Source organism: Haliotis rubra, unplaced genomic scaffold (genome assembly GCF_003918875.1).
Source record: "Haliotis rubra isolate DU_JTF1 unplaced genomic scaffold, ASM391887v1 Scf32, whole genome shotgun sequence".
Taxonomy (NCBI): Eukaryota; Metazoa; Mollusca; class Gastropoda; order Lepetellida; family Haliotidae; genus Haliotis; species Haliotis rubra.
In genome coordinates this window covers 2,106,103-2,177,060 of record NW_025766991.1, presented here as the reverse complement: position 1 = coordinate 2,177,060, position 70,958 = coordinate 2,106,103, and the positions used below count along the sequence as shown (strand labels likewise).

At 42.7% G+C, this 70,958-nt stretch overlaps 5 protein-coding genes across 6 annotated transcripts; 1 reads left to right on the top strand and 4 right to left on the bottom strand.

Moving 5' to 3' along the window:
- Positions 1–6,662: 6,662 nt before the first annotated feature.
- LOC124283693 (endoglucanase-like) lies at positions 6,663–11,161 on the top strand. The gene is made up of 3 exons (XM_046719699.1): positions 6,663–6,801; positions 9,584–9,832; positions 10,793–11,161. The coding sequence occupies exons 1-3, from the start codon at positions 6,765–6,767 to the stop codon at positions 11,089–11,091; spliced, it is 585 nt and encodes a 194-aa protein (XP_046575655.1). The 5' UTR covers positions 6,663–6,764; the 3' UTR covers positions 11,092–11,161.
- A 1,741-nt stretch (positions 11,162–12,902) lies between these two features.
- On the bottom strand, positions 12,903–23,628 carry LOC124283760 (solute carrier family 25 member 45-like). 2 transcript variants are annotated; one of them, XM_046719780.1, is made up of 6 exons: positions 23,507–23,628; positions 21,741–21,858; positions 19,839–19,882; positions 18,572–18,652; positions 14,839–15,095; positions 12,903–13,371 (listed from the first exon to the last, which is right to left on the bottom strand). In XM_046719780.1, exons 2-6 carry the CDS (start codon positions 21,826–21,828, stop codon positions 12,906–12,908), a joined length of 936 nt encoding a protein of 311 aa, XP_046575736.1. In that variant the 5' UTR covers positions 21,829–21,858; positions 23,507–23,628; the 3' UTR covers positions 12,903–12,905. The 2 variants fall into 2 exon arrangements, with proteins under 2 accessions (XP_046575736.1, XP_046575737.1); XM_046719781.1 differs by lacking the exon at positions 21,741–21,858.
- A 7,290-nt stretch (positions 23,629–30,918) lies between these two features.
- Positions 30,919–33,855, bottom strand: LOC124283691. Its single transcript, XM_046719697.1, is given in 2 exon segments — positions 30,919–33,356; positions 33,358–33,855. Coding segments are annotated over 2 exon segments (2,742 nt in total). The 5' UTR covers positions 33,783–33,855; the 3' UTR covers positions 30,919–31,039.
- An 8,924-nt stretch (positions 33,856–42,779) lies between these two features.
- On the bottom strand, positions 42,780–51,821 carry LOC124283743 (1,25-dihydroxyvitamin D(3) 24-hydroxylase, mitochondrial-like). The gene is made up of 10 exons (XM_046719767.1): positions 50,833–51,821; positions 50,010–50,200; positions 49,923–49,942; positions 49,437–49,524; positions 48,526–48,683; positions 46,321–46,487; positions 46,069–46,147; positions 44,484–44,649; positions 44,030–44,073; positions 42,780–43,905 (listed from the first exon to the last, which is right to left on the bottom strand). The coding sequence occupies exons 1-10, from the start codon at positions 51,234–51,236 to the stop codon at positions 43,786–43,788; spliced, it is 1,437 nt and encodes a 478-aa protein (XP_046575723.1). The 5' UTR covers positions 51,237–51,821; the 3' UTR covers positions 42,780–43,785.
- Positions 51,822–58,026: 6,205 nt separating this feature from the next.
- Positions 58,027–65,715, bottom strand: LOC124283687 (1,25-dihydroxyvitamin D(3) 24-hydroxylase, mitochondrial-like). The gene is made up of 9 exons (XM_046719693.1): positions 65,144–65,715; positions 64,550–64,740; positions 64,204–64,407; positions 63,208–63,374; positions 62,585–62,751; positions 62,392–62,470; positions 61,548–61,713; positions 59,258–59,301; positions 58,027–58,355 (listed from the first exon to the last, which is right to left on the bottom strand). The coding sequence occupies exons 1-9, from the start codon at positions 65,545–65,547 to the stop codon at positions 58,230–58,232; spliced, it is 1,548 nt and encodes a 515-aa protein (XP_046575649.1). The 5' UTR covers positions 65,548–65,715; the 3' UTR covers positions 58,027–58,229.
- Between the last annotated feature and the right edge of the window lie 5,243 nt (positions 65,716–70,958).

Genomic DNA, 70,958 nt, shown 5'->3' with positions numbered 1-70,958 from the left:
ACTCTATGTAGGAGATGTAAGTGTTTTCTTAAGAAGTGTTTTCTGCTACTTCTCTGCTGGTCTGCGTAGTTGAAAGTTGAATGACGATACTTACCTAATACATATCTTTTTATTTTACACAACTGAATTTAATATATTAGCGGCCTATGATTTGTCGGAATTTGTCGGACGTGGACCGCTGTGAAGCATATTTTATTATTTTAAGCATATTTTCACCGCCGATCATTCTTACCTGATATAATTTATTTATTTCACAAAATGCAAACACTTTTCGTCGATTTTCATCATCATTGAGGTTGAACTTTTCCCATTTTAATAACGTCTACGAATTTACCGCTCAATCCGTCTACGAATCCACCGGATTTCCACGTCTACGAACCAGTCTGGTCTACGAATTCACCTACAGCCCTCACGTGCTTGGGTCCCTGCGCGCTGGTACTCGTCCAGACGATTTGAAGGTGATGAATGAGCGTAAGCATAAATTAATTAATGAAACTAAGCATGAACGAATGTTCTTTTATAGCACATTGTTATGCTCAGCTGCAACTAAACTGTGTGTACGTGCGTGACTTGTTGGGGGATAACTATATAGTGTCACCATTGGCCATATCAATGATCTCGAGGATAAGCCGTCTGCCCAGAGCTAAAGGTCGACACTTCGCATAAAAGGGGGTGAAATATGACTGGTCAGTTTGGTGACAGTTTATCATGTTTGAGTGGGGTAACCTAGCCAACACAGATGGTGTGATGTGCACTATAAAACCAGAAAATTGTAATGACCAGGGCAAGCGCACGCATTCATACACACGCCATGTGCATACATGTTGGTGTATATGTTCAATAATCAACAAAGTGCGAGTTGAACCCTAGATGTCCTTAAACAGACAACAACATTGGCAGACGTCCTGAAACAGACAACAACATTGCCAGACGTCCTGAAACAGACAACAACATTGGCAGACGTCCTGAAACAGACAACAACATTGGCAGACGTCCTGAAACAGACAACAACATTGGCAGACGTCCTTAAACAGACAACAACATTGGCAGACGTCCTTAAACAGACAACAACATTGGCAGACGTCCTGAAACAGACAACAACATTGCCAGACGTCCTCAAACAGACAATAACAATGGCAGACGTCCTGAAACAGACAACAGCATTGCCAGACGTCCTGAAACAGACAACAACAATGGCTGACGTCCTGAAACAGACAACAACAATGGCAGACGTCCTGAAACAGACAACAACATTGGCAGACGTCCTTAAACAGACAACAACATTGCAGACGTCCTGAAACAGACAACAACATTGGCAGACGTCCTGAAACAGACAACAACATTGGCAAACGTCCTGAAACAGACAACAACATTGGCAGACGTCCTGAAACAGACAACAACATTGGCAGACGTCCTGAAACAGACAACATTGCAGACGTCCTGTCCTTAAACAGACAACAACATTGGCAGACGTCCTGAAACAGACAACAACATTGGCAGACGTCCTGAAACAGACAACAACATTGGCAGACGTCCTGAAACAGACAACAACATTGCCAGACGTCCTGAAACAGACAACAACATTGGCAGACGTCCTGAAACAGACAACAACATTGGCAGACGTCCTGAAACAGACAACAACATTGGCAGACGTCCTGAAACAGACAACAACATTGGCAGACGTCCTTAAACAGACAACAACATTGGCAGACGTCCTGAAACAGACAACAACATTGGCAGACGTCCTGAAACAGACAACAACATTGGCAGACGTCCTGAAACAGACAACAACATTGGCAGACGTCCTGAAACAGACAACAACATTGGCAGACGTCCTGAAACAGACAACAACATTGGCAGACGTCCTTAAACAGACAACAACATTGGCAGACGTCCTTAAACAGACAACAACATTGGCAGACGTCCTTAAACAGACAACAACATTGGCAGACGTCCTGAAACAGACAACAACATTGCCAGACGTCCTGAAACAGACAATAACAATGGCAGACGTCCTGAAACAGACAACAACATTGGCAGACGTCCTGAAACAGACAACAACATTGGCAGACGTCCTGAAACAGACAATAACAATGGCAGACGTCCTGAAACAGACAACAGCATTGCCAGACGTCCTGAAACAGACAATAACAATGGCTGACGTCCTGAAACAGACAACAACATTGGCAGACGTCCTGAAACAGACAACAACATTGGCAGACGTCCTGAAACAAACAACAACAATGGCAGACGTCCTGAAACAGACAACAACATTGCCAGACGTCCTTAAACAGACAACAACATTGGCAGACGTCCTGAAACAGACAACATTGGCAGACATCCTTAAACAGACAACTGACAGACATGTCCTGAAACAGAAACAATTCTTTTGCAATGTTTGAAAACAGATAACTGACCTGAAATCTTGTTACGCAATCTACTTTTCAAAGGTGAAGGTCAGTCTAACCTTGCCTCTCCCATGTTCATTTATAGACTGGGAAACCGCAGATGTCTGTCTTGGGTTTCTTGTGGAACCAAGCAAATACTTGTTGATAACAATTACTCAGCACTAATGACTAATATTTTGGCGTTTGTTTGTACGAGTATTTTAACGCACCATACATTGATTTTAGATATGAATGTTATTCGATGATATACCAGCATCACACGCAAATCGTGCACCCGCCATTAAGCAAATATCAACTTTCGGGGAACTGTTCTTAAAGCTCGATAACTTGGAAAGAATCAAGATATCGTTGTTGAACAGCAAATTTGGGGCCTCCTCAAGAGACAACTCAAAGACCGCAAATTATTGTGTCGTAGACTAACATGTTGTCTCTTCTTATAGAAAAATCGGTATCTGAATTAATTTCATGAAATACATTAAAAAGGAGCCCCGAGTCTTTCTTCATTTCCAAAACTGTGGTAATCGAGACTTGACACATATTCTAGACTTGCATATCGCCCCAGCAAGGAATGTATTGGGTATATAATTGTTTCAGGGTATGCGGAATTCTGACATGTCATTGAGAGCTATTGCAAGAGATGTTGGTTGTCATCCAATCGACTATCAGCCGACTGGCCAGAAAACATCAGCAAACTAAAGACGTTAGGGGCCGTGAGTGTTCAGGTCGACAACTCCAGCGATGATACAGCCCTTTCAGAATCTCAAGACTTCATCCGTTCATGTCAAAACGGCATCATGGCGTGTTAAAAACAGAGTGGCTTCCACATCATCGTTTATCCAACAGAACAGTCTAATAAAATCTGAATGGTCAGCGGTACATCACTGACACTCTAGATCCTAGACGGGGTTGCTGTGCCACATTCCGATGATCATACCCTTAACACAAGGCCTGACTTCCTGGGCCTCCTTTCACAAAACACTAAGGTGATCGTAAGTCTCTAAGGTAACCCTAGTGCAGTGTTAAAGAATGGGAGTTAAGGTTAACCTTAGTAAAGGTTGCTTCGTGAAAGGAGCCCCTGGACGATAATGCTGGTCCACAGCGTGCACCTGCTGTAGGGGATTTCTTACGTCAAGAGGCAGTAGCAACTCCACCTTGGCCCACCAGGAGTCCAGATCTCAGTCTTACAGAGCATGTTTGGGACATTATATACTAGAGAGATCTCCCAGTACAAAATCTTGATGTATTGGAACAAGCCCTCAGTGAAGAATGGAACGCAATACCCCAACGTCAAATTCAACTTCTGATACAGTCATTTAGCAGGAGGGTTAGGGATGTTATTGCAGTTGGTGGAGGTTACACCATTTATTGACATTGTACTCGGTTATTGATATTTATGTTGCTACTTTCTCAAGGAATATAATCCAGAATCCTGAAGATGACAGCAATGTTAACGTCATACTACCATAGTTATCCGCACTATGCATTGAGAGATTTTAGCCATGTTTGCTTTTCTGAATAAACTAGTTTTTCGTTCTTTTTTGCATCTATATTTACAGTATTAGTGTATTTAAACACAACATTTTATTGGAATCAAATCATTACATTGCAAATAAGCGATTACTTGTCTGTTAATCTTTTAATCTTTTTCCACCCGGAAGGCATCATAGCAACCCTACTTGTGGATGAATCTGAGTGATAAAAGTCACGTATCGTAGCAACCTTTCACCACAGTTCAACTTCAACTGAAATACTGTTCTAAATATTAAAGAAACCCAATTCATTTATTTTAGATCTGATCTCCCTCTCTACTTCCTGTTGTCCATAGCAACTGTTGGCTACTGCATACAGACAGCAGACGTCATTGGCGGTAGGGACCGTCCTTGTCAGCGAAACCGAAGCGCCGTGATATAACTGATATTCTATTCTACGAAGCGTTAAAATGAACCAAATCATTCATAGAGATTATTACACTCGCAAGTGTGCCATACAAATTAAACGAAACGAGTGTGAAATTTTGTATTTCACAAACTCGTTTGGTATAAGTCGTATAGCACACTTGCGATTGTAATAATATCTTTATTATCCATTTATTCATGTACATTTGTGCAGCAAAACACTGTAAGCAAGTGTGACGGCCCTCTTCATTGACGTCACGCTCAATTGTTTAATGACGTCACAGACGACGAAATACAGAAACAATGGTTGCTAGGCAAAAGTGATATGTGCACATGATCATGTTTCACCATATAGGTAATAAATTATGATCTCATCTCCCTATCTACTTTGGTACCTCAGAGACCAGACGTCGAAGGCGGTAGGGGCATAATAAAATAAATAAAGACCACTTCTCTTGACAGTCGGTTTTCTTATCCCATATCATGATCGTCCTCCCTATCATGATCATTTAATACCAGTACCGACGTCTCTACGTATCTCCTTGACTGCCGCGGGATCTTGTAACATCCAAGAAATTGTGAAGCAATACACATTTCACATATTGAGTGTGACAGCAATGTAAATTTTGTTTAAACTTGATGTTTAGTATATAGTCAAAGTGTTGATATTTGCGACACTATTTGATCTCCAAATCTCTGAGCCATAAAGCAAAATAGACATAATTATATAATAAATTAACATAATACTTCATACAGAACTTGATTAAATATGTGTAATGCCCTTAATATGCCTGAACGGAACATAACTAGCCTGAGGAACGATAGTATGCTTATCCCCAAGCCGGTTCAGTTAATCTTTACCCAAATATGTATCGACAGCTCTATTATATGGTCTCTAGTATCGAATAACATCACAGAATTTCATATTATCATACCAGTTTTCACTTCCCGAAAATTACCTCCATTCCTAAAAAACAATTTTAAACTTAATTGTTACTTGGTTATAATTACAATGTGATTTTGATATACATGTTCTGGATCAAATTTCAAAATGATATCGGTATAAATAACGCAGATAGTTGAACCAACTCTTGCTGTAACAGGCTATAAACTTCGGACAATGGTTATGTGTACTCGACCATACCACTGTCCAGGCCTGCAGTTGTTCTGGATCAAAGTTCTACTTAGTTACATATGTTTCGAAACTGTGTTAATCATGCAATCAGTGGACAATGCTGTCGTTATGGGTGTTGGTAGTTAATTTTTCAGGTGTATATTATCTAACAAAATGTCACGAGTTATAAAAGTACAGTCACGTTTCATATCTCAGAACACTGATGTCTACTGATCCTGGCCGACATATATCCTGCAACGAGAAAAAATTATCTTTGAGACTTGTACACAGTTCAGACCCTATTTCCTTCACAACTAAAATATGCATCTTCTTTATCAAATGAGACCTGCGTAATTTGAATGCATTACAAGATTTTTGTACTGTTTAGTTTGTTGTTCAATGCTGCCCTCAGCAATATTTCAGTATATGGCGGCGGTCTGTAAATAATCGAGTCTGGACCAGACAATCCAGTGATCAACAGCATGAGCATCGATCTGTGCAACTGGGATACGATGACATGTGTCAACCAAGTCAGTGAGCCTGACCACCCGATCCCGCTAGTCGCCTTTTACAACTTCAAGGGTTGTTGTACAGTATAACAGGCTGCTCTATAAGTATATGAAAGTGTAGCAGAACCCAAATATACTGATCTAAACAGGGAACGCATGACGTACAAGTGTTCCTCTATTGTTGTCTAGGTTTCTTCACATGCATTGTACTGCACTGTAGATGCAAATTTGGGAATTAGTAAAGGAACAATTGTACTTTCAGGTGTTCCCTTTTTGTTTCCATCGGTCTATTTTAAGTTGTCTCCAAATAAGTCCAGTTTGTTTACATCTCTTACGAAAAGGTGGTAAAAAGATCACGTGCAGTTTGTTTGTTGTTTTACGCCGCACTCAGCAATATTTAAGCTGAGTGACGGCGGTCTGTAAATAATGGAGTCTATACCAGACAATCCAGTGATTGACGTCATGAGCATAAATCGTCGCTACGACGTGTGAACCAAGTCGCCTTGTACGACAAGCAAGGGTTGCTGCAGACCAGTTCTAACCTTGATCTTCTCCGGGTCGCTGCGAGTCAGTTGTCACGTGACTGTAATGGCTGACAAGCAGAGGGAGTGCTGACAGGGTCCACATTGTTGAGAACTAAATGAAAGGAATTCGGTGCATGTACCGTTGTTCCTATCAGGAATCAAGTATCCAAATATGGCATATCTATTTTGGACAACTGGGGCCAAGGGCACAGACGCTCAAGACAATCATTAAATAATATATCGAGCATGATAGATAAGAATCTTCCACTCACATAAGTAGCCGTTTTGAACAAACGACAATCATTAGTACCATCATGAAGACAACGATCAGTATTCTCTTGTTGTTCGCGGGTAAGTGGCTATAACTCTAACATGTTTACTATTTTGTTGATATGTTGTTGTTCCCAATATGTTTCTAAGAAGGTGACATTACTCACATCATGCCACAAAAGAATTGTGTCGATCCACGCTCCTCAACAAAACATTATTCAATAGGTCCCAAACACCATACCAAGGGCCAACTCAGGGCCAAGGAGTAGCGAGTAATGGTTTAAGCGTCCGCTCGTCATGCCGAAAACCCGGGGTCGATTCCCCACATTGGTACAATGTGTGAAGCCCATTTCTGGTGTCCCCCGCCGTGATATTGCTGGAATGTTGCTAAAAGCGCCGTAAAACCATACTCACTGGGGGCTACGGGAGACCAGAGATTGGCTGCCAATGGGGTGTGTGCAGAATCACACACTGAGTGAGTGAGTGAGTGAGTTTAGTTTGACGCCGCTTTTAGCAATATTCCAGCGATATCACGGCGGGGACACCAGATATGGGCTTCACACAATGTGCCCATGCGGGAAATCGAACCCGGGTCTTCGGCGAGACGAGCGAACGCTTTAACCACTAGGCTACCACCCACGCGCCGCCCCCACACACACACATCTTCTGTGTAACACTACCATGGTTTAATCACTGGGCTACGCTGTACCGCATCACTCCTTTAAAGTTAAAGCTGGGCGAAAGTGTTGGTGGGTAATCTAACGGTTATAGCATTCACTCGACCGAGTTTGATTCCATACTTGGATAGTGTGTGAAGCCCATTGCTGGTGTCCCCCGTCATGGCATTGCAGGACTATTGATAAATCGGCGTAAAACCCAACTCACTCGCTCACTTCAGTCCGAAACTTTCAATTACATGACGACGTGTCGGTTTGATGAGGGAAAGCCGGAAGTGATGCAGCTGTTATTAATTTCTTTACTTGTACTGATGACAGGTATGGGCGATGTGCTGGAAAACCTAGAATCACATAACCACAGAGAATTTGGTACCCAATCGACAAACATTTTGCTCCGCTTATGCAAGTTTACATTTGGTTCAAAATGCATTTTTTTTCGGTTTCTCCTTTAAGAGAAGCAGCATGTGTGTCTTGAAGCAGTATCTCAAGAGATATTTTAAAAAAATCCCTAGCCGAGAATATACAAAAACCGTGTCAAATACCTACCGGTCAGATAACAGTGAGTGACCCTGCTGATTATTCCGGCGGTGGGGTAGCCTAGTGATTAAAGCATTCGCTCTTCAGTACCTTTGTACAGTGTGTGGAGCCTATTGCTGATGTCCCAGAACTATTGCTACAACAGGCGTAAAACACATCTCACTCACTCTCACGTCAGTCCAGAACAGTATTCCCATTATTTGACGACGTGTCAGTTTGAAGTGATGCAGATGATTTTTTCATTGTTAAATGTTTAAGTTAAATGTAACATATGTTATATTTCGGATTACACTTTCTTTGTGAAGTACATATTCTAGTACTTTTTGTTGGGTTGAGTCCCATCCGGGATTCGAACCCACACCCTCAGAGTCAAGCACCTAATCGCCAGCACACAAAGTCGCTCAGTCACCGCGGCTTCCACAAAAATGGAAGTCGGACAACTGGTAGTCCAGACTGCGGAGCTTGTTTACCCCTCTGATAAGTGTTAAGTTAAATGTTAAGTGATGTAGATGTTAGTAGTATTGAACTTCGACTGATGACAGGTACGGGTGTTGTGATGAAACCTTGAGAATTTGGTACCCAATCGACAATCATTTTGCTACGCCTATGGGCTTGCGTTTGGTTCAAAACACATTTTTTCGGCTTCTCCTTTAAGAGAAGCCAGGTGTGTGTCTTGAAGCAGTATCTCAAAAGGTATTTTATCTCTGGAAAGAATCCCGACCCGAAAATATACACAAACCGTGTCAAATACCTATCGCCCAACGATTGCCGTTCCGAAGATAATAGTGAGTGACGCTGTTGATTGTAGCTGACACGATTATTGGGGAGGTAGGGTAGCCTGATGGTTAAAGCGTTCGCTCTTCACGCCGAAGACCTGGGTTCGATTCCCCATATGGGTACTGCTAAAATCATACTCACACGATTATTTACAGGTTTCTTCGGTGTACCGCGGCAAAAACCGACCCAGTCATTCTTTCATAATTATCCATTTTTGTTTACATGGATAGTTATTATCTGTGGTAATATATGTGAGGAACAAAGATACAGTAAACTAAGGTTCATTATACGCATTTCGACTAAAATCTATAGTAACTGCTAGGATACCCGTGAAGATGGGTTAGAATTGGTCTTCAGCAACCCATGCTTGTCGTAAGTGGCGACCTACGGGATCGGGTGGTCAGGCTCGCTGACTTGGTTGACACATGTCATCATCGTATCCCAAAAGCGTAGATCGATGCCCATGTTGTTGATCACAGGGTTGTCTAGTCCAGATTCGATTATTCACAGACCGCCGCCTTACAGCTGGAATATTGCTGAGTGCGGCGTAAAACTAAACTTACTCACCTAATGAAGATCCGGGTTAGAATTGATCTTCAGTAATCCATGCTTGTAGTAAGTGGCGACTAACATGTCATCGTATCCCAATGCGTAGATCGATGCTCATGCTGTTGATCACTGGTCCAGACTCGATTATTTACAGACCGCCGGCATATAACTGGAATATTGCTGAGTGCAAACATAAGTAACCGCTAATCGCCCTAAAATATTTTGTTTTCTTTGTCAGTTCCTCAGAGTCGTGTTTGGAAACGTAGTTTACTGTTATGAAAATAATATCTTTGTTATATATAGACTATTTCCTTTTTGAGCAGCCTCGACCTGGGCGAACCAGAAGTGTCAGATGCACGATGGCATCAGGATGTTTAACGGCAAGCACTGTGCATCCACCACTCGTTACAACGACGGCCACAAGGGGGCGTGTGGGTGTGGAACAAATGACACACCTTTCCCATGGAACAACAACCAGTATGTTGCCGCAGCCAATCAGAAGCTGTTCAGCAAGTCCGGAACAAAGTGGTGCGGCGACAGCTGTGGCAAGTGTGTCAAGCTGACGACAACTGGTGAGTACACCGAGTTTGGGCCCCGGGACGTTTATATGGAAGTTTATTAGGGCCACAGTCCAGGGCCCCGTTTCACAGAGCTATCGCAGCGCTACGACTCTCGTAACTCCTACACTGTTACTTAGACTTACGACAGTCGTAGCGCTACGATAGCTTTGTGAAACGGGGACCGGAAGGGTTTTATCATCTTTATCATAGCACGTAGAAGATACTTCCATCTAAGTGGTCGGAGGTGAGGTGAAATTGGGTTTTACGTCGTGCTTGAGAATATTTCGCTCATATGACGACGTGCATGCGTGTGTATGTGTATGTGCGGCTGCTTGTACTAGCCCAGACTTAAGCTGGTTTTATAGTGCAAGTGGTCGGAGGGGTAGTCTAGTGGTCAAATCGTTCGCTCGTCACGCCGAAGACCCGGGTTCGATTTCCCACATGGGATCAATGTGTGACGCCTATTTCTGGTGTTCCCAACACCCCCACCCCACCCCTGTGAATATTGCAAAAAGCGGCGTAAAAATAAACTCACTTACTCCATCTATGTAGACGACACTAACATCTACGTAGTTTTGATGTGATTTATGTTTTGCAACATGTTGATCGTTTATTCTTATTTGGCTTTCTTTGTATCATATTTTCACAACAGAAATTATTTTAAAGTATTATATCAGCGTAAAATGAAAAAAATAACAAGCCTCTGCGATAATGAGTTATGAGTCATCTTCAGTAGCCCATGCTTGTCGTAAGAGGCGACTAACGGGATCGGGTGGTCGGGCTCGCTGACTTGGTTGACACGTCATCGTATCCCAGTTGCTCATGATGTTGATCACTGGACTGTCTGGTCCAGACCCGATTATTTACAGGCCGCCGCCATATAGCTGGAATATTGCTGAGTGCGGTGTCAAACTAAACTCACTCACTCATGAATTCGGATACTCCGGGCTGATATTTTATTCTTTGACACAGGCGGTTCCATTCCCGGCGCTGGCACCGGTGCTTCTGCTGGACACAGTCACGTGTTTATGATCACCAACGACTGCCCCGACGAAGCCCCCAATATGGAATGGTGTGCCCAGAAGGGAGGCCCCGGAAGCAAGCAGACCAACACTCACGGTTATGAAGTGCATTTTGACCTGGAAGACAATGGCAACCAAATCTCAAAGTTGGGCTGGGACAACCCTGAAGTAACCTGGGAATGGTCCAGTTGCCATGGCAGCGGTACCCCAACAGAACAGATGTGGCATACCTGTGAATGTTCTAAATAAAATGAAACTATGGATGCCATTCGGTTCTTCTTGTTTGTATGGAATATGGAATAAAGTGGTAGAAACAAAAGCTGCTAATGTACGTTTTTCGTGATGAACGTGTTTATGTGGGTTGAGGCTCTTACAAATATAGTGGGGCGGTGGGGTAGCCTAGTGGTTAAAGCGTTCGCTCGTCATACCGAAGACCCGGGGTCGATTACCCACATGGGTACAATGTGTGAAGCTCATTTCCCCCGACGTAATATTGGTGGAAAATTGCTAAAAGCGGCGTAAAACTAAACTCAATCACTCACTAGAAATACATTTCCATCGATTCAGCTTGATGTGACTGGAAATGTGAGTGAGTGCATGGGAGAGGTTTTCACCCACCATTCCTATTACTGAACGATGTCTCAGCATGATGTAGGAGTGAGTGAGTTGGGATTTACACCGCTTTTAGCAATATTCCAACAATATCACGGCGGGGGACACCAGAAATGGGCTTCACACATTGTATCCGTGTGGGGATTCGAACCCGGGCCTTCGGCGTGACGAGCGAACGATTTAACCACTAGGCTACCCCACCGCCTCTCATGACGTAGGAGGAAAGCTCAATGTATTATATTCCTTTTATGTTTACATCTCTGGTGAAACCTGCGAGCACAGGGATGGAGCTGACAAAGCTAGAACTGGCAGCAAGGCGAACCGGGATTCGAACCCAGAATCGCAGGTTTCTGAACCATGGGACGCAACACGGTACAGAAAAATTGCGGCGTATGAGACGAGTGGGTCATCCTCGCTCCCTTAATGCAAAGATATGGTCAGATCAGTGTCTAAATTACAAATATGGCGTTTCACACAACTTTGTCATGACAACTATACAACAGCCTGCAGTATCAAGTATGGACCAACCGTGGCAAAGTGGGCAAAGACTGACTGACTGAGTTTACGCCGCTTTTAGCAATATTCCAGCAACATCACGGCGGGGGACACCAGAAATGGGCTTCACACATTGTGAACCGGATTCGAACCCGGGTCTTCGGCGTGACGAAGTGGGCAAAGATACTATAAGTATTCCGTGACTTCAAAAGTTGGTTGGGCGGTGGGGTAGCCTCGTGGTTAAAGCGTTCGCTCGTCATTACGAAGACGAGGGTTCGAGTCCCAATATGGGTATAATGTGTGAAGCCCATTTCTGGTGTACCCCGCCGGGATACTGCTGCAATATTGCTAAAAGCGGCGTAAAAGTAAACTCACTCACTCACTTAACCGATTGACATGCCAGGATCCATTGAACAGTAGTTACGCTAGGAAAGCTTTGTGGATCAGTGTTTGAAATTCTGATACTTTGGATTTCAACTGCACATCTGCATGGATTCTGTTCCTTGGTTTGACATTACCCGAGATGAGAAACGTTTGAACTTCCGGCTTCATTTAACATTAAACTGAAATAATGTTATTTCATAAAATAAAATCTGATTAACTTCCGCCCTATAACTATTTCTGTATTGCCCATCAAAAGTTTACACTCACTAGTGTAAATGTAGCCACTTACTTCAGTCAACTGTTCTAATCTAGATTTTGCTAAATATTCCATAATGTTTAATGGTTAAAGCATTAGCTCGTCACGCTGAAGACCTGGGTTCAATCCTCATATGGGTACAAAGCCCATTTCTGATTTCCCTTAGCTCGTCACGCTGAAGACCTGGGTTCAATCCTCATATGGGTACAAAGCCCATTTCTGATTTCCCCACCGAGATACTGCTAGAATATTGCTAAAAGCCGGGTGAACCTTATAACCCAGGTAACCTTTGACTGTTGAAAAAGGGTGGATATTTTCAACTTAGATATTTTAATGTTTGTGAATATGTTAAAAACGTTGCTGCGTTTACAGGGAATGCTCTCGCACATGTTACAAAAGTTCCTTTATACAAGGCCATGATACCCTCTGATTTTACTGTTTTTCTCAAACAATCTATCATGCCGTTATAACTTCCGGATAAATCCGCTTGCATCCGGCTCTTGATGACGTCAAATGGCATAATTGAGAACCATGTGACTGTTCCGGAAGTCCCTCCCGCCATGAGACTGGCAAATATACCCCGGTCGTCAGTGAGTCCACGATCGTGCATAACGTCGGTGAGGTATTCGTAGATTGCACAGTAGAGGCCGTAGCTGGGAATGTCTCTGAATGCCATGGCCGTGAGACCTCGGTAACACCCAGACACACCATTCTGTCGAACGGTCGCCATGACAGCTTCCCAGGGCCCTTTGAAGTAGGGGGAGGCAACTCTGGCTGTGCCTAATATAAACAGAAAGTATTTTCAACAACTATGACGCATCTTGGAAACCACTGATAACCGCCATAACAAACAAAAATATAACGTTAGATTAAGAAAAAAGAGGGTTCTAGAAGCGATAACAGCTTACGACATACGTTCTATAAAGAGAACGTAAACCATGCAAGAAGTACTGTCGCCGAAAGGTGTTTGTCTTTCATTCTCATTCAAAATCAGATTTTTATGAAGACTTCCCATTAGATGCCAAGTAATACAGATCTTTTGCGAACTTTGACCCACCATTAGCCACATTAGCCAAGCAGAAAGCACATTTCTCGAGTTTTAAGGCACTGAATTGAAAATTGCACTTACATCCTACATTTCAAAAATGTTTAACCGGAATAAGAGAACATTTTTGAATGTCAAATTGATACCCGGTATTGTAATACATGTCTATACTTCCCACTGGCTATGGCCCGTTTTTTTTTTCATTTTAAATGTTTACAATCCGTAAATGGTGTTCGGAATGCCCCGTTTTAATCACTTCGAGTTTGCATGATCAGAAAAAGTCGTCGGACTCTGATCTGTCGAGTGAATGTTCTGGCATGATCAATCCCCAAATCTAGGTGTAGCCGGAGCTAGAAGTAAGATCTGATTTTGATAAGAGGGGTTCTACTATAAAAATTGTGTTAAGCTGCCACATCGTTAACCCAAAGTAAAGAAGTGCCTGTCAGCATGACGGTTTGGAGACAAAGAGTCTAAGACCCGCGAAGATCCGGGTTAGAATTGATCTTCAGTAACCTATGCTTGTCGTAAGAGGCGACTGACGGGATCGGGTGGTCAGGTTCGCTGGCTTGGTTGACACGTCATTGGTTCCCAATTGCGAAGAACGATGCTCATGCTGTTGATCACTGGATTGTCTGGTCCAGATTATTTACAGACCGCCGCTATATAGCTGGAATATTGCTGAGTACGGCGTAAAACTAAACTCACTCACTCACTCAAAGAGTCTAAACACATTGCGGATCAAACATCCAAATTATTTTTGTCAAATCTAACTCTACATTCGTACAAGGAAGAAGATCCGGGTTAGTCGAGCCACTGGTCATGAGACCTACGCCCAGGGCCTCAGTGAGTCTTTGGACTCGGCCCGTGAAGAACCGGGTTAAAATTGGTCTTCAGCAACCCATGCTTGTCGCGAGAAGGCGACTAACGGGATCGGGTGGCCAGGCTCGCTGACTTGGTTGACATATGTCATCGCATCGATGGTATGCATAGTTCGATGCTCATGTTGTTGATCACTGGATTGTCTGGTCCAGACTCGATTATTTACAGACTGCTGCCAATAGTTTTAGATAGATGATCATGCTGTTGATCACTGGATTAATTAGATTTGTTACAGACCGCCGCCATATAGCTGGAATATTGCGAAGTGCGGCGTTAAACAACAAACAGCAAACAAAGCATGGAAACTAAAGTTCAGTGGTACCTTTTTTTCCCTGAGGTAGTTTCGTGAGGTATCTGTGACTGTAGAATGACCTTACAGAGGTCAACAGGACAGGCGACAACCAACTGAGCGGCTCCCGCGACACACCCCGCCACGTAGATGTCCAAATATGACGCTCGGTCACGTTCGCTGCGCCTGTGTTGCATAAGCTGTAGAGTGTTTCCGTAGATTCCGAAGAATACCGAGTTGATAACGCCATACGACAGCAGCGGCCATGACATCCCTCGGAAGAAACCTCTTGTCTACAAGAACAAACGAAAAAGGTAGACTTTGTTCATGCATGTCATCGTACCCACGGTGCTCATTATGTCAATCACTGGACTGTCTGGTCCAGAATTGACTATATACAGGTAGCCGTCATGTAGTTGGAATATTGCCCACTTGCCGAGTGTGGTGTTAATGCAAGACTAGGTGAAACCAGCAAGGTGAAAAACGACCCGACAAGCAAAACAAGCAATACGTCAGTTACCTTTAGTTGAATTGGAGTGAGTGAGTTTAGTTTCACGCCGCTTTTAGCAATATCACAGCAATATCACAGAAATGGGCTTCACACATTGTACCAATTTGGGGAATGGAACCCGGGTCTTCGGCGTGACGAGCGAAGGATTTAACCACTAGGCTACCCCCCGCTCCTAGTTGAATTAGAAAGCTAATAATAAAAAATATAGTAAACGGAAACTAAAGGAAGCATCATCACTTTGATATTGAAATACAATGTTTTAGGATCAACCAACCATTTGTATATTTTCTGAATACATTATTACTTGAGTGAGTTTAGTTTTATGCCGCTGTTAGCAATATTCCAGCACTATCACTGCAGGGAACACGAGAAATGGGCTTCATTCATTGTTCCCATGGGGAATTGATCCCGGTCTTCGGTGTGACAAGCGAACACTTTAACCACTAGGCTACCCCACCACTTTATTGTAAAATAGAAAATACTTGCACCAATAAAATTGTTCGTTTGGCATGTCGGATATCATGAAACAAAAACATACAACTTTTTATACAATGGAGGGTGCGGAAGCTGTAGAATGCGACGTCCAAGAAGGCCCCACAAGTGCTCTGTCGGAGACATGTCAGGGGATCTTTGTGGCCAAGGCTGGACGGGCACGTTCTTGGCGTTGAGAAAGGCCGTTGTTACAAAAGCGGTGTGAGTTTTTGTACTGTCTTGCTGAAACAAGGTTCCTGGATATTGCTGGAGGAAAGGCAGGATATGGGTCCGCAGGACTTCATCAATATACCGACGGGCTGTCAGGCTGCCATTGATGATAACAAGGTCGGTCTTGGTGTTCCCACATGCCACCCCAAACCGTCACACTCCCTCTACCATATGGTTCCGTTTCCTGAACGCAACAACGTGCCGTCCGTTCCCCACGCCGGTGGTAGACACGTCTTCGGTCGTGAGTGCTGTTCAAATGGAACCTACTCTCGACGCTGAAAAGGACCCGTTGCCGGTTCCGTTGCTGCCACTGACGAACATTCCTGGCCAAAACCAATCTTCGACGTCGATATTCCCGCGCTTGCCGAGTGTGGTGTTAATGCAAGACTAGGTGAAACCAGCAAGGTGAAAAACGACCCGACAAGCAAAACAAGCAATACGTCAGTTACCTTTAGTTGAATTGGAGTGAGTGAGTTTAGTTTCACGCCGCTTTTAGCAATATCACAGCAATATCACAGAAATGGGCTTCACACATTGTACCAATTTGGGGAATGGAACCCGGGTCTTCGGCGTGACGAGCGAAGGATTTAACCACTAGGCTACCCCCCGCTCCTAGTTGAATTAGAAAGCTAATAATAAAAAATATAGTAAACGGAAACTAAAGGAAGCATCATCACTTTGATATTGAAATACAATGTTTTAGGATCAACCAACCATTTGTATATTTTCTGAATACATTATTACTTGAGTGAGTTTAGTTTTATGCCGCTGTTAGCAATATTCCAGCACTATCACCGCGGGGAACAAGAGAAATGGGCTTCATTCATTGTTCCCATGGGGAATTGATCCCGGGTCTTCGGTGTGACAAGCGAACACTTTAACCACTAGGCTACCCCACCACTTTATTGTAAAATAGAAAATAATTGCACCAATAGAGTTGTTCGTTTGGCATGTCGGATATCATGAAACAAAAACATACAACTTTTTATACAATGGAGGGTGCGGAAGCTGTAGAATGCGACGTCCAAGAAGGCCCCACAAGTGCTCTGTCGGAGACATGTCAGGGGATCTTTGTGGCCAAGGCTGGACGGGCACGTTCTTGGCGTTGAGAAAGGCCGTTGTTACAAAAGCGGTGTGAGTTTTTTTACTGTCTTGCTGAAACAAGGTTCCTGGATATTGCTGGAGGAAAGGCAGGATATGGGTCCGCAGGACTTCATCAATATACCGACGGGCTGTCAGGCTGCCATTGATGATAACAAGGTCGGTCTTGGTGTTCCCACATGCCACCCCAAACCGTCACACTCCCTCTACCATATGGTTCCGTTTCCTGAACGCAACAACGTGCCGTCCGTTCCCCACGCCGGTGGTAGACACGTCTTCGGTCGTGAGTGCTGTTCAAATGGAACCTACTCTCGACGCTGAAAAGGACCCGTTGCCGGTTCCGTTGCTGCCACTGACGAACATTCCTGGCCAAAACCAATCTTCGACGTCGATATTCCGGCGGTAACGTCATGCCCCTCAACGGTCTATAGGCTCCGATTTCCATGTTGACGTTGTCGTCTGGACACTGTCCACCTGCTGACCCGATGACCGAGGCTAAGCGCAGATGATGACGTCACGGCGAGGAATCTGTTGCTTAAATGAGGCGTTCGTATATAACGGTCCTCTTGTGGGGTAGTGACTTCCGGTCGACCGCTCCTCGGCCTGTCTGTTGTCAGGCCAGTTTGTCTGTAACGTGGGACCAATGTCCCACTCGTTCTTTTTGCACAACCCAGGATTCTTCCAACATGGTCGTGCGTTGCCCCCAGCTGCAGCATGCCAATCGCCCTTTCTCTCTTTTCTGCTGTTAATCGAGGCATGTCCTGCTGGTTTTTCAGATGATTGTGATTCCAAAGAACAGTTTCCAACGAGTTTTATAACCGATCTCCATACGGGTTATTACCTGAACGTGCAGGAAATTTCACTGAATAAAGTCATTTTTCCCGCTTCTGGCATGCAACACATACATTTCCTTGGGGCGTCATGCATTTGTGTGTTTGGGCAATGTGTTCCGAACTGTTTTTTTCATGTTTTTGGCCATATCCAGCAAATATAATATAATCTAAATTTTCGGGACGTTTCTTTTGCACGTGAGTGTAGTTAAGAACCACCCAATTCGTTCATGGATATTCTCGCATGGCATATCCTTAACATTTTTTGTAGAATAGTTGTTCGTTGCTGTTAGTGGAAAGAACTGCGTTTCTTGAAGCATTGACCAAGCATGAGCATTCTGTCTCTAACAAAGATCTTAACAAACATGACACCATTGAGTTCATTCTTAATATTTCAAGGGAGCGGTTTTGTAGCCTAGTGGTTAAAGCGTTCGCTCGTTACGCCGAAGACCTGGGTTCGATTCCCCACATGGTTACAATACATGAAGCCCATTTCTGGTGTCCCCCGTCGTGATATTGCTGGAATATTGCTAAAAGCGGCGTAAAAATAACTTCACTCGCTAATATTTCAGGGGACAATCCCGACCCAATTTCAAGTTCATCATGGATAATATCCGACACTTACTAGACCTTGTGTCTGTATGTGCTTCAGAGCATCCATTGTGCCATGATACTTGGTTCTGCTGGACTGTGTCTGCAGCTGTACCTGCGAACACCAAGACTTTCATGAAACCATTGCAAACTAAACAAGAGGTCATCTGAACATCCGGGTTAGAATTTGTCTTCAGCGACCCATGCTTGTCGTAAGAGGCGACTAGCGGGATCGGGTGGTCAGGCTCACTGACTTGGTTGACACATGTCATCGTATCCCAATTGCGCAGATTGATACCTATGCTATCGATCACTAGATTGCCTGGTCCAGACTCGATTATTTACAGAGAGCTGCCATGTAGCTGGAATATTGCTGAGTGTGGCGTTAAACAACAAACACCAGACACACCTATATCTCATCTGCATCATTTATCCCATCTACAGACGTTGTCGGTTTGCAATGGTTCCGTTGTTTTCCCTGTAGTTTTGTTCTGGCCAGTAGCTTATCAAATATCTGCTGGGATAATGGTGCTTTCTGCATAACTGTATGGGAACTTCATAAATTATTTTCTACAACTGACTGTCAGTTTCCAAATTTTGTTAGCCAGGCGGGCTAGCTGGGCCTGAAAGTTACTAGATCACAAAATAATTCACTAGCCCGAAGACCGCCTCCGTGGTGTAGTGGTTAGAGCGTCCGCCCGGAGAGCGGAAGGTCGCGGGTTTGATCCCCGACCGCGTCATACCAAAAGACGTTAAAATATGGTACTTGTTGGTCCCTGTCTGGCGCTCGGCATTAATGGGTACAATAAGAACTGGTCGGCTTGGAGTCGGTATAATGTGTCTGAGGGGGTATTCATGCTTAACTGCGGCATGGTATCTCAGTGGGCTAGCACTATAAAACCAGCTTCTGGGCTAGTACAAGCAGCCGCACGTACACATACACAGGCATGCACGTCGTCATATGAGCAAATATTCATACGACGTTAAACCCAGTTTCACCTCACCTCCACCTAGTTTGTCTGATATTTAGGTTTGGAAGTCCTAATTTGTGATGTTTAGGTATACTAAGGGCTTCGTGAAGTCCGTTTTGTTCTTCTTTATTTATAAATTTATTTATTTATTTGAAAGGTTGGTAGGAGTGTTATGTACTATACTACTTTGGAAGAGGGTTTTGTGCTTGTGTGTTATGTTTGTCAGTGTTCTTCTTTTTGAGGGTTTAAGCTTAAATCTTACTACTATTTGGGAAATAATCTATTCAGGCCCACAACTACATGTAGTACACCCTATAGTAGCGCACTTACCTTTGTTGTGTCGAATGGGTGTCCAACCACCAACCCCACCATCCCTGAAACACGAATGTTTACATTTACTCCATCCTCGATAATCTCCAGGGTATACGTTACGATCACTCTCCACTATACCCCGGATGCATCCACGGCTTGGGGGCGATGATTTTATTACCTCCCTTGGCTGGCTTTTTATCCAGTCAGGTGCCTACGCTGGGAAGTTGAGCGTACCAATCACTACTCACTTTCGCGTCTTAAATTATCTAACCGTTTAAACTTGGCAACACAATTGATGCAGAGGTACTCTGAAAGAAGTAGAAGGAGTTCTTTCATATATTCTTTTTAAAGTTTCAGATCTGTGAATTTGTCTTTATTATTTCCCAAAAATCTGAGTGGCACTGCGATCAAACCTTTGCGACTGCGACCGCTATCTGTGTTGACACTGGCAAGCTCGGTTGTAACGGCGGCTTAGCTGATTGGCTACTGTGAGAATGCGGAGCCAGCCAAGGGAGGTAATAAAATCATCGCCCCAAGCCGTGGATGCATCCAGGGTATAGTGGAGAGTGATCGTAACGTATACCCTGGAGATTATCGAGGATGCATTTACTCTAGCCGATTTGTTTCCTCAGTAAGTGAGTGAGTAAAGATGAAAATAACAGTTATTCCACAGTAGTAAAGAAAAAACAACACCATTGTCCCTTCTCGTGGAGAGAACCGACACATAGGTTCGATCCATGTGATTGCTAATGTGTCATTGTGATGTTCCTGTTAACAACCATTGATTTCCTAGGAGCAGCTCGACCAGGCCTCGTTGTCATTGTCAAGTCGTCATTTGCTGCGTAAAACAACATTCACTCATTTCACTCAGTGGGGCAAGCAACGCAGTTGGACCTAATGCAATGAAACATGCATGTTTCCAAGGCAACAGTGTAAACTGGTTTTAAGGCAACTGGTGAGAAACATTCACACCTATGTCAAACGAGGTAGGAAGTAGTAGGTAGCATCTGACAGGTCTGCCCATGTATATTATGTGATATATCTCAATCCAAAATCATACATTTAGGGATCTTTTCTATCCCAAAGCGAGCTGAATTCGACGTTCTGGTGTTTTCGATGATTGCGTTGCTGGCGCTATATCGGGGGAGTACGTGCGCGATCGGTGAGCACAAGCAATTTCATCGGCAGGGCGGATGTCCAGTCACTGTCGTGAGAAGTTGTATTGACAATTGAAAACCGGAAGTTAAGTTGTTTAAAAAGCAAACAAACATCAATATTATTTACCCGAGATCGTTAATACCACTTCAGATGCAAAATCAATTGCCTTTATAACCAAAAATAGCAAGCGAAAATTCAGTAAGATCATTCGTCTGCTGGTGACAGGCAATATTTAAATAGAAAGCCACGTTATCACAACACCCCCTTGCAGTGCGAGCGAAAAGTATGGCTGGCTCATCGTCGAAAACCCATACAAAATCCACGGATGTGGCGAACGGCAACAGTTTCGCCGATACGATGTCATCAACCTTATTTTTGTAGGAAACACTTGATATTTTTGTGTGAAATAGATGAATATATCCTTTATCACCCAAGGTTAAAAGATTTACAACGTTACATGATATTACAGATAAAAATTACGTTTTTGTCTTACATCGTCGAAAACCCCTGATACCGGGATAGTATGCACCGCCATGACTTCAGGTAAAACAGACAGTCTACCAAACGACTAATTATAATAATACTTCAGTATTATCAGTGCGTGTTTTCATTAAAAGGCATTGCATATGTACTAACGGACCAACCATCAAAATCGTGCCGCACTCAATGTCATGACATCCTACCACAGATAAGGGACACAACTCTGCACATCGTTGTGTCCAGACGTATCACGAACAAACTCGGCATGGGGTCGGACCTTACCTCCCAGAGCACCGGCTATGTAGTCATTGATAGGACTACTGCTTGTGTGTCTAACGACGTCATGAGCGATAGCAACTTCTTCGTCCATCTGCTCGAATTAGAACCTTCCAAAGGTATTCTCTACAAGACAAACGCATCAATATAATTGTCGAAATCACTCGAATAGCGATAAAATAGGTTGCTTCATTTTTAATGGGTTTCCTAAGCGAGTGACGGCGGGTAGCCTAGTGGTTAAAACGTTCGCTTGTCACGCCGAAGACCCGGGTTCGATTCCTCACATGAGCACAATGGGTGAAGCCCATTTCTGGTGTCTCCCGCCGTGATATTGCTGGAATGTTGCTAAAAACTAAACTAAACTCACTCACTCAAATGCGAACACGAAAAGGTCGTTTCTGGAATTAAATGTAACTCCACAAAATAAACTCAACGGAAAACAAAGTGGTGAGTGAGTATGATTCTACGCCGTCTTTAGAGATATTCCAGCAATATCAGGACACCAGATAGCCACTTCACCAATAATAATAATAAAAATAAAAATAATAATAATGTCACTTATAAAGCGCAAATGTCCACACACTTATGAATGCTCAATGCGCTGAAAAGAATTGAGTAAAAGAGTCAGTCATAGGCACTTTGAAACAGGTGAGTTTTAACTTTTGACTTGAAGGTTGAGAGAGATTCACATAATTTGATTTCTAAAGGTAAAGAGTTCCAAAGAGTTGGTGCAACATAGGAGAAAGCCCTTTTCCCATACGAAACTAGGTGGAATTTGGGAACTTGTAGTAGGTGCTGATTCTGGGACCGGAGTGATCTTGATGGAATGTATTCTGTGATGAGTTCGGTGAGATATTCTGGAGCTTGATTGTGGAGACAGCTGAAAGTGATGCAGAGAAGTTTGAAGTTGATTCTCTGTTGAATAGGCAACCAATGTAAGGATTTGAGAACCTACAGTATTCATGTAGATAAGGAACACGGACTTTCGGGTGACAAGCGACCGCTTTTACGACCGACTCCAAAGGTGTTTAATGCGGTATGCATTACACCAACAACACAAGATTCCAAGCTTTCCGGAGTTTGATGTCATGTACAAAGCGCCGCTGGTATAAAGCTGGGCCTAGATTTTCGAAGCTCTCTTAGCGCTAAGATAGTCGTAAGTGCCATTCATTAACATTAACTTACGACTATCTTAGCGCTAAGAGAGCTTCGAAAATCTAGGCCCAGGTTTGTTGTTCAAAGCCGCACCCAGCAATATTCCAGCTATATGGCAGTATAAAGAGTTTTCCGAAGAAAGTCACAATATCACAGCATGCCAGCATAGTCTGGGGCAACGTGAAAGGTGAAATATTCAAACATGAAAAACTGCTAAAAATCCAATCCGTAATGGTTATAAATTTTCAAATTAAAAAACACCCAGTTACTCACCAGACACTACATACAGATTCCTAGAATTCACGTTCTTGTGTATGAACCGAGATTGTGAGTTTTGGGTCAATGGGACAATGACTGGCCAAGTCGTGATGGCCTCAACGCTTCGATAAGCCTGTAAGTCCCCTTTTGACTCCCATGGGAACAATACAGATTCTAAAAAAATATTACTTCGTATTTTAACGCACTTTTATTTCACATTAGTCTTTTTAAAGGCGAAGTCAGAGATTCTAATTAAACGAAGCATGTAACTACCGCTTTTAAAGTTTCCCCATCACTCTCTTGATCTATGTACTTTAAAATGAAATATACGAGGGGATCCAGTTGGTGTAGACACGTACCGTATTTCCTCTACTCCCTCACCTCGGTCGTACTCGAGAAGAGAGGACGCGAGGCACACAAGAAGGCTCAGGCAACGAGATATCGCTGTGAAGAGTCCCGTCATTTACTGAGGTACGATACACACGTGGCGCTGTGGCGGAGTTTGGCGATATACTCGTGGACTGGAACAATAAGGTTCAGTTAGATCTCCTTACACATAAATTGAACATCTATAAAAATATGTTCTAAACAATGCATCGCATTGCTCTTATATCGATGCTTTAATGTATTGAGATCAATTTACACAACGGGTGCCACCGTCTGAAATCATATATCTTTATGCAAGACCAGAAACTCTGTGCAGCGTCTCAAGTCTTTTATACCTTTTTTCTGAAGTGAAATTATGCATAGAAACGTTATACCTATCTTTTCTGGGTGAGTGTGTGAGGTTTTACGCCGCTTTTAGCAACATTCCAGCAATAGATCACACCAGAAATGGGCTTCATACATTGTACCTATGTAGGGTATCGCACCCGTATCTTCAGCATGACGAGCGGACGCTTAATTTAACCATAGGCTACCCCATCGCTCCTCTTCTGGGGTGAACAATTACAAATTAAGGATGTTTCCAGATTTTTTAGGCCTACATTGAAATAATATTGATCGACCGCTGTCGACTTCAACATGGAATCAATCTGAGCACATGTGGCCAAAATCACACCCATCTGATCTAGTCGAAATTGTTTCATGGTAATTATGAATAAAAAAGTATCATGTTCAGGGTTAGTACTGGTCGTCAGCTAGTCCAGCATAGAGACGACTTTGCACTATACCAAGGTGTGGCTGGAATACGAGTTTATTCATATGAACTAGTCGTCAGCTTGCGATGATTGGTTGACACATGTCATCGTATCCTAATTGCGTAGTGGTATGCTCATGATGTTGATCACTAGATTATCTGGTTCAGATTGTTTACAGACCGCCGCCATAGAGCTGGAATATTGCTGAGTAAGGCTTTAAACAGCAAACCTACAAACCAACCTGCATTAAACAAACAAACAAAAGTTCTGAGATTGATAGGGTAATCACCTCAGAAGATTTTGTGCATAATCTCCGATATACTGCTGTGTTATTTCTGTTGCCGATGGGCCCAGTGGTTGGAGCTTAAACACGAACTTTATTCCGTACCTTTTTATGAAGCTACTGTAAACTTGTAGACTTCACCGTCACCCGAAGGTCTGTGTTTCGACCAATATGCGTGCACTTTTTACGTCTTGCCAAGAGAACGTAACTCCAGGCTTAACATAGAGTTACTTCCCTTGGGTCTAAACTGCTGAGAAACTAACGGGAGGCCCGGGAACCTGAAAAAGGGCCTAGATTTTCGAAGCTCTCTTAGGGCTAAGATAGCCGTAAGTTAATGTTAATGTATGGCACTTACGACTATCTTATATTTAGCGCTAAGAGAGCTTCGAAAATCTAGCCCCAGGATGCTAAGAAACGAGCGTATGTGATCATGGTGGTTAGAAACTGGAATGAAGCCAGATAAACTGCTGGAATCTACTGCTTACTTGGTGTGATCCGGTTAGAGAAGGTTTAAGGATGACATCACCACCCGGCGTTGTTTCACAAACTGCGTAGTGTAAGTCTGTTAAAGAAGGAATTGCGACACTTTTAATATCATTGACGAAACGCGTGTCATCTGCACGTGTTATCCACAAATAGAAGAGCTCAAGATTGGTTGTACTGTGCACGGATTGCACGTGCTAAATATGACGTGCTATAACGCTGAACCAAATCACTGATGCATTTCTGCTATCAGCCCTACTGTCTCCAACCGCAACAAGCAACGCTGCGGACGGGCGAATTTTTTTCTTTAATCGTTAATTGTGTCACATATATTATGTAATTTTAAATTTTAGATAATAGACGTGAATTTATGACGTATTTCCAGTCGCTTTGCATCAGAAACACTTTTAAATAAATATATAGACGAGAGGTCAAGCAGACCTGTTTATTTATGAGAGCGCAAGGATAAATATATTATGGGTTTTTTTTTATCACATCAAGGCACAAATTTAAACAGCTGCGGGGAAACTGAGATGAGAAATGGTTATATTATTTCACGTCCTAAAGAAAATTCAGGACTTCCGTGAGATGGGAGATTGAGAAAAGACGTACAGCCTCGGGACATACGCTACTCCACAGATGATAAAGATATTCTGAGTAAGGGACTTTAATTGTGAAAATTGTGATTGGAGATGGTGCCAACCAAATAGCCTTCCATGTGCCATCCTGCCATCTCTGGTTAAAATAGACATAAAATAGACAACCCGTAAAGATCTGGGTCAATTTAGTTTTACGCCGCACTCAGCAATGTTCCAGCTGAATCTGCGCAATTGGGAACCGATGACATGTCAACCCAGTCAGCGACCCTGACCACCCGATCCCGTTAGTCGCCTCTTACAAGCATGGGTTACTGAAGGCACGTTCTAACCCGGACCTTTACGTGTTAATATTGGTCTAAGCAACCCATACTTGTAAGACCGACTAACGGTGGTCGGGTGGTCAGATTCGACGACATGGCTGATGTGTGTCATCGCATCCCATGTGCGTAGAGCTATGCTCATGATGTCAATCACTGGAATTTCTTATCCAGACTCGATTATTTGCTGAGTTCGGCGTTAAACAACAAACATCATATGAACATGTGCGGTATGTGATTACCCGGAAACGATGAGCGAACGCTTTGTTTTAACCACAAGGCAACAACACCTCCCCGATGACCTGTGGAACTAGAACTGCTTATAGATCGTCCAATTTCACTCATACTTCACCACTTATAAGAGAACTCCATTGGCTTCCAGGTGCTAAGTGCTACAGCCATATTCACTCAGAGAACTCCAAACAGTCTGCTATCCTCAAAGAACCCTCCTCTCACAGGGTCAACATCTCTTGTCTGTTCACAGATTTAAATATTCTACTTTTGGTCAAGGGTGTTTTTCTTTCACAACTGCGTCTAATTGGAACTGTCTTCCAGGGCCCCGTTTCACAAAGCTATCGTAGCGGTACGAGTGTCGTGCCTCCTATACTGTTACATAGACTTACGACAGTCGTAGCGCTACGATAGCTTTGTGAAACGGGACCCAGCTATCATCAAATCCGCTACCACTGTCTCTTCTTTCATATTACAGGTAAAACGGGACCCAGATATCATCAAAACCGCTACCACTCTCTCTTCTTTCAAATTATAGGTAAAGACTTACCTGTTTGGTCAATACTTCAAGTTCCAGTGTTCAACTCTCACCTAGCGCACAGAGCACATCATGATTGTGAATTACTTCGCTCTATGAACGCATGTGTTACTATATCAACAGTTTTGTTACGCGCCCTGACACAGGTATTGGACAATCAGATCAGGTCCAACCTGGGATTTGACTTCCCGACCATGGGAACTTTGCTTATCGTATTATCGGCTAATCCTGTCGACAAAGTTATGTTATTATTACACAAGCACTTTGTACCCAGATATTGGTGCATTCCGTCTGCATTAGTAAACTTATATACATAAACACTAACATTTGACAAATCTACCGTGTAAGATAACTATGATTAATCAATCAAAGTATCATCAGATATCGATGGGTTTTTTTAAAAACAAACAACTTTTACTCTCTTGCCACCTTCCAGGAGCATTTTACGTAGCATACAAGACATTCGCCATCTCATACTTGCCGTTAACATGTTGTGTAATTACCTACGACACGGGAAATGCCACAAGCGATCCTTTGCCAGGTAATCTGAGTGGTGTTACTTCTTATTATGCCACCCGTGAAGATCCGGGTTAGAATTGGTCAATCTTTGCTTATCGTAAGAGGCGACTAACGGGATCGGGAGGTAAGGTTCGTTGACTTGGTTGACACATGTCGTCATCGATCGTATGCGTAGATCGATGCTCATGATGTTGATCACTGGATTGTCTGGTCCAGACTCGATTATTTACAGACCGCTGTCATATGGCTGGAATATTGCTGAGTGCGGCGTAATACAAACCGACCAACCAATTAATTATGCCTGTAATAAACTCAACAACTAAACATTAAGTGAACGACAAAAATATACAGGTGTAGGTTTACAGCGCTAAACATGGATGACAACAGAGGAGTGTAGTAATTGTATTGTATGTATACTTCCCATCAAAAGTTTAGACTCACTTAAAACACTCACTGTATATTATGTATATATATAAGGTTACATCGAAGATTGATTTCTCCACTATTTTGGGGAAACCATCTGCAAACCTTATGCAGATGAATTGCATGAGAACCATGCTGAAAAACATGTGCAAATATCGTTCATGTGAACAGCTGCGCTTTGGTGTAAAGTTTTGTTAAGAATTCGCCAATTTTCACTGATTTTTACCATTTATTGAACTCATGACAATAATCTTTTCAACGTTACGAATTTGTTTTACAATACGTCAGTTCATGTGTAAACAGTACATTTAAACAGTTTGGAATATATTGCCAAATTTAGTTTAGAACAGTTGCCTGAAGTAAGTGGCTATATTTATAGTGAGTCTAAACTTTTGATGCTAAGTATATTTAACACACACGCGCGCGCGTGCACGCAATCACACGCAAAACACACACACACACACACACACAAAAACATTCCCATATTTACTGTATACTTCAAGTTGAAAATTTATCACATATATACATTCGGTTTGCATTCACTGTAAACATGCAGAATCGGGTTCACGGCCTCAATTAAAATAAATGTGTATTTTTAATCTTTTAATATTATAGGTAATTTTCCATGACTTTATTTCAATCATCACAAAATGTCAAGGAACAAAACACAATAAGTGGATCCACATAAATCTCCGTCAGCGTATGCCATACGCTTCAGAAATATAAAATAATGCTTGCACTGATCATTTATTTAAAATCGGACTATAACCAACCGGGATATTTCAAAATAACAGCATCCATTTGGTTTCCACCGTTGTCTGCTTGTTTAAGTTGAAGAGATTACTTAACACGGCCCCTTGACATATAAAAAGCTTGAACCATCATGGGTAACCAGTCGGTGCTTAGAGATGTGTGTAAAGATTGTTTCGGATGTTCCCTATCCTTATAGACGGTAGCCCAGTGTCGTTATGACCAGTTTGCCAGCAAAAGATTAACAGTGTTAATGAGTCCAGAGTGGGATTGTTAGACAGCAGGGTTGAGGCCATAAATCAGTTCCCCATTAAGTTTTAGCGCCAGGCGGAGTAACAACAAGTACCATTTTTTAACGAACCATTGACTTCAGTGTCGACGCTCCACTCGACCACTGGATGTAAGGAAATCCTGCAGCGATGAAGGAAACAAACGTTAAATCCACCATCGATCCACTGACAGACCAAGGGTCGAACATCACAGTGGTTCATGTGATATTGACACCCTTTACAATTTATGTACCAAGTATACAAGGCATGAGCGGATCCAGGTATGTGTTCGTGCGTGCAGGGGGGCGCAATATTGTACACTGGGGGTCTGGTGGGGGATCGGGGAGCAACTTGAAATGATGTGACTGTTTGTTTATTACTGTTAATAACGCATCAGCAATGTTAAGGCGAGCGCGGTTATCTCCCTTGAACCGTCGGCGCTACCCATTCATCGCGATGGAGCGCTCAATCAACTTAATATTTCATTGGTACCTTCTAGGAACTGTATTTCTAAAAGCTAGATGCGACAAACAGGCAAACAAATAGTTTTCTAGCATAACGTTTCCCACGTCTGTAAGCTGCTTATACTTCATAACATTTTGTTCACTGAACGTATTTCACAAACCACAATACCATGTATTTTTCTTACCATCTATTTTTTATGTCAGTATTAGAGCATATTATATAGTTTCCTTGTGTCCCACCGCGCAATGTTTCATCGAATCTGGACTAAACAATCCAGTGACTCAAATAATCATCAATTTGTACTCTACTGAGATAAGATGATGTGCATCAACCCAGTCAGTGAACCTCATCGCCCGATACCGTTAGTTTCCTCTTACAACACTGGGGGGCGGTGGGGTAGCCGAGTGGGTAAAGCGTTCGCTCGTCACGCCGAAGTCTCGGGTTCGATTCCCCACATGGGAACAATGTGTGAAGCCCTTTTCTGGTGTCCCCCGCCGTGATATTTGCTGAATATTGTAAAAAGCGGCGTAAAACCAAACTCACTCACGTACATCACTGGGTTGTTGAAAGCCACTTCTAATCAGGATCCTCACGGGTACATATGCCGCTGTACTCCAATGATAACTACATACGTTTTATGTAAACCGCACTTGACTTCAACTGTCCTGCCAATACACTTGGTCTCCTTCCCGTGTGGAATTCTAAAACAACTTTTCACACCCTTTTCCCATGCCTACTAAACTGCTTACCTTTGCATTGACAACTTCATTTAAGATGTTTTTATTCTGACAAATGAGCGTGAACATGTCATATCATCAAGTGATATGTTTGTATCATTTATAAACCATAACCATGCAGGTTTCAGAAGTATTTTATCTGAAACCATAGAACAGGGGTTTGGTACTGACAGACCTAGAACCATTATCATGGTGAATCTGGGATTCCACCCGACGATTATATGTTCAATTCAGGCTTAATTATAGGCGCAACTCTGTGTAGTGAAAAGATGAACTTACGGCGTAGTGTGGGTCACATTGTTCCAAGATGTTCTTTCTTAAAGCTCCAAACATAGCTCTATTCATTTAATTTTGTTTGTTGTTTAACGCCGCACTCAGCAATATTCCAGCTATATGGCGGCAGTCTGTAAATAATCGAGTCTGAACCAGGGACTAACAGCATGAGCATCGATCTAAGCAATTGGGATACGATACATGTGTCAACCAAGCCAGCGATCCTGACTGAGGCTGACCATCCGATACATCTTACGACAAGACAAGCATGGGTTGCTGCGGACCAGTTCTAACCCGGATCTTCACGAGTCTATACGTTTAACGTCATATACACAGGCCCAAGTCCACTCCATCCTGACGGGTGACCTTGATCCCCGTCCAAGTGAGTGAGTGAGTTGAGTTTTACGCCGCTTTTAGCATTATTCCAGCAATATCACCGTGGGGGACACCAGAAATGGGCTTTACTCGTTGTACCCATGTGGGGAATCGAACCCGTGTCTTCGGCGTCGGGAGCGAAGGCTTTAGCCACTAGGCTACCCCACCGCCCCTTCCCGTCGAAGGTAATCCATTTATAATATATTATCCACTAAGAAATTAAATATATTTCACTACTTACTCTGCCGCATGGGCGTGGTGAAAATAGCTAAAGGAAAGATAGAATACACAATTATATGTCAGCGCATGCATTGTGAGACATATGTATCTATGTGTGTGGTCTACTGAGGTTTTGAATAACAAATGCAAATTGAAATAATACCTTTATATCAAGAAATATATTAAATTATACATAATATCATTCTTTCAACGACAACCACTAGAAACGTTTGAACACACTCTCAAATTCAAATCAGTTACTGGAAACTCTATCATTGTCTTAACTCATTGTCAAATTCTTCGATTTGTTGAACCAGTGCCAGGTGTTTGACAAGGGCGGTAACTCCCCGCCTAGACAGGGACCGGAGATAACTGAGGCTACCCAGAACCCTCAACAGCTCTTGTTTCCCCTTGCTGGCTAAGTCTGCGTCCATAGATTTGGAGATAGAGTCAAGTCTGTGACAAATATGAGTCAGTTTTCGTGTTCCTCTACTGAGCATTCGGCCATCCAAAAGCACTGCCGTGTACTCGATCACGTGGTTGAGCTCCAGCTTGAGCTGCATGACCTGCACGAGGAAGTCGCGTACGTGCTTGGCAGTCACCGGCGTGCCATCGTTTTGGATACGCGATGCTCCGATATCAACCCCCTTCAGCATGAGATTTCGTAGCTGGATGTTCAGTGAGTCGGTTGTGGATTTGAGAGCTCGTACGTTTCTAGTCTGTCGCTGGTTCCTGTGAACAACAGCCATCTTGTACAAACTGGTCTGTTGATCTCGACTGGAAGTATCGACATGTTTGATCGTCTTTCTGAATGTTCCAACACTTCGACATTTCACAGAGTAATGGTTACCTTCCCATGGCGAGCAGCAGATCCAGCAAAATGTGTATCCGCAAAGACACACCATGCACTTGCATCCTCCATTCTTCACAATGTGTCGGAAACATTTGGGGCATTGTTTTCCCCGCACGCCAACTGTGACCACATCTTTTATCTTGTCGTCACCGTGCTTCTTTAATTTCTGTGCATAATGTGTCGTCTGCTCACAAGAAGCAGGCCAATGAGCGTCTCTGAGGCAGGAGAAGCAGACGACCTGACCACACTCACAACTGACTGTCACCGAATCCTTCCCGTCGTTTCGCCTCTTCAATACCCGGCCACATCTTGGATTTGGGCACCATTTTAAATTTGGGTTAGTTTCCACATCCAAACTCGCCCTTTGTTTCTGCAGCAGCTGGACGTGCTTGATGCTGACGAGAGACAGAAGCATTGCTGTATCAGCAACAGAGTCACATTTGTATTCAGGACACTTTATCTTCAGAGCCCCGGAGTGAATTCTTTCCATGATGTGTTCCTTCCAACATTCGTCACAGAACCAGTGTCGACATGGCAGGACACAGCTTGCCGTCTTGCTGTCAAACAGCTCAGGGTTGATTTCATCAAAGCAGATGTTGCAATATTGTTCCTTCCTTTCGTTGTCGTTGGTGGGGGCAGGTGTCAGTGCTTCATTTTCAGAAATGTGCACAAACTCTTCTTTGTCATCAACACTTAGGTCATCAAGATGGAGGCTGTGTGTGTTCCACTTGTTGACAGAGGTCACCAGCTGCAACATCATGACCTTTTGATCAGCTGACGCCATTTCACCCATCTCCTTCTTCTGGAAGCTTTCAGCTGGCAGAGTGGAAGCAAACATGGCAGTAGCTTGTATCACCTCGGGTATCGTTGTAGGCATCAGGTCAAACAAAGCCTCAAGACGTATTGTGCCTACACTGCAGTTGATGTTAAACTGCACTCGATAAACATCTAGTCCCGTGTCGTAACTTGCATCGCGTGCAAAAACTAGACAAGACGAGAAATCAATTCCTCCAAGAAACCCCATTTGAGCTTGTTTGGATTTCCTAACAGCCTCTGACACATCCTCTGTCGTGTCTATGATGAATTTCCGTGGTTCACACTGGGCCTCCGTGTATCTATGTTGGAATGTCTCCTGCAGTTGGTGTGGGTGAATTGTGTCACACTGAAGGATAACTCGGACAGATTCCATCTTCGGTGTTGGAGGGAGCCTAGTGAACGTAGACCCGGAGCTGTTGCTTTCATCGTCACTGCTGGAGTATGCTTCATCATTTTCGTCTTCCCTACTTGGAACGAGAACCCAGTCCTCCTCCGCCCTGTTTGGCTTCTTCTTCGCCTTCACTCTTCGTCGTTTTGGCTGCTCGGTACATAGGCCTCTTGCTCGTTCTGCTGCTTCTAACACATCAATCAGCATCACCTCTGGTGTTTGAACATCCCCAGAAACATCACATTCAGAGTCGAATTCATTTTCGCTCTGTTGGTCATCAAATGAATCATACTCCTCGATGTCCAGGATTGGTTCATCACAGTTCACTGAAGGGTGCCTTCTGTCCCTCCTTTTGCGACCTTTCCCAGATGACTTAAACTCGCCATTATCGAGTAACCGCATGTATTTAGGGTTATGAGAAATAGAGCTGGTTGCGGGTGAGGGATAGAACACGTCATATCGTATATCGGGGTCAGGGTCAGTCAGGCCTTCATCCCTTCCCCCGTTTAGACTGACCTGTGTTTGTTTGTCCCTTCCTTCGTGTTCTCCTTCCTTCCTTTGCTTTATTTCTTGGGAGCACGCTGGAGTCGTTGAAGTAACTCGATTTCGATACGACTGATTTGACTTGTCCTTCACTGCATGAAAACTCCACGCAGTTTGACTGACGTGTGAGCTTGTGTCTTTGGTACAATGACACCCTTACGTCGTGTTCGTCATGGTCGATATTCTCTTTGATCAGTTTTGGCAAAGCCCACCTTCCCTTTTTGTTGAGAGAGTAGAATACTCCATCTGCATCAAGATGTGAGTCGTCTGCTTCGTCGTTTGACTGTCGTCTGCTAAGGTTAGTGCTCTCTCTCACTATACAACTTTCACCATGGTATTTGCGAGTGAAGCGGGTATTCGAAGCTCGGAGTGTGTTTCCAGAGCGAACCCCGCGTTTTTCTGACTTTTTCACCATCTTGACGCGCTTGACACGCTTAGAGTCGGAAACGAAATGTTAATTAAATATGGTAAATGTATCGCCTTATATACCAGTTGAAAGTTTCTATCGGTTGTGCAAGCCAGACTATAAATAACATACCAGAGCCTCACTCTGGCGTATACTATAAATAGTCACTGACGTTGTTCAAAGCAATAGAACATCCAGCATTGATTGATCGATACTCCATGCAGCGTTATGCGGCATCGCTTAGTCCTTGATATATGTACAATATCAATAAAGTGCAAACTAGAGTCTTGGGTTGTTTCAGGTGAGTTGTGACATACAGCCGCCACTGAGCCAGTCACGTGACATTAGATGAGTTTATGGTTGATGGAGAAAAGCATTGCAATCAAACATTAATTTAACACTACCACGATACAGTAGTTGCGTATATACAGGTGACAATGCGCATGTATATCTAGAAAATCTTTAAAATATTGTCACATCTCGGACAATCCCATTATGTGCCCTCATATTTTACGTAGCCTAACACGTTGAACTATATTCTTTGAAATAATTCTAAATTATTTTTTCAAAAGTACCATTCTCATTTTTCGAGTGGAAGCAAGGAATCTAAACTTGTCTACGATTTTAGTAAAAATATTTAGAAAATTTAAATTCCAGAGTGATGGTATCGGACCACGTACTAAAATCAGGTAGACTAGTTACTCATGATATTATTGTACTTTCATCATCAAAAAACATCCTGTTGCGGCTGTGATTAATCTACCCTGTTAATCCCCCACAAATAGACCAGTCCAGCAATAATCCATCGTAATCCCATAAAACCAGTGAGGCATGAAGTCCCACATAGCCTAATGAACTGTACCTACCTAACTGAATAATTTTAGGCCCCGTGGGCTGACACCAAATAGACACATTTCACCCGTTTCCCCTCGGAAAACACCGTCTCGTGGATTAACAGGATCAACGGAATACTAGTTCTTTAACATGTCTTTAGCTCTGTCAACATGTCTGTCATGATAATACTTGATTAAATACTGGTAAATTATAATTATTTTACAAATAAAACAGTTTGAGGTGTTCATCGCACCCACTGGTGTAGCGAATCAGGGATTCATATTTAGGGCACTGTGAGCGAGTACCGGCACGATTGGCGTTATGTCGGGGTAAGGTATACTGTCGCAACACGACAGCAGTAGAGGTACATATATAGGGCTTTACGTTCAGAAACATTAGACATGTAAAGTCAGTGGTATCCGTGACACTGTATGTGAGCTAGGTGAGCCAGGGTATATAAGTCGGTGAAGGTCTTAGTGCGTTATATTGAGGTAACACAACTGTTTACAAACACAGACATGTTCCTACTGCTCGACAGTACAATAAGGTGGCTGAGCGGTCTAGGCGTCTGACTTTGTGTGCTGGCGATTAGGTGCCTGACTCTGAAGGTGCGGGTTCGAATCCCGGATGGGATTCAACCGAAAAAAGTACTAGAATCTGTACTTTACTAAGAAAGTGCAATCCCAAATATAACATATGTTACATATGTTACATTTGACCACTTTCTAAAATGGCATTGTGTATTTTATAGGAACATTTTTGCCATTATCGTTTACATACATAATTCTGTCGACTCTTGAACCGAAAACATTCGTTTAGTATATTTACTGAATATAACACCCCACAACCCTTAATCGTGAGTGAGTGAGTTGGTTTTACGCAGCTTATAGCAATAGTCCAGCAAAATTACGGTGGGGGACACCAGAAATGGGCTTCACACATTGTACCAATTATACACACATATGTATATAAATGTACACAGGTAAGAAAAGGACCTTCAGTGATCGACTGCCGGAACAACGTTCTACAGTTATGTTCGGATATAGGTTTCTTCAACCGATTCACACCAGATCAGTGGGTGTAGACCCATGTGCTAGTCAAAAGATATTTTATGTTGGTTTAACGCCGCACTCACCATTAATCGACATATCTTTAAATAACCCAGTCTGGACCAGACAATCTCGTGAATGACACCACATGGACATCGGTTATAAAACAGACATCGGTAATAAAACGACATGCATCCAGCGAACCTGACCACCCGACCCTGTTCATCACCCCTAACGACAAGGATGGATTTCTAAAATACCAGTCCGTAGATCCATTGATAGCAGCAGTTAGTGTATTCACCCAGATGACAAAATATGATTTAGAATGATATATGCTGTGAGACTGAATACTGTGATATTTCCACCAGATGACAAAATATGATTTAGAATGAAATATGCTGCAGCTGGGAGACTGAATAGTGTGATATTTCCACCAGATGACAAAATATGATTTAGAATGATAGCGGCTGTGAGACTGAATAGCGTAATATTTCCACCAGATGACAAAATATGATTTAGAATGATATATGCTACAGCTGGGAGACTGAATAGTGTGATATTTCCACCAGATGACAAAATATGATTTAGAATGATAGCGGCTGTGAGACTGAATAGTGTAATATTTCCACCAGATGACAAAATATGATTTAGAATGATATATGCTGCAGCTGGGAGACTGAATAGTGTGATATTTCCACCAGATGACAAAATGTGAGTTAGAATGATAGCGGCTGTGAATACACTCTCTCAAAAAGAAACGCAACCCCTATCTAAATATCTGACATCATTTCTAGAATAAAGATGGTGAATGTAAATTAGAATTTTCTTCAAAATACTGTTAATACGTTCCCATCTGATCAGTATAAGCTCCCAAACGGAACCATTTTCACACATGATGACCTTTGTATCCGTGTTATTTGAGAAAGTGCGAAATTGTCATGTACAAAATGCTAAAAGCCTGTTGCACGTGCAAATCGTTGAAAACACAGTTCATGTAGAGGGTTTTAAAAGCACGCGTAGTTTGTAATTTTTCTCTCATAATTTGCTCTGCAAATCAAGTTCGAAAATGCCCCGTTTGAGTACAGCAAATCGAAATATTGCCATTGGTCGCATTGAGGCCGGGGAAAGCTTTGGAACAGTTGCCCGTCATCTAAACGTACACAAAACAACAATCTCACGACTTTGGAATCGTTACACACAGTTCCATGCAATTGAAGATCGTCCCAGGAGCGGTAGACCTAGGATCACCACACCGGCTCAGGATCGCTTTATTCGACTCAGCCACCTACGTAATCGGCATGCCACACCCACCATCACTGCAACACAGGTGCCAGGTTTGAGGAGAGTATCGGCCCAAACCATCAGGAACCGTTTACATGAGGCAAATTTACGTGCAAGAAGACCAGTTGTTGGGCCCGTCTTGAAACGCCAACATCGACGCCAACGTCTCAGGTGGTGTACTAACGTAAGGAGATGGACCCTAAGAAACTGGAGAAGAGTCTGGTTTAGTGACGAGTCTCGTTTTTCTTCTTCAACGACGTGACGGTAGACAACGTGTCTATAGACGAGCAAATGAACGTTTTGCACCGAACTGCGTTCGACAGGTCGACAGATTTGGAGGAGGAAGCATCATGGTATGGGGAGCCATGTCTTACAACCAACGGTCAGACTTGGTCATCATTCGTGGCAATTTGACGGCACAACGGTACATTGATGACGTCTTACAGCCACATCTTCTGCCGATAATCGACCAACAGAGGGAGTTGTTTCAACATGACAATGCCCGCCCTCATACAGCTCGTGCAACAGTGGCATTCCTACAGAATTCAAACGTCAACGTGATGCCGTGGCCCTCCAGATCGCCAGACATCAATCCTATCGAACATCTGTGGGACCAGCTGGATCGTCGTGTTCGTGCACGTACACCACAACCGCACACGTTGGTTGAACTGGCCGCAGCACTCCAGGAAGAGTGGAGAGCAATCCCCAGGAAAACATCCGCCGTCTGATTCGTTCTGTTCCGAGGAGGTGCACTGCTGTGATTAGAGCTCGTGGCTCTACAACGAGATACTGAAGACAACGCCCCTAGCGTAAATTGAGAGTTCGATACTGACCTGCATTAACTGTTACCTTATACCGTGCTGACCTAAGGTTCACCATGTCAAATTTCATGGCATTATCTTTAAAAATACAAATGTAATAACCAGTTAAAATTGATATAAACATTACCAAAAACAGGGTTGCGTTTCTTTTTGAGAGTGTATCCTGACTAACTGACACTGACTCCACAACCTCCCCAGCATACAAATGTTGAATAGTAACACTGGTTGCAGCATGTCTCGGCTACTATCGATTACAGGTATATATGTAAATAAATTGGTAATGTATGTAATTTGCAACATCTGTAAGCTTGGAATTGATATCCCGTCAAACAATACCAAATTATTATTTTACATAAGACAGCAATTTCAGTAAACAATTCCAATTTGCGTATCTGTCGGCAAACATTCTGCATGCTTCTTTTTAGTGGATAGAGGATAGGTACCATCCCCAGATACACATGCGCTGATATGATACATATCGCGATACATAGGACATGATACGTACTGCGATACATAGGACGCGATACGTACTGCGATATATAGGACACGACACATAGTTCACGACACGATATATCGCGATACATAGGACACGATACATATGTCACGACATGATACATAGGATCCCTATGACTATACATGGGTTACGATACGTATGGCGATATTTAGGGCACGATACATATGTCACGACACGGTACATATCGCGATACATAGGACACGATACATGGGTTACGATACTTATCGCGATATATAGGGCACGATACATGGGTTACGATACTTATCGCGATATATAGGACACGATACATGGGTTACGATACTTATCGCGATATATACGACACGATACGTAGGTAACGATATGTATCGCAATAGGCCCTGGAGACACAATAATAACAGTTAAACAACCCGGGAAAAAAGAAAGAAAACAGAACACCCAACCACCCCCTCCACTAAAATCCCTCAACTAATCTAAACAGATACATACAATAAAAACGATAACACATAAAATAGTCCGTATGTATATTTCCTTAATACTTGTTACACATAGATGCGAGCGCTGGCTATTGCCTTTGTATATATCCACTACAACAGTTCCACAATCCAAGCACCTACCTTGAGACCGCCTCCGTGATGTAGTGGTTTCAGCGGAAGGACGCGGGTTCGATCCCCGGCCGCGTCATACCAAAAGACGTTAAAATATGGTCCCTGCCTGGCGCTCGGCATTAATGGGTATGTTAAAACGCGAGTGTTGGGGAATTAGCTCGGTGAATATGCCTAGCAATGGGTCTCCACAACATGGGTATTCTTGTACAGAAGCTGTTACAACAGGGAACGATATGTCATATCTTTCATAATGAGTACTTATAAATTTGATGCACACATGTTCAAAATGGATGACATGAAAATGTAAGCAGGAAATCATATTGTATTGAATAGCTTATGGAAAGCTATTAGCTATAGTGACGGTTATAGACCTACAAGGAATGAGAAAAATCCTTGACACCGGGAGTCTGGTTTGTATGGGAAGACTCGGATCCCGCAGATAACGTTGATCTGCACTAAATGCGTACATGTGTAGGGCGTAGGGTGTGACCAGATCGTACCGTAGAGTACGAACCTAGCCGATTTCAACAACTTAATCTGATAAAGACGTATGTCTGATAACATCACATAGATTACAATACATACTCAATATATGAAAACATGACAAATGTGAACACAACGAAACAATGACCGGAGAACATACAACAAACCTCACATAAACAAGAACGTCCTTGAGAAGTTCACGTACACAGTTCACGGTGAGAGTCAGAACCAAAGTTCACAGATATTGTCTCACACATCGGAAGAAACTTGCAGATGAATCGTGATGTATGCCTAGGTTGACTTGGACTTGAAAGTTGGTTCACTCACATGAATGTTGGGTTACCGATGATGTCCTGATTATCGGCTGACATCTTGATGATGACCGGGTTGTCTGGGCTTCTGCCTCTGGTCATCTACTGTATATATCCACTACAACAGTTCCACAATCCAAGCACCTACCTTGAGACCGCCTCCGTGGTGTAGTGGTTTCAGCGGAAGGACGCGGGTTCGATCCCCGGCCGCGTCATACCAAAAGACGTTAAAATATGGTCCCTGCCTGGCGCTCGGCATTAATGGGTACAACAACGACTGGTCGGCTCTGAGTCAGTATAATGTGTCCGAGTGGGGTATTCCTGCTTAACTGTGGCATGGTATCTCAGTGAGCTAGCTCTATAAAACCAGCTTAAGTCTGGGCTAGTACAAGCAGCCGCACATATGCACGTCGTCATATGAGCGAAATATTCTTAAGTACGACGTTAAACCCAATTTCACCTCACCTCACCTACCTAGAGGTGTGGGACATTCGGCTCACCTCAACCTCATCATTTGCCCTCGGTCAGCACAAGTAGGAATCCATATATTTCTCATTAACCAAAGCAATGTCGGGAGTACTGATCTTCTTTAAATGATGCTCAGTATTATTCAAGTTCTAAACTAATTTCCATCGGTCGGTATGGTACAAAACCCTCTCCATCCATCGCCAACTCTGCCTAAACTGTGTAATGGAGATATCCATGATGACATCCGCTTGTGTCGCGGAATGCTGAAGGTATAAAGTCATGTGTATGAATACACTTACATATGTAATCATTTATGTCACGTGCATGTACGACATGGCCAGTGCAAAACGTGACCAGAATAACCATTACCGATCGACTTCTTCCACGATGACGTCTTGCATAATAATATATGTGAGTTTAGTTTTACGCCTTTTAGCAATATTCCAGCAATATCACGGCGGGGGACGATCAGAAATGGGCTTCACACATTGTACCCATGTGGGGGACTCTAACCCGGATCTTCGACGTGACAAGCGAACGATTTACCACTGGGCTACTCCACCGTCCCTAATTATATATGTAATTTTGAATGAGAGGTAGGTGTGTTAATAACATTAGGTTTTGTATTTTTGTTCTGGGTGGCACCGTTGGTTTCGAGTGAAATCTGGGGACATTAAATTCTCGATAACACACGTACAGAAACACATATTGTACGCTTTAGTAGTCGAGCTACTGGTCTTTTAGCCTACGTCCAGGGCCTCAATGAGTCTTTGGACCTCGGCTCATGAAGATCCGGGTTAGAATTTAGCTGGAATATTGCTAAGTGCGGCGTTAAACAACAAATCAACCAATCCACTTTGGACACGCGGGATACGATGACATGTGTCAACCAAGTCAACGATTCTGTCCAGCCGATCCCGTTAGTCTCCTCTAACGACAAGCATGGGTTACTGAAGATCCCGGGTTTTCTCAGTGAATGTTCCTCAGTGATCCTAGCGCATTTCCAGCTACGCTGTCGGCGTCATAATACTCAGTGAGGCTTCATTTGGGAATATATTGTTCATAAGACCTTCCGGTTGACAGCACTGAGTGGTCGCACGTCCAGAACTCACGTAAGCATAGGTGTGTGTGTGTGTGTGTTGTGTTTGTTTGTGTTTTGCTCTTTCGTAACACTGCCAGCAAGTTCTAAAGTGCCAAAACCGCGCAACGCATCATGGGATAATTCAAGTTCGCGCAATAATCTTTCCTTTGGAAATGCTTTCCTCATCGTCGCTATGTGACTGAAACAGTGCCGATGTGACATTAAATGAACATTTAGTTGATTGAAAATATACTTGTACATTTGTCCTTGTCGAAGTGTCAGCAAACTGTAAAATTCTTGAAAACGAAGAGCCGCATTATGAACAGGGCTTTGTACATAAATCACATCTGGTGCCATTGCTAGAGCGATGGTGGCTCTGTGGAATAGGCGTTCGACAATTCCGTCTAAGGAGAAACTTTCTTGTATCACCATTGTAATTTGGAAATTTACGGGGTCATTTAGTCAGCACTCCTCCCCCACAATCAGAAAAAACAGTGATATATATATGCAGCTTTTTGATAGAAATAGAAAACTTAAAAATAACTCTACGAATCCATAAGAAAATATATTTTATTCATAGACGTTGAGGGAGCATACTGCGATAGGAAAGATGAATATTATGATGATGATGATGATGATGATAACTATTACTCCATACAAACAGGGTAGAAAAATATATCTCATTGATCATCATAAGGCTCTTTATTTGTTGTTTAACGCCGCACTCACCAATATTCCAGCTATATGACCGCAGTCTGTATATAATCGAGTCTGGACCAGACAATCCAGTGATCTACATCATGAGCATCGATCTACGCAATAAGGAGGCGATAGTCGCTTCTTACGACAAGCATTGGTTCCTGGAGACCAATTCTAACTAGGGTCTTCACGAGTCACACTCTCTTGGATAACTGCAGGGTGAACAGAGCAAACGGTTACATACATTTTACGGTTACCATCAGAAATAAATAAAATGGCCCCAACAAAGAGTCGAACAAATAAAACGTAACGAGTGGATGAGCTTGACTTAACATCCGCTTAATAGTAGCATAGACGGCATGATAAACTGACGAGGAGGATTGCTTTGTTTGTTTGTTTGTTGTTTAACGCTGCACTCGGCAAAATTCCAGCTATGGCGGCGGTCTGTATATAATCGAGTCTGGGCCAGATAACCCAGTGATTACCATTATGAGCATCGATTTACGTTATTGGGATGCGATGACATGTGTCCATCATGTCAGCGAGCCTGACCACCCGATTCCGTTAGTCGCCTCTTACAAGCATGGGTTACTGAAGACCAATTCTAATCCCGATCTTCACGGGTAAGTTTGATAGAGCAGAGCCGGGCTGATGCAGGTCGGGGACGTTTGATACTTTGGTGAAATCCTAGAGGTAGGTATGGTACTGACAAACCTATAAAAACAATCAGAATGAATCTGAGGTTCGAACGGAGGATGAAGGTTCTGGCTCTACCAAGAGACGCATCTCCGCACGCCATCTACTGGCTGTGTTTAATAATCGTACGTCTAAACATCAGATACCTAGTCAGGTTTCACATCTGAAGCTAGTATATCAAATCATTTTCGAATCAGCGTGCCTATTCTGGAAACGTTCGTAGAGCTACTAGCGTTTCGAGAATAGGGGGCCAGGGTTCCGATCCACGAAGCGTTCGTAACGTTACGACCTGTCGTAACTCTATAGTTTATCATAGGCTTACGAAAGCCGTAGGGCTACGAAGGCTTTGTGAACGGGACCCAGATATTTTGATAAGCATAGCTCATGCTGACAATATCACCCCGAACAATGACATATGTGCAACAGACTCACTGTGATGTTCAATACTCTAGTTTAATGGACACACATTGTCTGAATCAACCATCACGGAAAACAAATAATATATTCACTCATTCGCTATTCATATCATTATAGCGACCTCTGGCGTCGCATACCATAACTTGATTGCGGTGATGTCGAGGATTAAGAGAATAATAAACGAGCCACGATTAATTACGGATTATTTGACCTGAGTTACTGGAAGGTGCAAGCCCCTAGCCTTTGGTATTAGAACTTACAACATAGTATGTTACCGGCTAGTTGAAGTACCCTCGCATTGAGAATTTCCTGGGCCTAGATTTTCGAAGTTCTCTTAGCGCTTAGATAGTCGTAAGTGCCATACATTAACTTACGACTATCTTAGCGCTAAGAGAGCTTCGAAAATATAGGCCCTGGTCCAGAATAACGTTCAGTGGTATTTATCTTGTGGACCAGCAGCATATTTGTCGAACATAACGTTATGCTCAACTCTTTCCTGTGTGTATTAGGCATGAACCGATACGACACATATCACGATATATAGGTCATGATACGATACTTATCACGATGCTGAGGTAAGGAAACGATGCGTATCACGATATATAGGTCATGATACGATACTTATCACGATGTTGAGGTAAGGAAACGATGCGTATCACGATATATAGGTCATGATACGATACTTATCACGAAGTATAGGTAAGGAAACGATGCACGATATAAAGTGGTGTCTTACTTCATGTCATAGTCATCAGTATATCATATAACATAACTCTAACGAGATGGCCGATCGACCAGTTTGACTCTCACTGGATCCTTCGGCCTGGTGATCACAAACTGGACAATGTCCGGAGGCGGCTGACCACTTGGCTTCAGGTCAAATCGCTGTAACATCTGACAAAACAGAATACAGATATGAAGCAATGTGCATGAGAGGTGGAGTGAAATGATATGTTGTGGGTATTATTAACAATTAACATAAGAATTTCAGATGAAAAAATCATATAAATGTTCCTACCTGCGCCATCAAGAGCTGCATTTCCAGTTCCGCAACACGTCGACCTAATAGCAACATAAAATAATTAAATACGTTAGGAAGTGCCTAACCTTGATTACATTTAATAAATATAAAATACAAATCTTCCCGAACACCTCTATCTTGTGTTATGTTCAAGGGAAGAACAATGGCCTTCCAACATTTGCCCATATGTATGTTTAAATAAGTGATTCTCAAAGCTGATAAATCAACTGAGTCGTGACGTCATAAATTGATCCCGTGATGTCAACTACACGTTCTTGACATTTCATACATTTTCGTTAACATTTTTTAACCGTGAAAATGGGTCATTAATAGAATAACGAATTTTATCAAAACAGCTGCTTTCAACTGAAACATACTGAGTCCAGACAAAGAGAGTGATTTCTGGACGATTTGAACGATTTGTTTGACCCCGAACCCCCTTTAACCTCACCGACACACATCCTTTGTCCAAAGCCAAATGGTATATGGGAGAACGCAGCAGGTTTATCACTGGCTTCTCTCATTTCTCTCATCCAGCGCTCAGGTCGGAAGGTGTCTGCTTCATCGTACAGTGAGGGCGACCGGCCCACCGCATGCAACGACACAACCACATTTTTCTAAAGAATGGAAAAATGAGTGAGTTTAGTCATAGGCCGCTTTAAGCAATTTTCCAGCAATATCATGGTGGGGGACTCAAGAAATGGGTTTCACACATTGTATCTATATGTGGAATCGAACCCGGGTCTTCCGCGTGACGAGCGAACGCGTTAACCACTAAAATTGAAGCAACCCCATCGCCCCAAAGAATGGAAAATGATTTTTATATTTTATATTAGGTGGCTGTAATCAATGGACTAGGTGTTGATCACTGGATTGTCAGGTCCAGACTGTTTATTTATAAACCGCCGTCATACAGCAGGGATATTGCTGAGTGCGGCGCTAAATATCCAAACCAAGCCAAAGTGCTTGGCCATGAGTACGCCATATTGCGCAATGGTTTTGGCATTACTGCTGTAATATATTATATCCACGGCTGTTTATTGCCTGGCAGACATAATATGGATCTATCCTACACATAAATTTCGGATTGTGAATGGTTGAGACAAATTCTATTATTTCAAAGTATCATATATGGAACATTTTAATGTTCCCTGCTCAAATTACCGAACTGTTGGCATTACATTTGCAACATGCCGACCGCATTTTTATATCGCGAATCAATTATGTAATTATGTCATTCTACGAATATTTACGATGCGTTCCGAATGAAACAAATCTAAGTTGATAACTCTAAATGTGTCTTCTGTCAACTAGGGGAGTTCTGGATATACAACTTCTTTGTTATTAAAATGAGCGACGTTTCGGTGTGGCTACATAGGCGGATCCAGAGGGGGGGGGTGCAGGGGTAAACCACCAACCCCAACCCCAACACACACACACACACACACACACACACACCGGTGCTGAAAGTTTGTTAAATGACCATTGAAACTCGGGTGAAAATGAAATGTGCACCCCTCCTTTTCTCAATAGTGTGCAACCCACCCCCACCCCCCTTCTCAAAAAGCTGTATCCGCCCCTGGGCTACTGACACCGTTATCAAGCTCATAAGTGACAATAAAGAAGTAATAAAAACGTTGTATATCCATAGAACTTTCCTCGTTGTTCAAAACACCAACTTCTAAATGCCACTCAAAGAAGTTGTCCTCTGTCCTCTGCTATTTGCGATTGATAAGAAGATAAATGACGCGGATTTATATGCCTTACTGTGATAATGGGTGCCGGTTTGGACCAAAACATGCATGCATAAGATATACATTGCCACCTGCATAATCAGGTGAGCGCCAAGATAAATTCGTTGTCAACGGGTCTCGGGCGATATGGCATATGTAGCCTCCATGTTAGTTTACTGTCCCTCGCCATTCAAGGCACGAGGCTCAGACTAACGTAGGCGGTGCATCTATCAATCCATAGCCACCCCAAAGCATGGGTTGATAGATGTTAAAACATAGGTTAACATATACGTCAGTACATACCCCTTTCGGCACCTGATATCCCAATATGACAATATCATGCTGGTTGATTCTACCAACGTAACTCCCGACTGGGTACAACCTGGAACAAAGTGCGTGGGTGAGTATGGTTTTACGCCGCTTTTAGCAATATTCCAGCAATATCACGGGGCACCAGAAATGGGCTTCACACAGGGTCTAACCAACCCAAACGAAAGACCAAATTCCCTCTCACTGCTTCAAATAGAGACATCCTTACATCGTGGTTGATATTACCTGAGCGTTTCTTTGATAACTGCCTTCAGGTAGGGCATATTCCTGAGATGTACGGGGGTGGGGATTTCTCCGGGGGGCACCGACCTCTCCAGTTCCTCTCTCAGCTTTTTCTGAACATCCGGGTTCTTGGCGACCTCATACAGCATGAACTGAACGGTGTTTGAGGTCTGCAAATGATAAACCAGATGACTGACAGAGATACGATTAGCGTCATAAATCAACTTAAATGTCACAATGACAAATAATGGAATGTTATAAATCTCACTGAGGCTATCTGAGGCTATTTAGAAAAGACAAGCATCTTCATAACCTAGATCTGTCCAAATCATGTGGTTCTAATTGGTTACATTCTGGATGACATCGCAACACTAAAGGTTATATGTAGAACTGCATAAATACATTGTCTTCATGATCCACAACAAGGATTTTTTCCCATCTATATTACGGCGGTCTACAAATAATGGGCCACACAATCCAGTCCCTGGCATCATGAACAACTCGATCTACGCCACAACGACATGCATCAACCTCAGCGAGTCTGACCAGCCGATCCTATAGTCACCTTTACAACAAGCGTGGGTTGCTGAAGACCAAGTCCAACCCGGCTCTTCAGGGGTCGGGGCGGTGGGGTAGCCTAGTGGTTAAAGCGTTGGCTCGTCACGCCGAAGACCCGGGTTCGAATCCCCACATGGGTACATTGTGTGAAGCCCATTTCTGGTGTCCCCCGCCGTGATGTTGCTGGAATATTGCTAAAAGCGGCGTAAAACTACACTCAGTCGGTCAGTCAGTCTTCAGGGGTCATTTTGATGAGGGTCTTCTTGTGGTCACCACAAGTAGGATATTGTTTGGAACATCACCTAAGGTTTGAGACCCTTCCTTAAACAGGACATGTGCCGCCTCGTTATCGTCGCAAACCTGTGTTAATTCCAGATTCGACTGACTGACTGAGTTTGGTTTTACGCCGCTTTTAGCAATATTCAAGCAATATCACGGTGGGGGACACCAGAAATGGGCTTCACTCATTGTACCAATGTGGGGATTCGAACCCGGGTCTTCGTCGTGACGAGCCAACGCTTTAACCACTAGACTACCCCACCGCACCCCAGATTCGAATACGTCCTAAGCAACCTGTGCTGGTCGTAAGTGGGGACTTATTGGATCGAGTGTTCAGACTTGGTGGCATGGAGAACTGTCATCTATCCCAGCTGCGTACGATGTCAATCCGTTATTTGGACCTGCCTCACTGCTCTATATATATCATTTGGTTTGTAAAATCACTGGAATACTTTTCATAGCGACGTTAAACACAACTCAAAATATAGCTGGAGAATTGCTGGATAGGGCGTTAAACATAAAGCTAACGTTGAGTCGCAATATGCTGTGCAGAGTTGTGTCCCTTAGGCGTGCAAGGGTCCAGTGAACGTGGAAATCAAAGATTTGCCCTGATAATGCCCCACCTCCACCCACAGGCCGACAACGGATGTACCTGGACATCATCCTTGTATGTTGGTCTCAAGATGTGACCACCTGAGGGCCACGTAGCTTGTCATAAGAAACAGACGACACACGATCATGAGGTTCAACAATCAGTTATAAATATAAACAATCTACATCGGTAACTTACTTCTTGTTCGGGGTGAAGCGGTGGGGTAATCTAGTAGTTATGCCAAAGTAGTTATACCTTTAAACTGAATGGAATATTTTGCAAAATCAAGGTTAGAACAGTTGACTGAAACAAGTGGCTACATTTACACTAGTGAGTCTAAACTTTTGAAGGGTAGTATAGGAATGAGGGTTCGACTCCCCAAATGGGTACAATAAGTGACGCTCATTTCTTGCGTCCCTTGTTATATTGCTGGAATATTGGCCGGTATAACTGACTGACTGACTGAGTTTAGTTTTACGCCGCTTTTAGCAATATTCCAAAATATCACGGCAGGGGACACCAGAAATGGGCTTAACACATTGTGCCCATGTGGGGGGAATAGAACCCGGGTCTTCGGCGTGACGAGCCAACGCTTTAACAACTAGGCTACCCCACCGCCCCCGTAACCGGTATAACACTATACATTAACTCAAGCCTATTCTGGGAGGTTTGATCTACATACCAGGTTAACTGGTTGTTGGAAATGACATTCCGACGTAAGCAAAATTCAAAATAGCGGTTCTGGATATGCTACAAGCAGTCCATTTGGGACAACTGACCGTGTCGACTGCAGCGCTCATTAACTCTGTGACGTTGGCGTAGATTTCCTTTTTGGAAATTGTGTCTTTCAGTAGCAGGTACTCTAGGAACCCAACCTCCTCCTCGCTCACGGTCTTAGACTTCAGTTCAACCAGAGCTTCGTCCACGCACTGTCGAGCTGGAACACAGGTAATACACTCGTGTAGGTTTGTTATTTAACGCTGCACTTGCCAACTATATCACAGCTGTCTGTAAATAATCGACTATAGACGGACAATCCAATGACTGATATTATGAGCAACGATCAACATCGTCACGGTACGATGATGTATGCCTGACCACCCGATCTACATATTCACCTTAACATTTGGTCTAAGTTGCAAGCTTCTTAAACCCGAACCAAGTTTAGCATTGCTTCATTAAACTCAATGAGGCCCTTCCGACCGCCCGAGACGGGCTACATTTCTTAATTTACAGCTAGTCAGCCCGATAGTCTGGTAATTTTTTTAGATAACATGTTCCATACATCTGTGTTAATTCACCATATCTTAAAATCTATTTTTCAAATTGAGCGTTACATTTAGACTTGACAATTACTGTTTCAACATTGAACTATCTATCGCAAGCTCAAAGCAATGCGTCGACATATATTATCACTAAAACAGCGACACCTATCGATGAGCGGAGTCAGATTTCTCTGAAAATGACTGTTGTGAATAGACTGTAACATTGTAAATACATGTCTCAGGTTCATTAAATTATTCATTGTAACTAAAAACAGTTATTTTCTTTGGATTGTCTGGTCTGGTTAATTCCATTTTGGGCAGGAAACATTTTGAAGTTACCAGTCCTGATGTCTGGCTGAGGTTTTGGCTTACTTCATACACTGAAAACCTGGTCTCACTCACTCACTCACTCACTCTGTACCCACCTACACGGAACAGAGTATCCGTGGATCGGGTGAAAGCCCTGTACCGGAGAGGCCGGAAGATCTTGGCCAGCGTTGGGGGGTAATACTCCTACATCAGCCGTTGTCTCCAACATTACTCGGATAGCTTTCACAAAATCTTCACTCTCTCCAGAACGCTCGTCAGATAGGCACCCCATACGTTTGTCGTAAAGCACGGTGGAAATTGCTGAATTATAAAGTTGATTGTCGTACTGCACCCACCTCTCTCATGATGGTAATTGATAACCAGTTCCCAAATATTGATTCAAAGATACAATTTTATATTCAAAAATTGCCCCCCTCCCCCCAAAAATATATAAATACACAAATTTAAAATAATAATTATTACAATTCCCTTAAAAGTATTTATTTAATAATCATTGATAGAACATTCAAAACTTAAGTAACAGAGACATCCACTAAATCTATAGCATCTGCCCCTTTCGATTCGAAGCAACTTTCGCCTACTCTTCTTAAAAAGAAGGGATCTGAAGAATGCATATAAATGTCACGTATAAATCAGTAAATAGAATGAAGTAAAGCTGATCAATATACTTTCAAGTGACCAGTTGAAGAGCTCCACGTCGATGTTTTCCACAACCCCATCAGGGCCTCTGAGCCTCGCCAATCGGTCCAGAAATTCGGTGGTTATAATGTTAAAAGTGTCAGCGTAGCTCTCGACTGTCTTGATCTTCAACAACGGTTTGTCTACCACACTGCGCATGCGTTGCCAGTCCTCGCTGTCACTAGTCACAACAAAGCACAAGACGATTTTTTATGATATGCATATGATATGAAATATGGGTAAAATGATATTTTTTTTAATTTTCATTTGGATTTAAGTGCATTTTACATTTAATCTTATAAGTTACGATAAATCTCCACTATACCCTGGATGCATCCACGGCTTGGCCCCATGATTTTATTACCTCCCTTGGCTGACTTTTTATCCAATCAGGTGTCTACGCTGGGAAGTTGAGCGTACCAATCACAACTCACTTTCGCTTCTTTTATCTAACCGATTACACTGGGCAACACAATTGTTGGAGAGGTACTCTAAAAGAGTTCTTGCATATATTTTTTTAAGTTTCAGACCTGTCATTTGTCTGTATGATGCCCCCCCACCCCCACCCGATCGGAGTCGCGCTGCGAACAAACCTTCACTTTACAGTATTTACAAAGTACGATGAAGGAACACGTACGACTAGCCTTGAAACTCTGTGCAGCTGTAAAAGAGTTTGTCAACATTTTGTCAACCTGCAGCTGACAACCCGATCCCGTTAGTCGCCTATTACGACAAGATGAAGACTAAATCTAACGGGGATCTTCACAGGTCAGGAGGAAGACAGAAGTAGTTATCTATAATGACCATACATACGCTATAAATATTCCCTCAGCCTCCCCAGCCTGTTTTCTGTACTGACTCCATACAGGAACCTTGGTCCGCATTGGATACTTTCCTTCTTGGCGCAGGAAATCGCCTATAGCCTCCACATCGGTAATCATAACACTGTCCAGTACGCCCAACTTTTCTCTGAATATCGGTCCAAGCTGCTGATGACGAGACCATATCAATTCATGCATCTTCCCGTATTTTCCAGCAAATTCGAGCATATTGTTTATGACAGGGTATCCTTTCTTAAAAGGGATGTCATTGAATGGTTTTGCAGACGCGAAATCGTCGCGCCCTTTGCCTACTTCCGTGGAGTATCTGAAACGAACACATCCCACACAAGCCCGACGAGCTTGTGAATAGCAGGCTCTCGTTATTGCATGCGTCATGTTCAGGTGAGCGAATTTCGTGGTCGTCAACCATGTGTATCCGTTTTTTCATAAAATAGACACCAGCTGTCATGAGAGAGGAATATCAGGACATCCAAGAGGACGGAACGACAGTGCGGAAGTATTATCTTCTCACTGTAGATGCAGTCAGCCTGGTTCCCGTTGTCTTCGGCGCCGACACTTCGGCTGATGCAAAGTTCGTTTATCGTAGCGATTTGTCCATACGCAGTTATGTCCCTTTATAGCATGTCCGGACGCTGTTCAATCCACGGTTTGATTTTCAAGTGATTGATGCGGGTTGAAAGATCGAGTGTAAATATGTAAATATTTTCAGCATTTCTCATTGAGCATTCTGACTATTTTGCAGGTATTTTCCATATTTTTATTGTTGGTGAAGACACCCATAGCAACGTGACGACATGAGAACGCATTGTTGCAAATATCTGAAGATTACATCATTCGTTCTCAATGCCAAAAACCGGCCAAGTTAACAATGAATACCTTAGTTTAACATCTTTGGTATGAGGGTAATGGGATAGGCAAGTGGTTAAAGCGTTCGTTTGTTAGTTTGAAGACCCGGGTTCGATTCACCACACTGGTACAGGCTCCCCTTCTTTGATATTTAAGCAGCGTAAAACCTTACTCACTCTTTGGTATAACGCGACCGAGGATACAGCCACCGACAACTATAGTTTGGCATGAAATGCATGTGGACCCGGTTTTTTGTAAATATCTCTTCATCCAATGACCCAATCGATCTCAAACTGTGCAAGTGGATATTTTGTCAGACAACCTAATCACATTGTAAATCACCGATTTTATGCATTTGTATTAAAGAATCTGTCTATGTAACTGTCAACAAAATAAACAGCAGAACCCAGAAGGCTTGCAGAGGGAGGGAGCCAATGACCTGTAACAGCGGTAGTGTTGGGTCATAAAGGTAAATGCACGTGCAGTTCATGATAGTTACCTGTGCACTGCACAGTGATAGACCGTTTGGATCATTCACATTGACTACTTCTAGCTGTCATCATGAAAGCTTATTCAGATGATGCCAAATGTTTAATTAGAAATGTGTTGAATTTTTTTAAAAAGAGAGCAAACGTAGCAAACCGATTTATAAGGTGTCGGATTACATGAAACATTACAACTTTGCTCTTGGCATGAAAAGAACATCGTGCTAACAATTGTGAAAAATAAACCAACAACCAATAAACAAAACCTTGTACGAAAAGGTAGGCATCCAAAGTTAGATTCTTTTAACATCAGGGTCATCAGCAAGGCTGACCTACATTGACGAACGTTGACCTTTATGACCCAACACTGCAGCTGTTACAGGTCATTGGCTCCCTCCCTCTGCAAGCCTTCTGCGTTCTGCTGTTTATTTTGTTGACAGTTACATAGACAGATTCTTTAATACAAATGCATAAAATCGGTGATTTACAATGTGATTAGGTTGTCTGACAAAACATCCACTTGCACAGTTTGAGATCGATTGGGTCATTGGATGAAGAGATATTTACAAAAAAACGGGTCCACATGCATTTCATGCCAAACTATAGACCACGGAGGCGGCGGACGTACCAACCTAAACAATCAGCACGACTCGTCAAGTGTCAACACCATTGTGTCAATATTTGTCCTCTGATCGAAGGCGTTGCACATTGGACTGTGCATGTCGCAATCACAGGGGTTCGAATCACTGTTTGGACAATAATTTTTTAAAATAAACATCTAGACTTTTGCAAATATTGTTTTAACATTGCAAAAGTCAAGACTTTTTTTTAGAAATTATATGATTCGAACCTATGTCTTTACACGAGGCCAACCCCCGAGTCGTTGCTTAAATGTTGTTTTGGCTTATTTACATTACGACATGTACAACTATATATATCTTTACACTAGGTCAAACCCCCGAAAACAACCGCTCGTCTTTTATCATAGATTTTGAAGCAAAAGGGCACATTATGCCCTAATTTATCCATCGTTGAGTTGAATTCAAGTCGTAGGAACTTTTGAGACTTAGACACTGGACTTGTATGCACAGTATATGCTCGATAAGACAGCCTTAGATTGAAGCATCTCACAGTTGGACATAGTAACTCGAGAATGAGCTAGTGCAGATTCACGGGATCTTGAATATTGGACGACCTGTCTCAAAGGTTGGGTAAAAGTGTCGGGTCATGAATATGGGTAAAAGATAACGGAACATATTGGATGAGTGAGTGAGTGAGTTTAGTTTTACGCCGCTTTTAGCAATATTCCAGCAACATCACGGCGGGGAACACCAGAAATAGGCTTCAGACATTGTGCCCATGTGGGGAATCGAACTCGGGGTCTTCGGTGTGACGAGCGAACGCTTTAACCACTAGGCTACCCCACCGACCACATATTGGAAGAAGCACGCTACTGTATACTGCAGAGTGCAGGCCTATGCAAAAGTAGTCTGTCTCAAAGTCCAAGAACCATATCATTATCCTTTCCGTTCGGCCATTTGTGTGATTCAACAACCATTTGTGTGATTCAACAACCATTTGTGTGATTCAAAAGTCCGAAATGATTCAAGCCCAGATTTCCCTCAGTTTCTGTATCTCTCTTCTCATCGGGACACCATTCTACTATAAATGTAGTTCTTTGTTTCTATCTAAATTATAAATATACAGGGACTTGTAAATATATTAGACTCAGTCTAATGCTGAACGTTCAAAATCCGAACTCGTTCCACGGTATAACGCTGTATGACGACCGCGGCCTGGATGAGTTGGTCATCGTGACACTAAGCAGCAGTTAGGTCAGACGTGTTTATTTTCGTTTAAGGTCTGTTATAACAAACACTTGGGAATAAGAAGAAAAAAAATATTAAACATTAAAATTTTATGTTTTTTAGTCAAGAAGTTAAAGTGGATCTATTATACAGCAGGGTTGGAAATAACTTTAAAATTGCTAGTGTACTCCGGTACAGTGGCACATGTAAAATCACTTGCCCTGATAAGTTTTCCACTATACCGGCCGTTTTCTTGTTGATTTTTTAAATAAACAACATTATTAACATTGGAAAGTCAACTGGACACCGGTACAGCGTGATATACAAATTTGCTTGCCCGGCGGAAAAAAACACTGGACTCGGACGTCGGGCAATGGGTTATTTCCACCCCTGAAATTATACACCTAAATACGGCCAGTGTTGATCCCGTATTATCTTTGTGATAAACCCGGACGTTTTCATGCAGGCCAAAAAAGGTTCTGTTCGCTTTTCACAAGGTATAATTCGTCTACGTCTTTTTTCCAGGGTCGGCGAATTCCGCAGACCATTTGAACAAGTCCTTGCTTGTTCCTACTGGTACTGACAGAGGCAGTGGTAGTGGTAATATTACCTAACGCTTTTTCGCTGAGTCTTCTTGTAATAGTGATAAATTACTTATGTGAAATCACAGCGAGTGACCTGGTCAAGCGAGTGTTTTTTTATAGCTTTCCAAGAGCATGCCGAAACCATGAGTCCATCCCATAAATGGTTAAAATATATTCTGCAAAACCTATTTTTATGTAAACGTTAACTTGGAAAGCTGAAAGCGGATTAAATCAGTAGTCACTCACTCACTCATCTTCAGGGTTTCGAAGAAATCAACTTGTTGATCAACATCACATCCACATTACACTAACAGCAATCCAGAAAGTCTAGTTCCACTGTAAGTTGTGTGATCTAGCCTAGTTCAGACAGTAGGATTACGTAGACACGAAACCTGGGCGTTCTTCACGAAAGTCTCTTAGCGTTACGGGGGCGGTGGGGTAGCCTAGTGGTTAAAGCGTTGGCTCGTCACGACGAAGACCCGGGTTCGATTCCCGACATGGGTACAATGTGTGAAGCCCATTTATGGTGTCCCCGCCGTGATATTGCTGGAATATTGCTAAAAGCGGCGTAAAACTTAACTCACTCACTCACTCAGCGCTACGACGTCCTAAACCCAGTCGTTAAACAGCTCTTAATTTTTTTGTGCCGTTCCACAAAGACCTCCTAACTTTACACCCCTATCATAAACAACCTGTTAGCATACGATGGTCAAGGGGCACGTGTAACTAGCTTACGACATCGTACATCAGCGTTTGATATGACGACACTATTGAGAATTCAAGAAATTTTGAACAGGAGAAATATTAAGCGAGAGAGCATATTTAGGGATAGGACCGACACCGGACACTTCGACCGACACAGAACTAATTCTCTGGTTTCGTTTTCTTCCGCATAACATCCTTCAGCTGGTTGATCGGGTCGGCTTGGCCATCACTCGGCCAGCCAACCAAACGTTCGTGTGCTCTACCTGCCCATGTTTAGCATGGTCAAGTCGAACTATTTAGTCTCCAGCGACGATTGCAGAAGATTCAGTTGCTGAATCAGGTCTAGACAGGCGAGCGATGCTCATGCAGCAGTGCCCGCTTACTTTGAATGACCTGGACTTGCAGAGACAGATCCAGCAGTATGAATTGGGTAGATATATGCTCATGATGTTGATCACTGGATTGTCTGGTCCAACTCGATTTGTCAGAAAGGCTTATTTCTCCACTTAATGTTCCCTATTAATTCATTTTTACCCTTTCCATCCGATTCCTAGATTCCACTTTTCATGTAAATCCAATCCATTCCTATTCCACTAAAATCCCAGTTTCTGTAATTACCAGCAATAAAAGAAGGCTGCCTTCATACATGTGCTTTGTCCTGGTATCAGTGCCCACAGCCTAGCCGCTGTTCCTTGGCTGAATCTGAACCACTAACAGTGTCCAGAACCCTCCAAAAAGCAACTGGCCCTTAATTACACGATTATTTACAGACCGACGCTATACAGCTGGAATATTGCTCAGTGCGGCGTAAAACAACCAACCAACCAACTAATCAACCAGAAGTATGAACACATAATACAGAACAAGAGTCACATAATGGCAGTAACCATGTGTAAAATATGGGACGGTTAAACTCGTCTCCAAATCTTAACCTGCGGGTAAATGGTTGTCATATATTCAAACAAAACTCAATCTGTTGTGTATATGTTTATTTGACAAGTGAAGATCCAAGTTAGAATTGGTCTCCAGCAACCAATGCTTGTCGTAAGAAGCTACTAACGTGATCGGGTGGTCAGGCTCTAGACTCTTAGATCGGCGCTCATGATGTAAATCACTGGATTGTCTGGTCCACACTCGATTACTTACAGACTGCGGTCATATAGCTGGAATATTGCTGAGTGTGGTGTTCAACAGCAAACAAATAAATACATCAATGCATGTTATTTTATGCCCACATGCATCAATATACAGTCGAGCACCGTTGTCTCGATATTCATGGGACCAAGGGGGCGGTGGGGTAGTCTAGTGGTTAAAGCGTTGGCTCGTCACGCCGAAGACCCGGGTTCGATTCCCCACATGGGCACAATGTGTGAAGCCCATTTCTGGTGCCCCCCCGCCGTGATATTCTGGAATATTGCTAAAAGTGGCGTAAAACTAAACTCAGTCAGTCATAGGACCAAGAAAAATATCGAGTTATCCGAACTTCGAGACATCCAACCAGGATATCATCACATATCGCTATGAAAGAAACAAAACGCTTCTCAGTATGTTTTGATTAGAAACTATAATCCGTTATCAGTAGTGTTTATTCGTAACAGTAGTGAGTACTCCCTAATTAATTCCTTCTTAATTAATCCTAATTAAATAACAAACAAGTGACACCTTCAACTCAATTAGCCTTAATTAGTTTACACTACCACATCCATTTGATTCATGCCGCACCGTGTGGAAACAACCTCAGTTCAGAGGGATACTTATGTGAATATCGAATTTGTCTGCAAATATCGAGTTTAAATTGTAATTTTGCTTGTTGGGACCATCAAATACAATCGAGACATCTGTATCGAGTTAAACGAGCTTGAATAATGATAAATCATGATGGATTTTGCCGGGACCGAGATGTTATATCGAGACAACCGAGATATCGAGTTATCAGAGTTCGACATAACGGTGCTCGACTTTATACAAGTATTCTAGATATATGGCAGCGGTCTGTAAATAATCGACTCTGGACCAGATACTCCAGTGATCATCAGTATGAACATCGATCTACGCAACTGGGATACGATAACGTGTCAACCAAGTCAGCGCACCTGACCACCCGATCCCGTTTGCCGCTTCTTACGACAAGCATGGGTTACTGAAGATCAATTCTAACCCAGATCTTCAAGGCATGTTAATGCGCTAGTAAAATATACGACTATAGAAATACTCTTGCACATCAAGGGGGACTAAGTACGGTTACGTATAAAATCAAATAAACTTTGTTTCAGAACGGAAATTTGTCAAACGAAAGACAAAATGTCACTTTGTGAAACATAACATTCGAATCCAAATGGCCATCTATGGCCGACAAGTGAGTATGATTGCCGATGGTTTTGGAGAAAATGCCTGCTTACTGTCGAGAAAATGATTTGTAGATGTTGCAATAAGTTTTTAGACCCGTGGAATGCCGCTGCTGATCGAATCTAGCCCTACATAGGTGCTGTCAACGTGGCTGGAATTAATAAACGAATTTAAAAGGTGAGTTTTCGCTGTCTTGGGTGATCCATGATTTTGGCTTGGAATTGCGCAGGCTGCTGTTTTCGGTGAGTCGTGGCGTATAACTTTTGAAATAATGACCATTTATAGCTCATTTTGTAGGGAAATCATCTCGCTTTTGATCCGTAAAAAAATAGTTTACGTGGTGAAATCTAACTTAGATTGAGGAGGGGGTCGTTCCGTCGTTACATCCCTTTCCTTTTATATAGTACTAGGGTAGGGTCTATATACATATATGTCTTTCTACCGCTGTTTCTTAGCGTGACACGCCCCTGTGGTCATGGATACATGGGCACATGGTCACATTGTTGGTTGATGAACCTTCCGGTAATAAGATCATATTCTTATCTAATTAACCCGCATTCGTGTTGCTTCTCTGTGAGGTATGTGACTCCGTCATTAGGTTGAAGCAGGTTGTCTATCCACAAGCTTCACCTTGACAGGATCTTTTGGTCTGGTCACTACCAACTGAAGTAGGTCCGGAGGAGGCTGGTCGCACGGCTCCAGATCAAATCTCTGTAACATCTGACAAACAAAACAAGACCATGATCTCTGTGGCTCCCTGAAGGCTTGGTAATGTTTTTATAGCATTTAATTCTTCAAAATATAAAATCATATTCGTCAAGTTAGGTCTTAAGGTAAAAAAATAACGTTCTACACTGTATGGTCCTCGGTTATTTGAAGGGCAGAAGGTCTGCCGCAGAGCGGAAATCGGTGAAAAGAAAACATATTGAAAGATGGTACCTTATAATTTACCATACCTGGTGCTCGAGAACAAAGGGAAGAACCAAGGTGAGGTGAGGTGAAATGGGGTTTAACGTTTTAGCTCACTGAGATACCATGTCACAGTTAAGTATGAATACCTCACTCAGACACTTTATAGACTCCGAGCCGACCAGCCAACCAGTCCTTGTTTCACCCACTAATGCCGAACGCCACCCGCGGCTTTCCGCGGTCCGGGCGGACGCTCTAACCGCTACACCACCGAGGCGGTCAGAACCTAGGAAAGGTCGGAGTTGGGTGTGCTTATTAAATTGCCAGATGGTATCTCAGTGGGCTAGCACTGTAAAACGTTACTTCACTACAACGCACTTGTTACGCCATGACGTTGTGACCCTGTGACCGTTGACTGAGTACATCATGTCGTTCTGACCCCATGACTTTAAACCGAGTATGCCATCTCGTTCTGACCAATTGACCTCACATTGGGTACGTCTTTGTCATCCGATGGTTTCCAGTGTGAGTATGAAAACTCAAAGTGACGTTGTGACGGAATGTGCATGTGGTTGAGATCTTCCGCTGGGCACATCCTGATCTGACTGGAGTATTCTGTTTACAGCTAACTTTCAAAAGTACACTTGATCTGACACCAGAGAAGCATAGTTTCGTACCATACATACAGTCTCCGACACATCGCCATTCCTTACCTGAGATATCAGGAGCTGCATTTCCAGTTCCGCGACTCGTCGACCTGAACATCAAATATAACAAAGAACGATAAGCAGTCTCTTATAACATTACCAGGAAGGAAGGAACGATTGTGTGCAATACATTCTGATTGGTCAGCGAATACGACATGACACAAACACATCAAACCTTAACATCGGGGCCGTTTTCGGGGCCGCTCATAATCTTTGAAAGAGATTACGAGAGACGAGAAATGATGATTTTAAGAGGGGAGGGTGTCACCCACATTGTTCTGGGGAGGGGATGTCATCAAGTCTGTACATAGGTATATTTATCGAATTTGCTTATAAATTATGGGAAACGGTTGGGTGGGGGTGGGGGAGCTCATTGATTTTGTACATGACATGCAGGGGGTGGGGTGGGTCATTGTTACAGGTCATTGGCTCCCTCCCTCTGCAAGCAGTTTGTGTTTTGCTGTTTATTTTGTTGACAGTTACATAGACAGATTCTTTAATACAAATGCATAAAATCGGTGATTTACAATGTGATGAGGTGGTCTGACAAAACATCCACTTGCACAATTTGAGATCGATTGGGTTATTGGATGAAGAGATATTTACAAAAAAAACGGGTCCACATGCATTTCATGCCAAACTATAAACTATACGTTCATTTCGGAAATGACTTCAAATGAGACAATTTAAGGAGGAAAAAAACACTATTGCAATAGTTGGTCTCAAAAGACTATCGGCATCGCAATAGTATGTTGCAATATAGGGCTGCAACGATTCACCGAGACCTTGATTCGATTCGATTTTCGATATTGGACCCTTGATTCGATCATTTTCGATTCGATTCTTCATACAAGTAAAAACATCCGATTTCATTTAACCCTCAGAATCGGCTTTTTTAGCGTCAAATCCATCGTCACCTTGGCGATGTCTACTAAAAACAATTCTCATTGGATAATTAGCCCAGCGTCAACCAATCACGTTTCGCCTTATTTCAGCGCTCGAAACTGCTCGAGTTGGAGACAAAATTACGTTCTGGTTGTGTGGAAATAATTAAAATAGTTATTCAAATATCGAATCGAAATAGTGATAATGGTTATCGAAAATCGAAAGTAAGGTGTCAGATTCGATTTTCGATGAATCGAACCGAATCGTTGCAGCCCTATTGCAATACACTATCCTCATCGCAATAGTTGTTTCCCTCTCAATAGTCAAGCATTATTCCTCTCGGAGTCGCTATACTTTGTCTGAATAATATTTCCATGTGGTATGTAGCATAAACAACCAACATTACTTCATGCACCTCCTTACATATCAAACTACATGTACACTACATTCATGTTCATTAATATGATGAAGTACATCAATTCCATTTCTATAAATAGCTCGGTAAATACTTTGCGAATGAAATCAAGAATTGCCTCATGATGCCAATTAGGAGATAAACATCATGTGTTGGCGAATTTCCGGGTGTTATTGAGTATTTGAAGCACGGGAATTCATTTGGAACCGACGGCGTCATTCGGACTTTACGTCACAATATGATTTTAATGACGTCATCACAGCTGACGACGTAACAATACAATGGTGTGAGCGATGTTTGTATGTATTAATACGCAGAGAATTTCCGGGAATCAAATACCATTTGATCACGTTTTTCAACCAATCAGATTAAACAACACAGTGACTTTTGGTTTACAATATATGTTGTAGCATTGTGATGAGGGGTATACAGGTTTTTATCCACCGAGCCAGAGGTAGGATAATTAGGAGATAAACATCATGTGTTGGCGAATTTCCGGGTGTTATTGAGTATTTGAAGCAGGGGAATTCATTTGGAACCGACGGCGTCAGCCGGAGGTTTCAAATGAAATATTCCCGTGCTTCAAATACTCAATAACACCCGGAAATTCGCCAACACATGATGTTTATCGACATTGTAAACACAAAAGTAAACCGAAAGGTCCACACACGTTTTTGTGTCTCCTCTCATTGACATCGAGTACGGGTACAGCAGTGAAATGTCATCAGCCGGCCGTTTCGGCTGTCTCCCATGGTAGCATCTGGAACTGCTCATTTGTGACGTCATTCGGACTTTACGTCACAATATGATTTTAATGACGTCATCACAGCTGACGACGTAACAATACAATGGTGTGAGCGATATTTGTATGTATTAATACCCAGAGAATTTCCGGGAATCAAATACCATTTGATCACGTTTTTCAACCAATCAGATTAAAGAACACAGTGACTTTTGGTTTACAATGGTAAATAACATCTTCATATTGACACTCACCAATGCACATTCTTGGTCCGAAGCCAAACGGGAGATGTGAGAATGCCAAAGGTTTCTCGCCGTCCTTTCTGCTTTCTCTCAGCCAGCGTTCAGGTCGAAAGGTCAAGGGGTCATCATACATTGACGGAAGTCGTCCAGTGACATATAACGACACCGCTACCATTTTCTGCAACATGTAATACCGATTTTCGGCAGTCAAGACACGTCTATACACTGGCAGATCACTGGTACACTCATCTGAGGTACATTTCGCATCAAGGACAGTCTAGCAATATTAATATATTAAATATTATAGACATTGAATTGATGAACTTCTGTCGTCCTACATATATATGTACACAGTGTGAGGGGCGGTGGGGTAGCCTAATGGTTAATGCGTTCACTTGTAACGACAAACATCCGGGTTCGATTCCCTACATGGTTACAATATGTGAAGACCATTTCTTGTGTCCCCCGCCGTGAAATTTATGGAATATTGCTGAAAGTGGCATAAAACCACAAACACTCACATAATGTAACGAGGTGTACAGATGTAACATCGAACTACTTGAGGCCCCCCTGAAGATCCTAGTTGATCTGGTCTTCAGCAACTGATGCTTGACGTAAAAGGCGACAGGGTCGGGTTGTCAGGCTTCTTGACATGAATGACGCTTGTCCTATTCAAGTGACCCCATGAAAATTCACTAGCTAGTCGGGCCAGTGACTGTGAATATTTACTGGGCCGATTGGATTTTTACTAGCCACGGGCTAGCGGGCCATTTGCTATTTCGTACACTGTGTACAGTCCTACAACCTAATTTTGCATCAGTGTAATGACTATTTTTCATTCAGGGTGTGTACTTACCCCTTTTGGCACCTGGTATCCCATGATAACCACATCTTCCTGGGCCACCCTACCGACGAAGCTCCCGACAGGGTACAACCTATAAAACAAAACAAAACAATTCATCCGAAGAATAAGAACTATAGTATTTCGTATACTTTTAATAATCATGTACATATTTCCACAAATGACATGACACACTGAATGGTATTACCTGAGCGTTTCTTTGATAACTGCCTTCAGGTAGGGCATAGTCCTGAGATGTACGGGGGTGGGGATTTCCCCGGGGGGCACCGACCTCTCCAGTTCCTCTCTCAGCTTCTTCTGAACATCCGGGTTCTTGGTAACCTCATATAAGATGAACTGGAGGGTGTTTGACGTCTGTGAAAGGTGACTCACATTAATCAATAGGAACATAGCAAGAAAACAAAGTCATCTATGCATCTATATCCCCCTCTCTTTGTCTGATCTTGAAAGGAATGTCATGTGCAAAGATAAAGAGACTGTAAATATTAACTGACTTGTCAACCTTGTGGAAGAGGTTGACCACAACACATACTTACGGCATCTCCAAAAGTAACATTTAGTTTCTGAAGTTAACACTTTCTACGAAAATAAAAACGGTTCTGAATTATAATCATAAAATATAAAAGCCCATAGACTTTCTTCATTTTCAACTGTGGTAATCTAGACTTGCCACATATGCTAGGCTTGCATGGATTTTCTTGGGATATATTTGTTTCAAGATCTGTGGATGACGCGACAAATAGCAAGTTAGATATTATTTTGTCTTATCAGCAAAGCAAGATGCATGTATGTGGAAACTGTATAACTGACCGTGTCGACAGCAGCACTATTCAATTCCGTGACGTTAGCGTATATTTCGTTTTTGGACAAAGTGTCTTTCAGAAGCAGGTACTCCAGGAACCCAGCCTCTTCCTCCTCTCCCTCGCTCACGGTCCTAGACTTCAGTTTAACCAGAGCTTCGTCCACGCTCTGACGAGCTGGAACACAATGAGTGAGTCGGTGAGTTTAGTTTTACGCCGCACTCAGCAATATTCCAGCTATATGGCAGCGGTCTGTAAATAATCGAGTCTGGACCAAACAATCCAGTGATCAACAGCATGAGCATCGATCTGCGCAATTGGGAACCGATGACATGTGTCAACCAAGTCAGCGAGCCTGACCACCCGATCCCGTTAGTCGCCTCTTACGACAAGCATGGGCTACTGAAGGCCAATATTCTAACCCGGAACACGGGTGCTGGAAAACAAGCTGTACCCAAGTTACATACATGATAATCACGATACTGTGCATGTTTTCAAAGTACTACATCCACATAGATAATTGCATAATTGGTGCCATGTGTAATTCAGACCTCATTATCCAGAGCATATTTATTTCAGACCTTATAATCTGTTACCATATATAATTGAGACCTCATAATTTTACTATATATAATTCAGATAGCATAATTTACCCCATACATAATGTAGAACTCATAATCTTTACCATATATAATTCTACACGCGTTATGCTGAAACATTTATGGGACTGTATGACATACAGTCCGTTTGTCTAAGAGATTATGTGTTCAAGTGGACATCTTTATTGTTCTCATTTGGAGACAAACGGACTCAGTTTGTAAATCATCAGCTTTAAGTTGTTCTTTTCGATATGTGGCTGGAATATATACAGATGCGAGGTTAAATTGTTACCCACCTATTTTCAAACGGTCACCGTTGCCGTCTTTAGGAAGTCCCTTTCGCTCCTCGCTCACACTTCCACGTCATATCACTAAACAAGATGAACCATATAAATGGCTTCACTTACCCACTCGGAATACGGTGTCCCAGGATTGAGTGAATTCCCTGTATTTGGATGGTCGGAGAAGCTTTGCCAGCCAGGGGGGGAAAACAGCTATCTCGACTGTAGTCTCAAGCATAGACCGAACTGCCTTCACAAACTGTTCACTGTCGGGACTGCGGGTGTCGGTTAAACACCCCATTCGTTTGTTGTACAGTAGCGTACATATAGCTGAAAGTTATACAACAGAGGAATGAGAGGATGACCATTAATCTCATTACTTAAACTGTAACACAAAATGCACAAAAAGACCAAATTCTAATAAAACTAACAAAATGATATTTCGATCGTTAAGCAAAGACGAAACACTTACATTCCAGTGACCAGTTGAAGAGCTCCACGTCCAGGTTTTGTACAACCCCATCAGGGCCCCTGATACGCGCCAATCTGTCCAGGAACTCGGCGGTTACAATGTTGAAATCGTCAGCGTAACTCTCAACTGTCTTGATCTTCATCAGTGGTTTGTCTACTACACTGCGCATGCGCTGCCATTCCGGACCATCTCTGTCAAGTTCATATTAAACCAGGAGGTATGTATACATGCGTAAGCCTGTGACCTGTGTCATGTTGGCGGGGATACGTTCAGCCTCCTTACATACAGTATAATGCACACGTGATCTCAGCAAAGTTTTGGGGGGATGGAAATTTGTGAAAATATATTTTCTTGATACCTCTGTCAAAACCACAACAGTGAAATCCATTAAAATCCCTACATCAAATGTAACGGTATTTCAAACAAAAATTATTGAGCAATGATCACATATAGTTGGGATACGATGACATGTGTCAACAAAGTCGGCGAGTCTGACCACCTGATCCCGTTAGTCGCCTCAAGCAACAAGCAATTCTAACCCGGATCTTAACGGGTTGCCTATTACAACAACGCTGAGTAAATGATAGTACGTACGCAGTAAGCACGCCATCAGACTCCCCTGAATCCTTCCTGTACTGATCCCAAACTTGGATCTTTGTCCGCATCGGATACTTGCCTTCTTGGCGGAGAAAGTCGCCTAAAGCCTCCACATCTGTGATCATCACGCTATCAAACACTCCATTCTTTTCTCTGAAAATCGGCCCAAGTTGTTGATGCCGGGACCAGATGATTTCATGTGCTTTTCCTGGTCTTCGCAAAAATTCCGGCATATTGTTTATTATTGGATATCCTTTCTTAAAAGGGATGTCCATGAAGGGCTTAGCCGAAGCGAATTCGTATCTGGCCGACCCTGCTTCCGCGGTAGATCTGAAACGAACACATCCTGCCCAAACTTGAAGTGTTGGATATTGCGAAACTCTTCTGATTAAATGTGCCATGATTAGTGTCCACTTACTCCTTCGACATCGAAGTATTCATGCAAAACCGTGTTTTGGGATGAATTATGGAAGATGTCTTTTGTCCTGACTGAACGGATCACTGTTTACTTCACCTGACCGCACTGATGTTTGTGACTATAATTCTAAGCAGATAGTCCATGCACAGTTATGCCCCTTGCGTGGGTACTGTGTTCATCTGTAAGCTTATCACAGCGATAGCCCTTCAGCGGAGCTCTCTCTGTATTGTCAAGTTGTGGAGTTTAAAGAAGGAATCGCGCTGAGGAGGAGCTTGGGTATTGACCCATATTGACTGGGTTCATGTCTAGTTGAATGCGTAAACGCGGTATGCTTGAGTTGCGTACTGGGTCAGGACTCGAACGATTTTAGGGCCAAAGCTCCTTCCAAATTAGACTAAGAACTAGTCTCTGAAATGAACATATTTTACAGAAAAAAAGTTTTCTTTGAGAGGCATTTTAGAAGTTGTATAGATGAAGGAAAACCAAGTTCTATGGATAGTCAACTTCTTCATTGCAATGAGTGCGACGTTTCCGTGTATAGTTTGGCATGAAATGCATGTGGACCCGTTTTTTTGTAAATATCTCTTCATCCAATGACCCAATCGGTCTCAAACTGTGCAAGTGGATGTTTTGTCAGACAACCTAATCACATTGTAAATCACCGATTTTATGCATTTGTATTAAAGAATCTGTCTATGTAACTGTCAACAAAATAAACAGCAGAACGCAGACGGCCTGCAGAGGGAGGGAGCCAATGACCTGTAACAGCGGCAGTGTTGGGTCATAAAGGTTCATAGTTCATAGTCAAAAATATCAAACAGAATGAAAAGGAGCTTTCTTGAAGCTGTTGAAATCTAGACTTGCCACATTTTCTAGACTTGCGCTTTCTTGGATATATTTGATTCAGGGTTTGTATGACAGATTACTTCCAAATGTGCGACACATTTGTTAGCAACCCGGAAAATAGGTACAGCAGTTGAGTACTGACTCCTCAGCTCTATGACAGCGTGCATTCCGCTGTGAGGAGCTTGATCAACCGTGGGTCTGCGGAGTATTTTGTCATTCGCTGCTTGCAACGTAACACACGGGTTACAGAAGTATCTTGGGGCTATGATTTTGGACATATGTTCAGCATGGACACAATTTTTATGGCAAATTATTATCATGATTTTGAAAATTACAATATTGCTATATATTTAGCAACAGATCAACAATTGTTGATCAACAATCAACAGCGAAATTTCATATAAGTATGTCATATTTATATGTAAGATATCTTTCCTTCACCAGGAACGAGGTACGTATGTCTTGAAACAGAGTGACTTGAAGACTGTGTTTCTAACAAAGATCTACATCTGGCATATACCACATGTTGTTTCTACTCATGTGAAATGGTCTACTACACACACAGTAAGCAGAAGTGTGTGTGTGCGTGTGTGTGTGCCTGTGCGTGCGTGCGTGCGCATCTGTACATTCTTTTATTACTCCACACTCCGGCAGAGCGATGACTTAACATAACATCACTTTAGCTGGTTCCCGGCTCCCTTTGCTCGCGCTAACGTTCGCCAAAGCTATTGCGATGTGCGAGACGGGGCCCAGCTTAAACATCACTGCCACAGGCTAATTTGCATATCACGAGACCGGACATTTCTCTTGTTTGTAATCAAACGTGCATATTCATAATAAGAAGAGGCAGGACTCACGAAAGCTTTTCAGCGCTCTTTTCATAATGTTTTACATTGTTACATATATATTCTTCCACAACTGCGACAATAAGGTCTATGACAGTACATATTTAGATATCAAACTGGCTGCATCGTTTGCTCTCCATCAGCTTCGATGACAGCACGTTGAGCCGTACAACCTATGTAAACAAAGGATTTCTACGCAAATCGAAATAGTGTTACATGTTTTTGGATATTTTCTCAGTGAAACTAAACCATTCTATTAAAGATGTTTAGTAAGATGTGTAGACTCGTCAAAAATAAAAGAGTAAAAGAAATCTGTACATTATATTGAATGGACATTGCAATCGTCACACTTTTGTGGCCTGTGGCAGAGGTACTATGCTGGCTTGCCGCATGGAACTCTGGGTAGGAGAGTGTTATTACCTACGTGGTCAACGTATGTAGTTGCATACTAATCTCGTACGTTACACGAGTGTCGTATCGCGTTGACCTGTGTTGTAACGACTTGACCTGAGATTCTAACGATTTGATTGGATAACCGATGACCTCTCAGTTAGGTCACATTCTGACGTAACTATTTTTTCATTCATAACAAACCGAGGGTCGGCGAAGTATTTTGAATATCATCCTGGTTCTCGGGCCTCTCATTATGTTAATATAGAGGCTGTATATCCAGGATGGAGAGGCCCAGAGAACCAGGATGTTTTGTCATTCGCTGCTTGCAACGTAACACACACGGGTTACAGAAGTATTTTGGGGCTATGATTTTGGACATATGTTCAGCATGGACACACTTTTGATGGCAAATTATTATCATGATTTTGAAAATAACAATATTGCTGTATATTTAGCAACAGATCAACAATTGTTCACTGACAGCGAAATCTCCTGCAAATATGTCATATTTATATGTAAGATATTTTTCCTTCATCAGGAACGAGGTACGTATGTCTTGAAACAGAGTGACTTGAAGACTGTGTTTCTAACAAAGATCTACATCTGGCATATACCATATGTTGTTTCTACTCATGCGAAATGGTCTACCACACACACCGTAAGCAGAAGTGTATGTGTGTGTGTGTGTGTGTGTGCGTAAGTGCGTGCGTGCGTGCGTGCGTGCGTGCGCGTGCGTGCGTGCGCATCTAATACATTCTTTTATTACCCCCACACCTGGCACAGCGGTGACTTTAACATAACATCACTTTTATAGCTGGTTCCTGGCTCCCTTTGCTCGCGCTTTCAACGTTCGCCAAAGCTATTGCGATGATATGCGAGACAGGCCCAGCTAGAAACATCACTGCGACAGGCTAATTTGGCATATCTACGCATGACTGGACATTTCTCTTGTTTGTAATCAAACGCGCATATTCATAATAAGAAGAGAGACTGGACTCAGCAAGCTTTTCGGCGCTCTCTTCTATATTGTTTTACATTGTTACATATATATTCTTCCACAACTGCGACAGTAAGGTCTATGACAGCATACATATTTAGATATCAAACTGGCTGCATCGTTTGCTCTCCATCAGCTTCGATGACAGCACGTGGAGCCGTACAAGTTATGTAAACAGTGCGATCGCTACGCAAATCGAAATAGTGTTGGCATGTTTTTGGATACTTTCTCAGTGAAACTAAACCATTCTATTAAAGATGTTTAGTTAAATTGTGTAGACTCGTCAAAAAATAAAAAGAGTTAAAGAAATTTGTACATTATATTGAATGGACATTGGTAAGATGTGACGAATCGTCACATTTTTGTGGCCTGTGGCAGAGGTACTATGCTGCCACTTTGCCGCATGGAACTCTGGAGTAGGAGAGTGTTATTACCCACGTGGTCAACGTAGCGTAGATGCATACTAATTTCGTACGTCACACGAGTGTCGAATCGCGTTGACCTGTGTCGTAACGACTTGACCTGAGATTCTAACGATTTGATTGGATAAAACGATTACCTCTCAGTTAGGTCACATTCTGACGTAACTATTTATTCATTCATAACAAACACGTGAATTCATTCTTTCTACAACTTAAATGCATTCGCTCGGTCAGATACAATAGGAAAGACACTCGTTCTGTATGAATTCGTATGTAATGAGACTCGTGTGTAGTATTCTTTATAGATGTGACTGAGAGCTTTGGTCGTTGCCCGCTTCGACTTGTGTTAGAATTTATCCTCATCGATTTCTTTTTAATTGCATAGGCTTCTTTATAACCAAACGCATGAATAAATATGGACTCTCTCTCTCGTTAAGGCAATTTGAGGAATCAATTTTTAGGTACTGCGACTTCGGTAGTCTGTCTCCGTCCCTGAACCGTATTATTTCCCTTCTGATGGCCTTTTCTACAGTGCTATAACCCTAAAATGAACAAGTCTAGATTTCCTCAGCAAGGTTCTGAATCTCCCTTCTCCTCTTCGGCTCCTTTTCAATTTCAAAGGAATTGTTTGTTTTTATCAAAATTATATATATTCAGAGACAAAGCGTCAGTCTGAGCCTTTGGCTCCTCATATCTGATTGGTAAACCAAAGGCGATGCCAGAGTTGACGAGATCGCATATTTATCTTATGATCAAATAGGTGATTATTCAGATTATCAGAGTTCAAAATGCCATTTCGTGAATCCAGGAATTGGCATGGATACATGGGCACTTGGTCACATTGTTGGTTGATGAACCTTCCGGTCATAAGATCATATTCTCATCTAATTAGCCCGCATTCGTGTTCCTTCTCTGTGAGGTATGTGACTCCGTCATTAGGTTGAAGCAGGTTGTCTATCCACAAGCTTCACCTTGACAGGATCTTTGGTCTGATCAGTACCAACTGAAGTAGGTCCGAGGAGGCTGGCTATCGCACGGCTCCAGATCAAATCTCTGTAACATCTGACAAACAAAACAAGACCATGATCTCTGGCTCCCTGAAGGCTTGGTAATGTTTTTATAGCATTTAATTCTTCAAAATATAAAATCATATTCGTCAAGATAGGTCTTAAAGAGTAAAAATATAACGTTCTACACTGTATTGTCCTCGAAGTTATTTGAAGGGCAGAAGGTCTGCAGCCGCAGGCGGAAATCGGTGAAAAGAAAACATATTGAAAGATGGTACCTTATAATTTACCATACCTGGTGCTCGAGAACAAAGGGAAGAACCAAGGAGGTGAGGTGAAATGGGGTTTAACGTTTTAGCTCACTGAGATACCATGCCACAGTTAAGTTATGAATACCCCACCTGCTCAGACACTTTATAAACTCCGATCCGACCATGAAGCCAACCAGTCCTTGTTTCACCCACCAATGCCGAACGCCTCCCATGCTTTCAGCGGTCGAGGCGGACAGCTCTAACCGCTACACCACCGGGGCGGTCAGAACCTAGGAAAGGTCAGGTTTAGATTGTGCGTATGATAAATTGCCAGATGCTATTTCAGTGGGCTAGCACTGTAAAACGTTACTTCATGACAACGCACTTGTTACGCCATGACGTTGTGACCCTGTGACCGTTGACTGAGTACATCATGTCGTTCTGACCCCATGACTTTAACCCGAGTATGCCATCTCGTTCTGACCAATCGACCTCACATTGGGGACGTCTTTGTAATCCGATGGTTTCCAGTGTGAGTATGAAAACTCAAAGTGACGTTGTGACGGAATGTGCATGTGGTTGAGATCTTCCGCTGGGCACATCCTGATGTGACTGGAGTATTCTGTTTACAGC

What these genes read in the sequence shown, in the direction of transcription:
- LOC124283693 (XM_046719699.1), top strand. Translation starts at nt 6,765, where the DNA reads ATGAAGACAACGATCAGTATTCTCTTGTTGTTCGCGG. An exon ending in TATTCTCTTGTTGTTCGCGG is followed by an intron (nt 6,802 to 9,583) that starts GTAAGTGGCTAT and finishes CTTTTTGAGCAG; the next exon opens with CCTCGACCTGGGCGAACCAG. An exon ending in TGTCAAGCTGACGACAACTG is followed by an intron (nt 9,833 to 10,792) that starts GTGAGTACACCG and finishes TCTTTGACACAG; the next exon opens with GCGGTTCCATTCCCGGCGCT.
- LOC124283760 (XM_046719780.1), bottom strand. Translation starts at nt 21,828, where the DNA reads ATGGACGAAGAAGTTGCTATCGCTCATGACGTCGTTAGACACACAAGC. An exon ending in CATAGCCGGTGCTCTGGGAG is followed by an intron (nt 19,883 to 21,740) that starts GTAAGGTCCGAC and finishes TTCGTGTTTCAG; the next exon opens with GGATGGTGGGGTTGGTGGTT. An exon ending in ACCCATTCGACACAACAAAG is followed by an intron (nt 18,653 to 19,838) that starts GTAAGTGCGCTA and finishes TGGTGTTCGCAG; the next exon opens with GTACAGCTGCAGACACAGTC.
- LOC124283743 (XM_046719767.1), bottom strand. Translation starts at nt 51,236, where the DNA reads ATGACGCATGCAATAACGAGAGCCTGCTATTCACAAGCTCGTCGGGCT. An exon ending in GCTGAGGGAATATTTATAGC is followed by an intron (nt 50,201 to 50,832) that starts GTATGTATGGTC and finishes TGTTGTGACTAG; the next exon opens with TGACAGCGAGGACTGGCAAC. An exon ending in GTTATCAAAGAAACGCTCAG is followed by an intron (nt 46,148 to 46,320) that starts GTAATATCAACC and finishes ACTTTGTTCCAG; the next exon opens with GTTGTACCCAGTCGGGAGTT.
- LOC124283687 (XM_046719693.1), bottom strand. Translation starts at nt 65,547, where the DNA reads ATGGCACATTTAATCAGAAGAGTTTCGCAATATCCAACACTTCAAGTT. An exon ending in CGGACCAAGAATGTGCATTG is followed by an intron (nt 59,302 to 61,547) that starts GTGAGTGTCAAT and finishes TTTGATGTTCAG; the next exon opens with GTCGACGAGTCGCGGAACTG. An exon ending in TGCAGCTCCTGATATCTCAG is followed by an intron (nt 58,356 to 59,257) that starts GTAAGGAATGGC and finishes TTTGTTTGTCAG; the next exon opens with ATGTTACAGAGATTTGATCT.